Genomic DNA, 72089 nt, shown 5'->3' with positions numbered 1-72089 from the left:
TAATAAAATGGAGGGCAATGTTGTCCTTCATGGAAAACTGTTGGAATTCATAGACCAACTGATGCCATGTGGAAATGCTTTGGTTAAGAGATAGAAATGCATTCAAACAGGCATATCCTTAATACTTTCATGACCTTTATGTGATGGCATAAAGCAGCCTCCAACATTTACTTCTGATACTATGAATGCATCCTTAGTCCCTTGACCCTAGTTAGCAGATTTCCTCCCTGTCTCTTCTCTGAACTTTGAAACCTAATGGACATATGTGAAGGGTAAGAGAAAGAGGGTATCAAGTTGACTGTGAGTTACTAGTGTCAATCTCTTCTTCAACACCTATGAGATTCAAGGTCATCTTTTACTTCCTCTCTATTCTACATTACACATTCCATTGGTGACACCCCAATGTCTCCTGAATAAAGTTCAAATTTCCTGATTTGTTGGAGGAAATGCTCTTCCTACAGTGCTCTTCCCAGGCCCCCGGACTCTGCTCCTTCAGAGCATGCAAACCTGAGTAACAAGTACTAGTCCCTGCATCTCTCTTCCTGAAAGTTTATTTCTGGACACCAGAGCCATATTTGCTGGTGCACATGGGAAGGCAGAAATGCTGAGGAATTACTTCTTATGGAAGCAACACTCAAGGAATTACTGAGGGATGGTATTTTATAATACACTCCAGTCCCTTCACCCTTCAGGAGCAAAGTACCTGAGGAATGTGTTCAGCGCTGCTTCTGAGTTCACCAGTGAGACTGAGCTCTAGTTGCCCAGAGTAATTTGGAAATTCACCCTAGAGTGGCTTCCTCTTCTTCCCAGTCTAACTTCCCCACTCCATCATTACTGTTTCAAGATCACTTTTTAAATAAATCACTTGCACTTGAATTCTTAACTGTGAGTCTACTTCTAGGAGAAGCCACGACATATGGCATTAGCATCATTTGTAATCAGGTCCTACCTAGTATTCTCTTCTTAGTCATTTTCAAGTGCCACAAAAGTCCCACTAACTCTCTTACCAAGAATGTATTCTCACAGAGAACTTTGTGATTTTCAGAATATTTAATTACACATATGTCTGTTTCCCCCAAAATTCTGTGATATCATTCAGCCCAGGAACTGTATTCTATTCACATCACGGTCCTTAAAACTTGGTACAATGCTTGGTACATATCAGATGTTGTGATGGTTAATTTCACGTGTCAATGTGACAGGGCCATGGGGTGCCCAGACATTTGGTCAAACATTACTCTGGGTGTCTCTGTGAAGAAGTTTCTGGATGAATCATTTGAACATACTGATGAACATTTGAATCAGTAGATTAATGAAGCAGATTGCCCTCCTTAATGTGGGTGGGCCTCTTCCAATTAGTTAAAGATTTGAAAAGAACAAAAAGACTGACTTTCCTACAAGTAAGAAGGAGCTCTTAGTATCTGACTACCTTCAAGCTGAGATATTGTGTTGCTGTTGTTGTTGTTTTCCTGCTTTTGGGTTTGAACTGGGTCTGCTGACTGCTGATTTTGGGACTTATGAGCCTACGTAATTACATGAGCCAATTCCTTATAATAACCTCTATTGGTTCTATTTCTCTGTAGATCCCTAAGAACCCTAATACAGATTTTGGTACCAAGGATGGTTCTAGAAGAACTGAATTTTAAGGATAAGTTTAATGAATTGGTTCTGAGGTTTCTGGAATTGCTCTCTAATCTTATTAAATTTAAAAATGCTGATTACTCTCTTCCCAGTAGTAAAGAGAACACTGGTATCCCTGGCATGATCTGGCAATAGAGATATGTGAAATACCCCCAATGGATACTCCTAATCAACCACTCACAAGAAGTGAGGTTGTGGGTGATAATGTGGGTGACACTTCTGAAGATTTTTGTCAAACTAACAAATATGTTAAAATTGGATGGTTGCTCCTAAAGTCTCTGGACAAGACTGGGAAAGAAAATGATGAGCTCAGGGATTTGAATTCCCAGCTCAATACCACATAAATGATTTAATGGCTACTATGTCTGCCCTGAAAGAGACCCTGATCTCCCATAACCTCAGGGATGAAATTTCTGATTTCAGCCTGTGACTGGCTAAATTACAATGTGAGTTAAACAATGTGGATTCTTCTCAGTAGCCAACCCCAGCACCCCTCTTTGCTTCCAGACATATAACTAGACTCAAATGACATCAAACCCCTAAAGGTGGCGTACAAAGTGTGACTCATGAGGAGGTGACCTATAATTCAAAACAACTACTTGAGTTTTTCAAATTATACAGACAGAAATCCAGGGAACATATGTGGGAATGGATATTAAAGGAGTGGGTTAATGGTGGAAGGAGCAGAATGTTGGATCAAGCTAAATTTATTGATTAAGACTCACTACGCAGAGAGTCTGAATTTAATGTTGCAGTTTGGTGAGCTACTAAGGGCTTCAACAGTTTACTTCTTTGGTTGGTTGAAGCATGAAACAAAAGGTGGCCCATAGTGAGTGAGTTAGAAATGCCAGACTAAACTTGGTTTAATATAGAAGAAGGGATTCAAAGACTACAGAGATTGGAATATTATAGTGGATTTGTCATTTAAAACATACTCATCTCCCCTGAGAGTGTCCAGAGACGTACCTTTTGAGACTGTGAGAAATAAATTTGTGAAGGGAGCCCTGATATTCTTGAAGAGCTCTGTCATCACTCTCTGTAGCCAAGGACTTACAGTGGGAACTGTGGTGACTCATTTGGGAAAGGTAAATATAACAAGAGTAATTGGATCTAAGAGTAGTAGGGGCCATGTGACAGCACTGGATCACCAATGGAAAAGTGGGCATGGAAACAGTAAGGGAGATAGGAGTTAAAGTACCAATCAAAATAGTCTGATTCATGAAGATGTGTGGCATTGTCGAGTTGATCATGGTGTTCCTTGAAAGTGAAAGGGATAAGAAGCCTAATAAATTCTTACTTGTCTACCTAAGCAGAAAATTTCTAGGTTAAGTGAACAGAAATCTACCTCAATGATATTAACACAGACCCTCAATCAATTCCCAGACTTCAGCCAATTTACAGACCCAGAATCCCTTGAATAAAAGGAATTGAGGAAAAAGAAATATCAGACATATCAAGGACTATTGGACACTGGTTCTGAACTGACACTAGTTCCAGGAGTCCCAAGACATCCCTCTGGTCAGAGTAGGGGCTTATAGAGGTCAGGTAATCCATGGAATTTTAGGTCAGGTTTATCTCACAGTAGACCCAGTGGGTTCCTGAATGCATCCTAAAGTTATTTTACTAGCTCCAGAATGCATAATTGGGAAAGACATGTACAGATGTTAGCTGAATCCTGATATTGGTTCCCTGACATGTAGAGTGAGGGCTGTTGTGAGAAGAAAGGGCAAGTGGAAGCCACTAGAACTGTCTCTACCTAGGAAAATAGTATATCAAATGTAATACTGCATTCCTGGAGGGATCACAGAGATTAGTGCCACCATGAAGGACATGAAAGATGAAGGTGTGGTGATTCCCATCCGATCCTCATTCAACCTATTTGGTTTGTGAAGACAGATGGAGCATTGATAATGACAGTGGGTTATTTTGAGATTAACTGTTTAGTGACTCCAATTGCACTAGGTGTGATTTCATTGTTTGAGCAAATTAACACATCCACTGACATCTGGTATGCACTTATTGATCTGGTAAATATTTTCTTCTCCATCCCTGTCAATAAGGATAATTAGAAGCAGTTTTCTGACAAGGCCAGAATACACCTTCACTGTCTTACCTCAGCAATGTATCAACTCTCCAGGCCTATTTAGTTCATAGGGATCTTGATTGCCTTTTTATTGCACAAGATATCACACTGGCCCATTACATTATTGACACTATGAGGATTGGACCTAGTGATCAAGAAGTAGCAACTACTCTAAACTTATTGGTAAGATATTTGTGTCAAATGATACAAAATAAATCTGACTAAAATTCAAGGTGCTTCTACCTCAGCCTTATTTTCTAGGTGTCCAGAAGTATGGGGCATGTCAAGACTTTCCTCCTAAGATGAAGCACATGTTGTTGCATCCAGCCACTCCTCCAACCAGGAAAGAGACACAGTGCCTAGTGGCAGAAATTTGAGCAGTGCACCTGTTTGTTCACTTTGCTTGGAAGGATAAATGGTCAGATTGAGACTGTATATTGATTCGTGGTCTATGGCCAGTGGTTTGGCTGTATGGTCAGGGACTTGGAAATAACATAATTGGAAAATTGGTGACAATGTAATTTGGGGAAGAGGTATGTGGATAGACCTTTCTGAATGGCAAAAAGCATGAGGATGTTTGTGTTCCATACGAATGTTTACCAAGTGGTGACCTCAACAGAGTAGGATTTTAATAATCAAGTAGATAAGATGACCCATTTTGTGGATATCAGTCAGCCTCTTTCCTCAGCCACACTTTTCATCGCCCAGTGGATTCATGAAAAAAGTGGCCATGGTGACAGGAAGGAGATCATGTATGAGCTCAGTAATGAGGACTTCCTCTCACCAAAGCTGACCTGGTTATGGCCACTGCTGAGGGCCCAATCTGCCAGAGACCAATACTAATTCCCTGATATGGCACCATTCCCTGGGTTGATTAGCCAGTTAGCTAGTGGCAGGTTGATTACACTGGACTACTTCCATTATGGAAGGGCCAGCATTTTGTCCTTATTGCACTAGACACACTGGATACATGGGTATCCATGCTTTCACTGCATGCAATGGTTTTGCAATTCATGGACTTACAGACTGCCTTATCTATAGTTCTGGTATGCCACACAACATGGCTGCTGATCAAGAAACTCATTGCATAGCAAATGAAGTACAGACATGGGCCCATGCTCATGGAATTTACTGATCTTACCTCATTCCCCACCATCCTGAAGCAACTAGCTAGATAGATCAGTGTAATTGCCTCTTGAGGACTCATTTACAGTGCAGCTTGGTGACAGTACCTTGCAGGACTAGGACAAGCTTCTCTAGAAGGCTACATATGCCCTGAATCAAATCATTGTTCAATATATGAATATATGGTACTATTTCTCCAGTAGTCATTATTCATGTGTCCATGAATTAATGGGTGGAAATAGGAGTGGCACCACTCACTGTTACTCCTAGTGGCTCACTAGCAAAAATATTTGCTGCCTATTCCCATTACTTTATGCTCTCCTGGCCTAGAGGTCTTAATTTCAAAGGGAGAAATTCTTCCACTAGGAGACACAACAATTATTCCCCTGAATCATTGCCATCATCCACATTGGGCTTCTCATGCCTCTGAATCAACAGGCAAAAAATGGAGTTCCTCTGTTGTGGTGATTGAGCCAGATGACAATGGAATATTGGACTATCACTCTACAATGGAGGTAAGGAACAGTATGTACAAGAGATCCTTAAGCATGACTATTAGTACTACCATGGAGAAGTACAAAATCCCAAACTAGGTAGGAGTACTATTGACCCAGACCCTTCAGGAATGGGCCAAATAGACTCTTTTTGTCATCCCACCAGGTAAAGGATCACGACCTGCTGAGGTGCTTGCTGAAGGCAAAGGAAATACAGAACTGGCAGTAGAAGAAGTTAGTTATAAATAATAGCTACAATCTCATGACCAATTATAGAAATGAAAACTATAATTATCATATTTTTTGTTTGTTTTAAATATGTTTGTGTGTGTGAATATAAGAAAACAACATCTTTGTTTTCTTCCATTATTCCCTTATCATGTATCATAAGATGTATTGACTTAATATCATAGTATTTAAGTATTGTCAATTTTACATCATAATATTTAAGTTAACAGGATATCAAGGAGAAGAGTAAGCATTACTCAAAGACTTTACCTGTTCTACTGGGGAAGGGGTTAGCACTTTTATGGTTGTATGTAGAATAGTTGAATCAGGTTAGGTGAAATTAGGACCTTTTTGTTATCTTCATTTGGAGGTTACAGATGGTTTAAAGAGATGTGTAGGGGTGCCAAATTGACAAGGGGTAGAATTGTAATGATTAATTTTATGTGTAAACTTGACTGAGCCACGGGATGCCGAGACATTTGGTCAAACACCATTCTGGTGTATCTGTGAGGGTGTTTCTGGATGAGATAACATTTGAATCAGTCAATTTAGTAAATCAGATTACCCTCCCTAATGTGGATGGGCCTCTTCTAATCAGTTGAAGGTCTGAAAAGAATAAAAATGCTGACTCTCCCTTGAGTAAGAGGCAACTCCTCCTGCCTGACTGCCTTCAAGCTGAGTCATTATTTTCAATTTGTTTTGTTTTGTTTTTTCTCTGCCATCAGACTTGAACTGAAACCGTGGCTCTTTCTGGGCCTCAAGTTTGCTGGAATTTGGACTGGAACTATACTGTCAGCTTCCCTGGTTTTCAGCCTTTCAGACTTTGTCTAGAACTATACCATCAGCTCCCTTAGGTCTCCAGTTTGCTGACTGCAGACCTTGGGACTTATCAGATTCCATAATTATGAGCACTAGTGTCTTATAATAAATCCTTCTTATTTAATACATATAAATTATACATATATGAAATCCTATTGGTTCTGTCTCTCTGAAGAACACTGACTAAAACAGACTAATTAGCTCTGAAATTGAATTAGATGGAGTAAAGTATTTTCGTAGCAGCTTTTGTAGAAGATACTACAGTGTTAAAGAGTATTTGAGACTTTTTCTTCTGGAATTTTAAATAAGCTGATTTGAGTCGTAATTTGGTACCCCCACATATATAGGAGTTTGATAAGATTTCAAGGCTGCACTTGGTTTGTCTGGGAAGCCTGGGTACTAATCATGTTTCAAAAACAGAGATGAGGATATGGGTTGAGAAACATCATCCAACAAATAGATGAGTGCCAAATATGCATTAGTTTCTGAAGAGTCTACAGAGAGGAAAACTCACTTCATGGGACATACCACCTAGTAAGAAAGAAAGACATTCTAGACATAATTGAACAATTTAATTCCTAAACACAAATTCTGATGCTATTTTAAGGGATGTAGTAAATTCTCCAAGAATATGTATAATAGAAAAGCTTAACTTCTTCTAAAGGCTCAGAGGAAGTTTCTTGAGGAATTGACACATAAAGTAAAATCTGAATGATGAGGAAGAGATATCCAAATGAAGAGGTGAAAAAAGATTAGTCCAGAGCAAGAGGAAGTTTGTGGAAAAACCCTGAGGCAAAGCTAGAGGACAAAATGATCATTTAGCCAACTTAAGGATGGATAACTGGAGCCTACAGAATGACTCCTGCAAAATAAATTTTTCAAATTTCCTTGCCAAATGGCTTTTGGCTATTATATCCTATTTGATACAAGAGCAGGTGATCAGAGGGCAGGAGAAAAGAGGAAACCAGTGTATTTCTACCATTTCCTCTATCTACTTGATTGCATCTCTGTCAGTAGCTGTGTACCCTGTATGGCTCCAGCTCTCACCTAACAGCCCCTCAGCCCATGGTCCCAAAAGGTAGGATGGTCTTGTCTTCCACCAGATGGCCCTGACTCCCAGGTTCCTGCAACATAGTCTCTATGTGGAATGATAGCCTTAAGTGTGGCCACTTCTTGCTTTTGCTAATCTTCTGGAGAGCTCAGTTCCCTTTTTGGCTTCTTAAAATCCCCAGGGTAATCAAATGCCTGTATTAAAATATCTCTGTTAAAAATACCTAGAGTATTTTCTGTTGCCTGATAGACAAAGCAAGTAAAGGGTAGAGTCAGGGTTTGACCCCAGGCTGGCTCCACACACTGTGCTTTTAGCTATTATCTTATACCATCAAATATCTAGTTGCCAAATATATAATTGCCTGGCTAGAAACTAAAGTTGGCCAACAAAATCAATCTCTAATCATGTAAAACTTCTATAAATGGGTTTGGGATTATAATGTATACACATAGCTGTACAACAAATACTTGAATTTGTTTTACATATACCCCAGTTTTATCTGATTGTTGAAACTTCAGGACTTGGTAAACTCATCACATTCTTTCAATGTGATAATATTTTTTAACAATGTTTATTAACATACCAGAGATTATTCTAGGTATTTGGAATGCAGTGGAGAAAGAAAACTTCAAAGAACATACTTTTTAACAGCAAAAGACACACAATAGTCACACAAATGAATATATGAGAAAACCAGATGTAAATCATTTATATGAAGAAGACATATAAATGATTTTAGACAGAGGACAGATTTAGATTATAGGACAGAGAGTGGCTATAATACAACATTTAAATAATATTTAAGAATACTATTATTATTATAAGAAAGACAGTGCCTTTCTCACTAGACAATTAATGACATTTAATTTTCAGGACAACAGCTGTTTCAGGAAGCCTATTTATTAGTTGCATCTTCAATTTACATATTTATGAATTCTCATGTATAAACATATATATGTATCTATATATACATATAATAGTACATGTACACACATACATACATAGATGCATATAAATTTGCACAAGTTGTTGAATATTACTTATATAAATAGTCTATAGAATTGTTCAACTGTTTATTTACATAAGTAGTTGTAATTATTTCTGCAAGTATTATAAATCCCAAGAGAAAACATGCTTTTAAATATCTTTACTGGCAATACCTGGAAATACTACCAGAGGGTGATGTTTCTCCTAAAAGTAAGACCTTTTCCGTTTTTTAAAAATGATATTAATTGATTCTTTCAAAATTTAATGGTGCCCTTGTCTGCTAATTCTAATATCCAAATCTGTTCAGGGTTGGTTGGTTGATTTCCTCATAATGTGTTGTATCTTCCTTGTTCTTTGCTTGCCTGGTAGTAGTTGATAAGATACCAGACACTGTGAATTTTACCTTCTTGAGTGCTAAATAATTTTATATTTCTCTAAATACTCTAGAGTTTTGTTTAAGGATACAGTTAAATTACTTGAAAGCGTTTAATTCTTCTGTACCTTGTTTTTAAGATTTGTTAGGGGGGACTGGAACAGTGTTCAGTCTAGAGCTAATTATTCCCCATGACTGAGGTGAGTTCCTTCTGTGTACTCTACATGATGCCCATGAATCTTGAGGTTTTCTAGTCTGGCTGATGGGAGCAGGCATTATTTATAATCCATTGAGAGTCCAGTTATACAGACCAATGTTTAATCCTTTCAGGTGATTCTGTCCTCAGCCTCAAGTAGTTTTCTCACACACATGGAATGATCCAGGGGACTTCCAGAGAAACTTCCACAGATCTCCACAGTTATCCCTCGGTGCAGCTCTCTTGTCTCTGATACTCTGTTCTGTCAACCTTAGATGTATTGTTCTCTGTAGACTCTCAGCTCTGTCTTCTCACCATAAAGAGTCTGCTGGGATCTTCCTGAGCACCCCTCCTGTGCTGTGGTCTGGAAACCATCCCAAGACAGTCATCTGGGGTAATGGAAAGGCTCATCTCTCAGGCATCATTGTCCTTCGTTGCCTCATGTCCAGGGTTTGGCAAACTGTTTTTTCCTATATTTTTTCTGTTTTTCTCATGTTCCAGATGGGAGGGTAAACATCATATTTTCCCTGTTATCTCATCCTGGCCAGAAGTGGAAGTCACTTCCTTTCTTTTAAACCAAAGATTCCTGATAACTTCTTTTGTTGTATCGTTCTTGATGTTCATTCATTCAAAATGTATGGAACAATTGCAATGAACCACAATAATGCTAAGAATATCAATTTGATTTTCTAACTAAACAAATTAAGCCAAGAAATATTTAGACACAGAGGTAAGGAGGTAGATTTTCTTTCCTACAGTTCAGTTCTCTTTTTTTTTTTTTTGAGTATTCTAAATGATTATAAGAAATCTGAATATTTTATGTTAGACAAAAGTTGATGACATTAAAGTTAAGGCTTCTCTAGAACAAAGACCATGTCATTTATTTCTTTAGTTTAGAACGGTGAAGTGGAACTATTGAACGTCATAGAGCAAAGCTTCTCAAACTGTAACATACATGAATCATTTTCTTTCTTTTTTTTGTAAATTGCAAATTCTGGTGTAAGAGGTCTAGGGTGAGGTCAGACATGCTGCATTTGTAATAAACTCGCAGAGCGTGCAAATACTTCTAGGTAATATATTTGATTTTGTGAATAAGAGTCACCTGTGGACTCTGTATAAAATTTTAGTAAAAAATAAGGATGGGATCCAGATTATAAAGACATTAAATCTAATGCTATTGATCTCTTTATAGCTGGGGGTTGTAAAGCCATGGAGCAATGAACTGTAAACAGGTGAGGCCTATGTACTGTCTATCCATATATTTCAAGAGCCTGACACAGTGTGCTGGCTTATAGAAAGTTTTCAATAAATTTTTGTTGAAATGAACTAAATAGAACATTAAGGTAGTAAAGTTTCCTTGCAGAAATTTAATCCCAAGATTCTTAATTCTGGGGGTCATATCTACCTTGTAAAAATCTGTATAAATCATGTGCTGTTAAGCACCAAATTTTTATACAAATGAATGCCTATGTGCACCTCTTAAAGTCCTTTCACAAGCCATCTAGGATTTTTAAACCTCTTAATTTCTATACACACTGACACTGTTAATGAACAGAACTCTTAAATTCTTGACCAATATCCCAGGGCTAATCATTGGCAGAACTTTTATTATCTCCTGAGTCTGTTAACTTTCAATGACTTTTACCCCCCTCCTCTATTATACTATACTTTTTTTTTTCTAAAAGGAATACATTTTCCATTCCCAACAAAGAAGATAGACTTCACTGTGTAAAACTAAATGTGTTGACCGATGGGAGTTGTAATTTTTTCTTGGATTTACTGGCCTGGGAAACATCTACAATGTAAGCATGTGCTTTTCCCTAGGGGAATTGCTTCAGTACAACCAGGACCACCTGCTCTAAATGCTTCCTTGAGCAGCTCTCAATACCAAAGGGGATGGAAATGTTAATGTGAAGTTGTCTTCAGGCAGAAGAAGGTGGGGAGTTTATACTTTTATCCAGATGACTTTAGCACATAGATTTTTTGCCGTCATCAAAAGAACTGAAGCCATTCTCTCTCTCTCCTTCCCAGTGGGAGTTACACAGTTATAGCAACAGCCTGTGTACCATAAAAAATGGACACTAGACATTGTGTCCCATCAGCTTATGGATGATTGGTATGTGACAATATTTTGAAAACACCTTTAGGTGTAGAATCTGACATAAATGGACTTGCTGAGATTCAGTAGTGTTTGGGGAGCAACACTGAAAATAAGACAAATTTAGAAACAAACAACCTTGCAAGTGCCAACAACAAGAGGCAACTCCAGGAGGAATCTTAGAGAGGCTGCTGTCTTGTGTGTGGCAGGAGGAGGTAATGTTTCAGGATTTTTCCTAACAACAAAATACAGGAAGGATATCCCTGGGAGATTTTTTGTGAACTTTTAAAAGCTAGATCACTGTGCTGACAATTTGGAACAAAAACCACACAATGCCCTGAAGTAAAAGTGCATGTGAGAATATCTAGAAACAGAAAGCTTCCATGTTTCATGTTCCAACATTGCTTCCATGTTGATCTCCTTAATGACTTTTAAAAGGTGAGGTCAGGTTCAGTACCACCAAGGCATACAGGCCACTCAACAATTTGTCACTCATTTATTAAGATGTCGATTTGATTCTTACTCATTTATTTAAGAGCTTCCCAGTTTAATCTATTGATTTGTTTAAGCTTTTCTTGCTAGTCTTGAACTGGGTCATCGGAATATCTCTTAACATTTAACTAGAGTCATTAAAAGTAAATAGACATTTGAGGATAGTGTAATTGGTTGTGAAGGCATTTCCAAGGTGGAAAGGCCAAAGGTGGCAAAGCAAGTCTGTATGGGCATGTTGTCTTTGAGACCTGACTTACTCAGCAGTTCTCCAAAATGACTAAAGACTTCCTATGGCTTCAGGCACTAATTTGTCCAAAGACTGTTGTAAGACTTTGGCTAAAGAAAACCAGAAAGCCTATGAAAACATGGCTTACTAATAACACATCCCAGCTGTTCACTCCCTGTTAAAAAGTAGAGAATGACGTGTTTTGGAACAGATTAAGTACTCTGCTAAGTATGTTTTTAGGACTGTATCGAGTCTTAACAACATAAGTCCTGTTCATTTTAATTGGGGTTGTGTAGTTTAAACTTGTCTCAGAACCCAGCTTTTTGCTGTTGATACATCATGTTTGGTATATCACTCTCTGGAATTAGGTTATTGCCAAACTTCTATTATGTTTTTGGTCATTGTGATCCTTATGATTTTCTGACTCATGTAACTCAAGTAGGAAGATATCTTTATTTCTCCTGTTAAACTATATTTTCTTTGAAGACAATTTATTACTCATCTTTGCCTTACCTGGAGCGATAATCCTCAAATAGTTGCATGCATTAAAGCATGTACAAGAATCACCTGAAATGTTTGTTAAATCACAGATCAGTTGAATGCCACTCCTAATAGATTGTAATTCTGTTGATCTGGAGTGAAGCCCAAGAATCTGCATCTCTAATGACCACCTTGCTGCCAATTCTGGGACTACACTATGGATAGCACTGTCCTGGAGTCCTGGCCACAGCCCTATCCAACTCAAAGACCCCCATTTAAATCAGATATGTTATAACTATAGTGTAGTTACTATACTGAAATTAAATTCATAGCTAATATAAACATCTCACACACTTACTTTTAAGTCAATATAATGTTCTAATTATAATGTAAAAATAAATTGTAAAGGAAATTAAGAAGAAAATCCTTTATGATATAATAAGCATGTTGACATATAAATGCTTGGGTCACATTGAATGTCAGTCACAGATTCAAATGTGTTGTGTTACCACCCAGCTATGATGCCTTCTGTGATGTGATTTTCTGAAATTATGATTCTTGGTAGAGTACCAAATAAAACAAAGGACATATTCCCTCAGTATGTATGATAGTTGCTATTAAAACAGTGTAAAAAAATATACTTTGCATTTATATATAAAATGGAGTTAAGTTTTAGGCTTAGGTTTTTCTAAGCACATTTTTCTCCACACAACCATCAGGAGAGACCCGAGATATCACTTCTTTGTGTGAGACTATACAGCACATTGCAGGACTTCTGCAGTTCCAGGTACCCCCCCACTAAACACCAGTGGTGCAACCCAAGCATTGTGACAACTCAAATGCCTTCCAAATTTCTCTAATGGCTAGACCAGACACATTGAAATAGAATATCATACAAAATGTCTTGATGATAGTAGGTAATTGATTATTTATTTAAATTGAAGAGAAATACTCTCCCATGCCAAGTGGAGATTGGTAACTGAACACTTTTTTCTTGAATGTACTGTGTCAAGTGACTGGGTTTTTTTTTGTTTGTTTTTTTAAGGTAAAAACCCAACAATAATGATCACATTTTTCTTTACTCTAGCTATATTTTAAAAACAGGTTATTGGACATCTTCATCATTGTACATTTACATCATCAGCTGACACAAACGAGCAGGCTTTTGGTCATATTTGGCAACTGAGATGGGGAAATGTCATGACTCCAGTTGCACGCAGTTGTGGTCCATACCTAGGGTGACAGTGTGCCCTGTTCTGTCTCTGACAGTTGTGGCTTACACCTGTGGTTCTGGTGTAATTACAAATAATTATATTCATTCAAAGAAGTGTCTCTATTTAGATGATAAACTATATTGTCACCATAGTTATACCTCTCTAACAATTCCAGGTGCTGAAAAGTTTGTCTTTTTTTCCTGTGTAATGTAAGAAAAAGTTTCCAAATGCAAACACCATAGCAAATTTTTCTGCAATAAAACAAGGCTGGACAATCATTGGTGTTCTGAGATTTTGGTCCTATGTTGTATATAATAGTCATTTACTATTAACTGAGTAGCTTAGGGTATTTTGTTGTATTTGAAGCACAACACTCAACAATTTCTTATGTTGTTTCTGTATTTCCATGACGTTCTCTTATTATTACTGTATATAGTAGTATCTCTATCAGAACATTGAATGCATGCAATTTTCTTTCTCTGAAATTTCATGGCTAAGCTGAGATTTACTAAGAGAAGCAAAAATGTTATGGATTTTCTTTATTCCAAAGCTTTGAGAATGGCAGTTCATATCCAACTAAAGGATTCAACCTGATCTCGCAAGGAAACTAGGATCCTAATCTAGCAGTTTCAACATCAGTCTTGTGGCCCTAAGTATTGTTTCTGGGGTAAGCCTGGGAACCCACAAATCTCCTAAGTGCAACCTTTCTCTGATTGCCTAGATCCATAATTGAATTTCTGTCTGCTCCAACTATTCCTACTGAATCTCAGCCTCTTTGGTGAGAGCTCAAATACACTGCACTATCTCTTCTCCTTTCCTCTTGAACATGGTCCTTATTCTTGTCCCCATACACCACCTCCAGACTCTAGCAGAGTCCATGGCTTAATTCTATGTAGCTATCCCAATAACAGGAGCTGTCAGAAAAAAAAAAAAAGACAAAGAGAAGCAATTGCCTTAGGTTCAAATAGTTTACTTAATTGTGATCTTGGGTCAGCTCTTACTTTCTTTCATTTTTGTCAGAGTAACCTATAGATAGTTATTACTCTCTGCAATAAGAATAAAATGACACAAATTTGTAAAATGCCTAGAACTCAGTGGTGTTCAAAGGGGCAGATCCTGGAACACAAGCTGTATATAAGAGTAACAGAAACCATATCCCCTCTGACAGAGGTAAAAACTGAATTTACATGCTGTTCTATACACTTCAAAGGTTATAGTCAGAACTTGAACCCTTTGGAACCTGGAGTTAATGTGGCATTTAAGAATTTGTTTTGCTTCCAATGTTCATATATCATCAAGATGGAGGAGTCCAACAAACATTTACAATTCTTGGAGAAGAACTGGAAGAGTATAAGGACACTCTAATCCAGTATATCCAAGAAGGACCATAAGAGTAGATACAGAAAAAAAAGAACAAAAACTAGTTGGTGATCTCAGGTCACCACATCCTACATTCCATTAAAGCTCATATCTCCCAAAGAGGAGGGAAAGAAACCCTGGGTGACCAAGCAATCATGGCAAGCATAACACAAAGTCATTTTTTTTTCTAGATAGTAGCCTGTTCCCACTGCCTCCTTGGGACATAGTTAATGCTCCATATGCAGGGCACATAACAAACATTCATTAAGAGCAGAAATATTAATATCAGTACTAACAGTTTATTCATTAAAGATAGGTGAATCCTCTAGGTTCAAATTTTAGGGCAATCCTTACTACAGAGCTGGAGCTGAGAAAAGAGTTTCACAGCATTACTGAAAAGAAAAATCAGGTTTTCATTATACAAGCACTAAGTCCAACATCTTTCCAGTAAAAAGACACTTCAGGTGATTGCTATCCAACAGAAATTTCCACTATGATGAAAATGTTCCATATCTGTGCTCTCCTATATGGTAGTCACTAGCCACATGTGGCTATTGACCACTTGAATTGTGGCTGATGTAGATGAGGACTCGAATTTTTAATTTTAATTAGCTCAAATTTAAAGAGTCACAGATAGCTAACGACTAGGATATTGACTAGCCCAACTCTAGAGCAATCATATCGAGCAGCAGATACTTGCTAACAACATCCATTGCCTCCTTCCTGCATAATCATTAGGTCGTATATTGCACTTTTATTGTAAGCCTCTCTTTGATTTTTGCATTCAAAGCTGCTACAGTCATTCGTTTTAATCAGGTTTCTCCTGCATGAAATTCATTGGAGTGATTAGCAGCACAAAATGGAACTTACCTTGATTCTCATAGCCATTGCAAGATTAGTCCCCTTTGGACAACAAACCCAACTGATGACCTATTTGTGCTAGTCTTCTGTTAGTGATTTAAATGAGAACTGTTGACTCTCTTATATTGGCACACAAAAGGGATGGAAACACTGTGTCCAGGGGCTTCCTGCCAGGGTTACGTGCAGGTCACTGTAACCCAGCCAGAAATCACTAGATACCATAGTATATAACCTGAATCCTGATTGAAGATATAGTTTACAAAATGGTCAGCCTTCTGTTAATAGAGAATTCTTCTAGGGCTCAGTGACAAAGTTTATGTTTCTTGGACCATATAAACAGCAAATGACTTCCTTAATTTTGATAAAGAACTTCCTTTGTTAAACCAATTAAACGCTCGTGTTCTGTTGGAAGAGGTCTAGTTAATAAGCAGTGGACGGTAATACAAACGTTCTGGAAATATTGACCCTCTAGCAGGCCCTGTCAATGAAAACAATACCTCTTATTCTCAGCATACTGGTAAAACCCATTTTAAAGCCCTTTGCCAAAAATCAAGCACAGCTTGCCTGTTTGAAAAACAAGATGATTCTATTGTCGTCAAAATGATTTCTTAATTTATATACTTATTTTGATAGTTATTTATGCCTTCTCTCTACATCCCTACATGATATTTTATTGTAACTTAAAATATTTGTAGTGTTTAGGTAGGAAAACCCACTGAATCTATAGGTTTACTTAATTGAATGGAAAATGGTTGAGTACTTCAGAGGAAAGAATAATCAAGATGAGAAATAGAGTAGTTCAGATAAAATAAAATAAATCATAGTACCTTTATTTCTAAACACACTTGTAACATGGGTTAACATTGCATATTCTATATTCTTTTTAGTTTCCTATAAAACAATGAAATAAATTGAAATATCAAGTAGATTTTTTTTTAAAAAATGAGTAACTGGAATCTGTATTACAGCATTTAGTAAATATTTCAGCTATGTGGTAACTATCCCTAACTGCTAAGAGAAACTGAAAATTTTTTGTAGGTTATGAGACATGTAACAATTATATTTCAGTCACCACACTGGGTATTCTCAAACTCTGAGATCCCTGTAGCAGATTAGATTATTATTCAACAAGTATTCAGTCCCACCTCACCCACGTTCAGTGGAAGAATGTACTGCCCCACTCCACTGATTTTGGGCTTGACTGGCTCTAACCAATGGAATGTGAGTGAAAGTGACATTGTGCCACATCTGAACCTATGTGTTCAGAAACATCACGTTTCCATTTCTGATTCCCCCGGAGAAAAGCATGTGTCAACTTGCCAGAATGAGGTATGTGGAAGAGACCTGCTGACTGAAACCCATCTTCCCAGCTGAGCCCAGATCTGCTGAACCACACTGGACCTGCCATTCTGTGAGTGGGAAAATATGTTTATTGCTGCATGACACTGGGATTTTTGGGTTGTTGTTATTATGGCAATAACTGCCTGATACATTCAGGATGAGTCTCATTTTAAAAAATAATACCTTTTTCTAGTACAGTTAACCCTTGAACTACACAGGGGTTAGGGGCACCACCCTCTGTGCAGTGGAAAATCCACCTTTAACTTATAGTTGGCCCTCCTTATTAGTGGTTCTGCATAGGGGATTCACCAACCAGGGATTATGTAATACTGTGGCATTTGTTGAAAAAAATCCACAAACAAACGGACCAGCACAGTTAAAATCCATGTTGTTCAAGTTTCAACCGTCTAGGCACTGCCCCAGCATCTGTACTCTTTCTTCACTTTTATCTTCTCACACTTTTCATCTCCTCTTCTGAAGCCTCTAGAGACTAGCAAAGGATGTTCTAGCTGTTTGTAACTCAAAGTACAGCCTGGCTGTTTTACCATCACCTTGGAGCTTCTCAGAAATGCAAATCCTTGGGTCCCACCCCAGACCAACTGAATCATCTCGGGGGATGGGGAACCAGAAATCCCCATTTTAATGGTTTTTTGGGTTATTCTCTACACACATTAAGGTAGCCACTGTTTGCCCAGGACTGCTTCCATTTCAGCACTGAAAATCACTCTTCCTGGGAAACCCCCCAGAAGGTTGGTCACATTGAAATCTGCATTTTCAATGTAGATTTCTACAGTACTGGGAAGGCATAGTTCTCCTAAAATCCTTTTTCTGAAAATAATTCATGTCTTTGGTGATGGCCAAACAGAGATTTCCCTTGCTAAGTCACAAATCTCCACAGGAAGTTAATTTGTTGAGCCTTTCCAAGTGGAGTGTATTTTCTCCTGATGAAGGACAGCCTTCTCAGATGGAAGAAAGCAAGGATTCCCAAGTTCCTTATCTATTCTCTGTGTCTAAAGTATAAATAAATATTTTTCAGGTCCTTACCTGTGAGCCAGTCTTTGCAGTGAGCATTAGAATAGAGGCTTGGAGACACTGTGGGGTTAGACAAGAGGACAAGGAAAGAGGAAACACTAAATGTGTAGTTCTAAGACAATAGTTTCCTGTAACAGGTCTTCCTTCTCCAACATGACTTTCCCCTTCTTCAGAGACAGAACGGGACCACTTTATCCCAATTTCCTTAGGCAGCTATGGCATTAGCTTACGTGTGCTCTATGGTACATTGGGGATGTGATTCCCTGTGTAAATTAATGTAGGTTAAGCCTTGTGATTTCAGGGATCTCTATTCTCGTTAGCTTGAGTTGGATCCCATCAGACTGTGGGGCCCAAAGCAACCTAACCATCTTTGGATAGAATCCAGCCAAGAGTTCACCCATTGCCCTGAAGTTCTGCACATGTGCAGGAGCCACAGGAAGCCCCTGGATCAAAGAGAGTGGAGAGAGGCTCGACGGGGCTGCAGGAACATCGTGTAATTTACCCAAACCATCTGCAAGTGACATAAATACCAGCCGCTTAGAACACCTGCACCATATGACTCAGCACCAAGTTGGGAAGACAGCAGGGGGTTGAAATAAAAGAAAACAAAAACTTCAGTGACTGGAGCAAAACAAATCATTGCATTTTGGCGCCAGCTGCACTGGAAAGGAAAAAAAAGAAAGAAAGAAAATGAGTTGGCAATTTTTAGTCAATTTCCAGTCAAAGGGATCTGCCAGCTGGACTTGTCAAAGTTTATGATGGGGGTGGGGGCAAAGGAGGAGGGTTTAAAAAAAAACCTTTAAGAAATATCAAGTGCCAGAAACCTCCAATAGTTTCAGGGTCCTAGGTTTCTAGATAAAGAGCAGCTGCTTTTGAACTTAAGGGGAAGTATGATGATTATGACCTAGAAGGGATGGAGAAAGAGGGGCCTTTTTGATAGAGTGAACAGAGTGTAAGCAGGTGTGGACCTTGGGTGCACCATGCCAGAGAAAGCTTGCCCATGAAGTCCTGTTGAGCCACTGCCTCTCAACTCATTTGTTTAGACATAATGCCTCACAAACTCTCAGAAGAATACCCGCCCCCCAGACACCATGAAGAAGGCCAGCTACACAATTTCAAGACTTGAATATACCTTCACTAGGAAAAGAAAAACCTGATTGCCTGTGAGCTGTTCTAGTGAGACAGCCTCTGGAATTTCAATTATTCTGGGGTGCCTACTGTTTATAGCATTGACCTTCTATTTTCTCTGGTAGGGAGGAGGATATGATGAATGGTAGGCCCACCACTTTCTGCCTCATCCACCAGATGAATAGTCACAGATATTATTGGCATCTCAAGTGGCCCAGGTAGTCCCTCTGGCCTGATTTCCTTGGCCAGTTTCCCTTCCTTATCTGGGAATTTTGACCCTCCTGCTTTCCAACTAATTTTATCACATTATCTCTTTTTTGTTCAGCACTGTCCTCTCAGAAAAAGGTTGCAAAATCTCAGGCTGTTGGGATAGAAAGTCTCAATTAACCTCTAACCTTGTTTCAGTACCCATGGTTTGGGTTATTCCTTACACCTAATCATGGGCCCATTAACAGGTTGTCCAAAAACAAAACAAACAAAAAAAACCTGTTTTGACCAGGCTGTAATTGCTACTAAGTGACACTTAACAATGGTTCCTTATACCACTGCTAAATGGGCAGTGTGGGCCACTCAGGCGCATGGCTAACTCCTGGGCGGTGAGATTTATTAGTGCTAAGGGCCTCACTGTATCTCTTTAAGCGCTTCATCCAGCAACTCCTTTGATTGAAGGGTAGTGATTTTTTGGATTGCCATAACTGACAACATGGCACAAAGCACAAAGGACAACTCCCACAGAGGACTATGAAAGCCTTCCTCCCCTCCTGCTGCAAATATAATTAGTTTATGTTAGCTGGATAAAATCAGACGTTGTGAAAGGGTAGCCCAGTCTTTGTTTTTAGGCAAGATAGTGGAATAATTGCTTGATGCTCAGATCTGCAGGTGCTGTAAGGAGCTCATTTGGGCTTGGCAGCCTGCAGGGAAAGCTCATTTCCTCTGGAAAACCACAGAATTCCTTGTGACAGAGTCTATTTGCTGTGACAAGAGTGATTATCCATTTATGCCCCTAGGACAATAGCTGCCACACTCTGCCCTCACCTTACTCCTATTTTCACACACTGCAGGCATTGAGCTTCCATCCCCTCTTTTCTTATGAGAACCGTCAGGGCATGAGCACACAGACCAACCTGGCTGATCCTATGTGAGAAAATGTCCTGGGTGTCTTAAGACATAGAAGGCGAGGGGAAAAAAGCCCGTGGAGTAGTTTATTCAATATAAAGAAGACAAGAAAGAAAGAAAGAATGAAAGAAAGGAAGAAAGAGAGAAAGAGAGAAAGAAAGAAAGAAAGAAAGAAAGAAAGAAAGAAAGAAAGAAAGAAAGGAAGGAAGGAAGGAAGGAAGGAAGGAAGGAAGGAAGGAAGGAAGGAAGAAAGAAAGAAGGGAGGGAGGGAGGGAGGGAGGAAGGAAGGAAGGAAGGAAGGAAGGAAGGAAGGAAAGAAAGAAAAAAGAGAGAGAGGGAAGGAGAGGGGGAGAAAAGAAAAAAGATACTGTCATGAGTCACTGAGTAAACTGTCACATTAGGTCTAAGTGGAAAAATTAAGGGTGAAGAATGAGAAGATTCTCAAAAACAGTTTTGCTTAAAATAAACTACATTTTCCCCCATGTTCATCATTCTGTTTTCGTTTTCCTTACCTGTCTCAAGAAATAGTAATAGATCATAGTGAGATACCTAATTAATCTGGATCACAAAATCTTTAGAAACCAAGGAAAGTGCTCTGTACTTACTCTCCAGTGGACTCACTTTGGTTGTAAGAAAGTCCTTTTTCAGTTAATCTGTGAAAATTCTGCATATGTGATGAGGTTATGCTTTTAGCCATCTGTCCAAGAAGCAAAGGAAAGTGATTCTAAAGCCAGTGTAGGTTCTCTTGTACCTGCTAGTTGTATGAACTTGGACAAGACATTCAACTTTTTTGTTTACTATACAGTTGAGTTTCTTCAACAGTATAATGAGGATAATAATGTTGTATTGTATTTCTTACCAAACTGATCTCAGATTCAAATAGTGTGTTTTGGGATTACCCCTCCCATTCAGCACACAGCTTAATTGTGATAAATCTAATGTGGATTTTGATTTTAGTCTTCTTCAAATCTCTGTTGCTGGTGGCTTAGGCTAAGGGTATCTCTATGGTGGAAAATCTAGACCCTGGGCATTTCTATGAAGGTCATGAAACTGTTTGCTAGCCTGACATATCTTTAGCCTCTGTAAAAATTATTTAGATGGTGGGATTTGGATTAAAGCAGAATTTTACACATATGTATAAATGAGATGAAATCGACACTGAGTAAAACACCTGAATTTACCATATCTTGACAGCAATACAGGTCACACAACTAATCTAGACAGGTTTGTAGCCTTGTGGAGACACTCAAAAAATAAAGAACACAGTCTTTGATATTTTAAGAAGTTGTGCTTTTAATGTGTTTTGACGCCTGTTTTGTGGGGATATGTGCCTGAAGAAATAATGGTTATGTAGGGTGAGTCAGAAATCTAACTAAATGTGATGAAAAGGATTTTGAACCTCTTTATCCCTAGTAAGTCAAAATATTTGAACCTAGAGAAAAGTTTTTTTAAAAGTTAAGGAAAGAAAGGAAGGGAAAAGAAAAACTAAATACAGAAGGAAAGAAGAAAGCAAGGGAGAGAAGGAGGGAGGAAGGAAAAAAGGGGGAAAAAGAAAGGGAATTTGTGGGTTATACCTAATTATCAACAAGAATAAATGTTAATACACTTGAACTCCAGAAAGAGACCATAAAGACTTATGAATGATTAGATTCACAAAAATAAATCAATGAACAAAGAATCAAAACTACTGATGAGGGTCTCATTTATGACCAGCTTCTATCAGACTCTGTAAGATTATAAAACTAATATCCTTCCTTAACACCTCATTGTCTGATTGGACAGTCAGTTTTGAAATCATATTCAAGAATGCAGATACTAAAGGAGACATGATAGAAGCTAATAATGAGTACCTTAGGGTTTTGGATGGGAAAGTAGGCTGGAATGATCACCTATAGAATCAAGGACATGGGACCAGAACCTCAGAGGAAGGTTAAGATGTAGGATCTGGATCATAGGACATCATAGGGAGAAGATGGGGAAGGGCATGGGGAAGGAGCAAGACCATGTGGTGATAGATGAATTGTACCAATAGTCCACTCTTCATGCTATCTTGTAACCATGACCTTTGCCCTGCAATGTGCAGTGTCTCCTACTCTGGGTACAATGTTCTTTCTGCTCTATACCCTGATTCTTGCTTTGGCCAGTTGTTAGCAAACATGCTATCAACAGAGGCTGTAAAAATATACTAGAACTATAGAAAAGTCTTTGAATGTGTCTTTTTTTTTCTTGCTCTTCTACCTTTATCATGAGAAAATGCTCAGATTAGGTTTTGAGAACATGAGAAACGTAAGGCAGAGAATTGTCCCAGTTTTCCCAGTGGAGTTCCTCTTTGATAAGTTGACAATCAATGTATCCCAAACATAGGAGAGAGCCTAGCTAAGATCAGCAGAGCCCCCTAGTTCAACCACAGCAGACTGCCGGCACAGGAATGGACCAATTCAAGACAACAGGAACCTCCCAGCCAACTTATAAACTCATGATATAAATATGCTTATATTTTGAGTCAATGCATTTTGAGGTAACATTATTATTTCAATAAGTAACTATACACATGCCATGCTTTAAATTTTGCATTTAATAATATAGGCTTCAATTTGGAGACAGATTCTTCCATTCTTCATGCTATAGGTGTTTGGAAATCATATTTTGTAGAGGAGTAGGTATTAGTGTGGAGAGGAAGGAAGCTCAAAGAGTCATGTTTGTTTACACAAGAGTCATAGAATTGAGAAAAGTAATCATCGTCATTTTATTCACAACTACAATAGTGTTTCTGAAATAGCTAGAAACTAAGGAAAAATGTTTCACTCAATTGAATTCTCTCAGTTAGGTGCCTCAAGTAACATTTCATGAAATTAAAAAAGACATTTGAAATATTAACAATTCACTTTTTTGTACTGTATATTTTTGTTTTGAAAGTCAATCAATATTTATTCTTTTTAAAAACTTTTTAATTATGAAATATATATCATTCATATACAACATAAGATGATTTTTGAAAATAATAAAAAAGACTTACTACCCAGATTATGGAAGAAAAGATTACCAATAACTTTTAAGATCACCCCTCAAAGATCCTCTCCACACATAAACCCATCTGCCTTTGCCTCTCCCCAGAAATAACCACCAATCTGTATTTTGTGTTCATCCATACTTTTTCTTTAAGACTTTTAGCCTTATGACTCTCAAATATTTAGGACCAACTATGAACTCTCCTGTCTGCAAGGTCATATTTCCAAATACATATTACTCCATATATGTACACTTCATGCTCAGTAGCCTGCTGTCACCTCAGAAATAATATGTCTAAAAACAGACTTACCACTGACCCCCAAACCAACTTCCTTTCCAAAATATTTGAGGTCTGCCAATGCCCATACCCTGTCCTACAAGCCCAAGCCAAGTGGTCATGAGGTTCAACAAGGGATAAAGCATAAATAGGTTGGCACAAGTCCTTTTCCACTGCAGAAAAACACTTTGATCCACATATGGTCAATGGGTCACTAGCAGCATCTTGGAATCATAAAGGTTACATGTAATTACAAAATTACAGGCAGTCCCCATATTTTTCCACTCACTCGACTGAATAAAAACTTGGAAGCAATCAAGATGTCCTGCAGTAGGTGCATGGATAAGTAAATTGTGGTACATCCAGACAATGGAATATTATTAAGCACTAAAAAGAAATGAGCTATCAAACTGTGAAAAGACATGAAGGAAATGTAAATGCATTTTACTATGTGAAAGAAGCCAATGTGAAAAGGCCAGATACTGTATGGTTCCAATTCTATGACACTCTGGAAAAGGCAAAACTATGGAAACAGTAAAAAGATCAGTGATTACCAGGGGTGGGTGGGGGCAGGGTGAATAGGAGAAGCACAGATGATTTTTAGGTCAGCGAAAATATTCTGTATGATACTATAATACATTTGTCCAAATGCATAGAATTTATAGCACTATGAGTGAACCTTAATGTCAACTTTGGACTTTGGGTGGTAATAATGCATCACTGTAGGTCTGTCAGTTGCAACAAATGTACCACTCTGGGCAGGATGTTGATAATGGGGTTATGCGTGTGTGGGGGCAGGGAATATATGGGAAATCTCTGTATTTTCCTCTCAATTTTGCTGCGAACCTAAAACTTCTCTTAAAAAATAAAGTCTTTTAAAAAAAGCCTATTTAAGGAAAGGCAAAAATATGCAACTAATTCATTTTTCCATTCTAGAAAAAATCAATGGTGTGACAGAGACTTACTGTTAAATAAGACTGGAGACACTGCTGCTTTCATGTAGTTTATATTCTACTATAAGTGATAGCTAATGAGCAAATAAATAAGATCGCCTGAGAAAATTTTACATTCTGAGAAAGTAATAAAATAGAATGATTTGATAGAGTTGGATTTGAACAGGGAGATGCTACTTGAAATAGAACAGTCAAGGAAGGCTATTTGAAGAGATCACATCTAGACCAAAACTAAATGATGAGAAGTTGCTATGTATAACTGTAAAGAAAAATATGCACTAACTTGTGAAGAATATGAGGTTTCCATACAGAAGAGAAGGGAATCCAATTATAAATTTTATTTAGGGTCACATTATGGATAATATGGGGGTGACAGTGCTCCTGGCAGGAGTGTGGTGCACCAAGTCCTGTTTAGCACACTTTTCTATTCCTTTTGTTTGTTTTACTAACTACTTTGTCCTCCTATTTACTTGGGATTTTCTATTTAAAAATATCTCAAATTTGGCATATAAAAAGTTGTTATTTCATAAATGTGCAGGATAGTACTTGAACCATCTAAACTCTCTTATTTGGTTCTCTGAGATGAACCAAGGTACATCTAAATTTTAAAACGGGTGTATCTACAATAACTTTTTATTTATATCTAACTTTTGGTTTGTAAGCTTCAGAAACCAAAGAGAAATTTCCAAAAGCACAAAATGGAGCATGAGTCATGTAGCTGAAAAACTTGGGAGGAGAGGTGGTTTAGGTATGCCTGGATCCAGGGGGTCAACAAAGGGGTTCAGCTCTCTGTGTCTTGTCATCTTTTAGCTCAGTGTTCTTCTACATTGACTTAACTCTTTGGGAGATTTTCCCTACATATTATCTTCCAGCTTCTCATCCAGTTGTTTGAGAACTTTCACTTACCAATAGTTTCAAGCATGTGTCTCTGGAGGGTTTCAATTAACTAGGGTCATATGTCCAGCTTTGAATGGCTCTATCACCAAGGTACTGGAATACGTTGGTTTGACTAAGAGTACAGAAGGGTCTTTTCCCAAAAGAAAATCAAATACAGGACAGCTACAGGTAAAACAATGAGATTAGAACATTTCCTCACACCATATACAAAAATGAACTCAAAATATATTAAAGACCTAAATGTAGGACTTAAAACCACAAAACTCCTAGAAGAGTACAAAGGAAAAGCACTCTTTGACATAAAACATAGCAATTTTTTTGGATCTGTCCCCTAAGGACAAAAGAAATAAAAGCAACAAATGGGACCTAATTAATCTTAAAAGCTTTTGCACAGCAAAGGAAACCATCAACAAAAACAAAAGACAACCTACAGAATGGGGGAAAATATTTGCCAATGATATGGCTGACAAGGGGTTAATATCCAAAACATACAAACAGCTCACACAACGCAATATCAAAAACAACAACCCAATCAAAAAAACAGGCAGAAGACATGAATTGACATCTGTCCAAAGAAGACATAAGGATGGCTAAAAGGCACATGAGGGCTTCCCTGGTGGCGCAGTGGTTGAGAGTCCGCCTGCTGATGCAGGGGACACGGGTTCGTGCCCGGGTCCGGGAAGATCCCACATGCCGCAGAGTGGCTGGGCCCGTAAGCCATGGCCGCTGAGCCTGCGCGTCCGGAGCCTGTGCTCTGCAGTGGGAGAGGCCACAGCAGTGAGAGGCCTGCGTACCGCCAAAAAAAAAAAAAAAAAAAAGGCACATGAAATGGTACTCAATGTCACTAATTATTAGAGAAATATAAATCAAAATGAGATATCACCTCACACCTGTCAGAATGGCTATCATCAAAATGTCTACAAATAACAAGTGTTGGAGAGGAAGTGGAGAAAAGGAACCCCTGATACTGGTACACTTTTGGTGGGAATATAAATTGGTGCAGCCACTGTGGAAAACAGTATGCAGTTTCCTCAAAAAACTAAAATAGAACTACCATATGATCCAGCAATTCCACTCCTGGGTATATATCTGGAAAAAGCAGGAACATTAATTAATTTGAAAAGATACATGCACCCCAATGTTCATAGCAGCACTATTTACAATAGTCAATGTATGGAAGCAACTCAAGTATCCATGAACATATGAATGAATAAAGAAGATGTGTTGTGTGTGTGTGCATGCATATATATATATATATATATATATATATATAAATGAAATATTACTAATCCATAAAAAAGAATGAAATTCTGGCAGCAATGTGGATGGACCTAGAGAATATTATGCTTGGTGAAATAAGTCAGACAAGAAAGATAAATACTATATGATATCACTTACATGTAGAATCTAAAAAAGTAATACAAACTAATGTATATAGCAAAACAGAAACAGACTCACAGATATGGAACACAAGCTAGTGTTTTCCAGAGGGGAGAGGGAATGGAGGAGGGACAAGTTAGGGGTATGGGATTAAGAGATATATACTACTATGTATAAAATAGATAAGCAGCAAGGATATATTGTATAGCACAGGGAATTATAGCCATTGTCTTGTAATAATTTCTAATGGAGTATAATCTGTAAAAATTACTGAATCACTATGTTGCATACCTGAAACTAATATATTATAAATCAACTATACTTCAATAAAAAATCAAATACAGTTACAAAATTGTGGTGAAATCTTTTCTGGGCAGGCACAAATAATAGATATCGATGATAACAATGGTTCTCAGTGCTGTCCCCACAACAGCAGTGTCAGCACCACCTGTTGGAAATGCAAATTCCTAGGCTTTATCCTAGAGGTACTGAATCAGAAACTCTGAGGGTGGATCCAGTAATATATGCTTTAGGAAGTCATCTAGGTGATTCTGATGCACACATAAGGTAGAGAATCACTGCCTTACACCATGGTGCTTAGAACAAAATCCACTCCCCCCTTCCCAAAATCTACGAAGGCATATATAGTACCTTCTGTCTCTTACACCTCATCTGTGCCATCTACACCTTCTTACTTCATCTTCTTTCTGTTTATTAACATTCCAAGTAATTGTCATCTAATGGCATTGTCTGTGATGTTCCCTCAGCCTAGAATGGTCCTCAAGTGGCTAGTTGTTCTCATGATTCCAGTAGCCCTTCAAAAGCCATCTCTCAGAATCCTGACCAGAGTAAGGTATTTCCCTCTCAACCCAAACTCTTTGATCACAGTTTATTTCCTCTATTTTTATATAATAATTGAAAATTAACTTATTATTCATTGATTTACATATTCACTTAGACAAATATTAAGATAGATGGTTTGTTTTCTGTTTCTCTGTTCAGTAGCCCTAGAATGTAAGTGCTGTGTGGGTAGGAGTAATATTTGGCTTTTGACTGCAATATCCCTAGTAAATAAGACAGTTCCTGGCATAAAGAAGGTACCCACCAACTATTTATAGAATAATTTAATAAACAAATCTTTCAATACACTATGGTGGTTTCTGCTGCTCCATCATCTCCATTAAGCATCAAAATAAGGGACATTACAGAGAAATTATTAAGTATGGGAAGGAGGCAGTATGTCCCAGGGGGAAGGAACTACAAAGACCACAAGCATGCTGTTTAGTGGCACAAGCTGATGTGGCAACAATTTCTCAAATAAAACCATCCTGGTTTTCCAACCATGAAGCCCACACCCTTTCCAATGCTTGTGCTAAAGGAAAAAAGGGAGGAATTATCACTTTTAGATAATAAGGTAAGCTATTTAAGTTGGAACTTTCCTTCTTTTACAGTGCGTTTTCACCTTTTATGGGAAAACATTAGCCTAGGAAGAGAAATATGGGAAGAGAACTTATTTCAAACAATGTAAAAATTGAGGAATTTGATTCCAAGTTTGAGGTGGGAAGAAAGCTATAAAGAAAATAACTAAAATAAGAATTTAGGAATATAGATAAATATTACCACGTGGGTGAGAAGAAATAGATTTCCAAATAAAAGCTTGGGAATAAAAATTTCCTTAAAATAGTCTGCAAAATTAATTTATTCCAAGGGTTCACAAATATTGTGATGACTCTTGCAAATGTGGCATTTGCCTGAGTGTGGTTCCCTAAAATAGATTCAGCAATCTCTAAAGAGTGGCATGAAGAATTGGTTGGCAGTCAAAATTAATTTCACCACTGGAACATCAGTGTGGATGTTTGCACATGTCTGATATTACAGAAACCTAGATGGCCAGTTATCCTTTTTAATTGTTCCAAATACATGTCACAACTTATTCCTGACAGTAATTCTTGATGTGGAGCAAAAAGTTTGATGGATTCATCAATACGTTTAAACTTCCCTTTCTCCAGTGGATTCAACATCCTCTATGGGAAAAAAAAAAAATTGGAAGTTTATTTTCAATTGTTAAAATCCAGTGATATGAACTTTAGCTCAGTGCATTTTTCTTGCTTAGGGAAAGAAGCATCAGTAATAGCATTTAAATCAATTTCCACAATGGATTTGGAGGACAGAACTCTGAGTCAAATAGGGATGCTATCTATCATCGTGTCTGCCTTCCAGGAGGGAAACTGAATTAATGCAATATCCAAAGTCATTTAGCTAAGCTGTGACTAGAATCCAGGTACCCTGACCTGTGTTTTATTATCATTAAAACAATAGGATGTATAATCCACAAATTAGACCAAGACAAACAAACAACAAGAAAAAAAAATGAGCATGAGAGTGGATTAATAGCAAGCCAGGAAAAGCTATTTTAGTCAATTTTAAACTAAATTTAACTTATAGCAAATTAGGGAGATAAAAATATAGACTCCAGACTAGGAAAGCAGACATTGAATCCTAGTTCAACCACCTGGCAGTTTTTATTCTGTGTGTGCCTCAGTTTCCTCATCTGGAAAATGGGTTAATACCAATACCAATCTCATAGGGTTGTTATAAGGGATTGATGAGATAATGTAAAGTGTTGAGAAAAAGCGCTTAAAAAAAGAAACTGCTCTAAAAGCCTTTTGTTATTCATTAAGTTCTGTCAAAAATTCCAATTTTACTGATTGAGAATGAGGATTCTTGAAGAGCACATTTTTATAATTTAATTTTGATCTTCACCAAGGACAGACATGAACGCTAAGGAAACTATCCAGCAGGTAGCAGAATGTTTATCCATTGCCTTTACCCAGAATTACAGCTCCAAAATGTCAAAATCTTCCATTGACCATGAGCGATGGGGCACCTTCAGTGATTTCATGGGTGGAAGATTTGCAGTGAAGAATTAGTTAAATTTGGATTTTCCACATGAGTGAAATTAAAATGTAAATAGTCAAAATGATTGGGACATGAAAACTGCCCATAACTAAAGGGGCTACAAACATAACTAAAGGGGCTACAAACATACACCAAGAAGTGCCCTCCTTCCTTTATCATAAGTTTTGCCCTTTCATTCTGTCACATTTTAAATTTCACCCATTTCCAAAGGTTTTGCATATTACAGATTATTTTGAAAGGAATGCCAGGTACACATGTGGGAGACCTTTCTTATAATAAAATTGGATTGGAAAAAGCAAAACTATGAATGTTTAGCAAAAACAAACTTTGAAAGGAAACTCAACTTTTTTTTAATGTTTCCTTGGGCATTTTTCTAAAATCAGCCTTGTTTCTGCATAATATTTTTCTTGGTTGGGCAAAGCCTGGTTAAAATATTCATTATTTTTTTTTTAATGTACTATGCTACTATTTGCAGCTTCAGGTAGTTAATATTTGTGTTTAAGCTTTGCAGTCTAAATGGGAAAATCCACCCTAAACAGCATTGCTGAACAGCATGAAGGAATCCTTCGAAACAGGAGGTCCCTTTCCTGAATACCAATCAGTGTGGCTTTCCTCTGTGGCTGGGAGAGGAAGCACTGACCAATGTTTGCACTCCACCATGTCCTGCTTGTCACAAGCTTAATTCCTAACACTGGCCGCCTTGTCGACAGAGTTTCCGGATGGCAGAATGAATTGAACCTCTGAAGACTGGTGGCGCTACTGTGTCTCCAGATGACGTCAACATCTTCTGGGACAACAGCATGAAAAGATGAAATGGAATCAGCCAGAGCCTGGCTCAAGATTACCTCAAAGAGTACATGTGTGTATTAATACGATAGGCCAGCCCTATAAGAAAAATCATTGGTATAAGTATGCAAAGCTTGGGTTAGAATGCAGGTGTGGCTGAAAGATAGCAAGAGACCTTTGAATAATGAGTAAACAGGCTAAGGAAAAGATTCTCTTCACATGCACAAATTTAGATTCCAAAGTACATTTGCTAATATCTACTGTATACCAAGTCCATATCTACTATCTCATTTAATACTGATAACAGCTCAGATAGAAACTGTTAATTAAGGAAACAGAAATGGGAAAATTGAAGTTCACAAAAGGTTAAGCATACTTTCCCAAGAGACCAACTATTTATTCACTTTTTAAAATATATTAATTGAACACATAATGTGTATGAGAATCTATGCCCCTATTAGAATAGAGACACAATTATGAGCAAGACAGGGCAGGGACCTGAACTCAGGTAATGTGCAAGATTATATATTATTTAGTCCTTATAACTGTCAGTTCACTTAATGATCTTCTTAGACACACTAATATATCAGGTTATAATCCCTGATCTTTATATATAATCCTTACTGTATCTTTAAAAGGACATATATGTATGTACATATATATATATATATACACACACACACATAATAAACATAATATATATCATAATAAACACATACATAAGTAAATGTACTTACTTACATATGTGTTTATTATGAATTTCTTCTTTTCTTTGTCATATGGAGAAGAAATGAAATAACAATGCTATAACCGCTGTGTGTTACCTCCCATCCACTTCACAATGTTTAACTATTTTCCCTCAAGGGCTTTGAGATCATCAATCGACCTTGTTGGACCTTGTTATCTCACATAACTGCACTACTTCAAAGATTTAAGCATCCTCTTTCTGATTTCAACCTCTCCTTGTTGGTATCATGTTTTAACTATTTCATTATAGTTCTCTTTTGGTTTCATGATACCCTCACTTTCCATCCTCCCACACCTTCACATATCTCATTAGCCAGCTTATATTTAAAGATGCTTTACATCACTAACTGCCTTATTTATATCATAAATGGCCTTGTTTCTGTCTTTCTGTATTTTCTTTGCATTTTCTGGCAGTTCCCACACATAGTTTAGCATATTTTTTTGGTGCTCCATTCAAGCATTCAAACGTTGCTGGAGAAATTCACACAGTAGGGATATTGGATTGTACTACTGAATGATGATAATCATTATGAATGGGCTCTCGACACTATGGGGAGTTGTAGACTGAATGTATTAAGGGTTCCAATTCTTTGCCCTTTACTGTGTCCACACCCCCTTGCCATGGGCTTTAGAGTGTCTCCCACTAAAGAGGAAGATTCTATTTCCCCACTGTTTATCCTAAATTTGGGCATATGATTGGGTTTTGCCAATGGGATATTAGCAGATATGATGCATGCAGAGGCTTGGAAACATTCTTGCACATTTCAAGTCCTGCCTTGGCCTTAAGGACATGCCTTGGCTGGCCTGCTGGAGATGAGAGATACATAGAGAGAAGTCATTCATTCTAGTGACCCAGCTGAAGCCAGCCTAGATCAGTGACAGTCAGCCAGTCTCAAAATATGTGAGGAAGCTCAAACAACTCCAGAAGAACTACCAGGCTAATCCAAAGACTTACAAACTAAATAGAAGCCTATTGTTTCAAGTCACTCACATTTGGGTTGGTTTGTCACATAGCACTGCTGCAGCAGTAGATACTAACACTATTAGCTATAATTCTCTGATCTACTTGTGCTCTAATTCCCAAAGCAATTCGTTACTTCTCCTCATTCTCAAAAAATGCTTCACGGATATAATGGAGGCTATCTAATGTTAACTCCCTCAACCTCCTTCCATGAAATTTATGAACTCTCAGTATCCACATCATCCTGTCCTGTGTTTCTCCAACCTCTGTAGAGAGCTGACTATTTTGCTGCCCATGGAACTGATACTTTAGATACAATCCCTTCATTTATTATCTCTTCTATCTCATGTGTGTTCAGCCTTTCCTTTTCAAAATGATATATTCAACTCATTTCTTTCTGGCCTTTACCCCTTCTCTCCATGTAAAAATTTTATCATTGGTCATCAGTGACCTCCTAAATCAATTTTTTTTTCAATTTTCAGCTTAATTTCTCTCTCAGAAGCACCCATTACTATAGACCATTCTTTGATTCTTAAAATACTGTCTTCTCTTTATTTCTATGACACAGGCTGTTTTGGATTCCCCCTTACGTATTTGTTTACGTCTCTTCTATCTTCACTTCAGATTTAATCTCATTTATACTGCCAAGAAACATTATTTTTCAAGGTTTGTTCCTAGGCCCACTTATATTCTACAGTAAAACAAAGAGAACCCATCTGGGCCAATAGCTTCAATCATCACCTCACTACAGAGGACTCACAAATTAAGTGTCTCTATCACAGACCTCACCTCTGAGCTCCAAACACATTTATCCAGCTGTGTCCTTGATATCTCTGTTTGGATATCACTAACCCACCTCAAGTTTGGCAGTTTCAAAATAAAGTTCATTTTGTCCCTTCTCCCCAAATTGACTCTACCTTCCATGTTAACTATCTCAGAGAATGACAACTACCATCCAAATGGCTATCAGAGTCATCCTTTACAACCTATCAAATACAGCCAACTACAAGTCCTGTGGATTTTACTTTTTAACATCATTCAAAGATGGCCATTCTCTACCTCTCTAGGGCCATCAGCTTATTCCAAGCCACTATCTTCTCTAGCCTAGATTACTGCATCATAGTAGCCTCACTGCCACCAAAGTCGAGTTGGAATGTACAAAAATTGTCCTCTCTCTCTTTCACACATACAATCATGTTTAAAACACATCTAATTTTTTATTTCACTTGGAATAAAAATTAAAGTTCTTAAGATGACCTGAAAGGTATGATCTGGTTGCCACTGCCACTTATTTTTACAGCCTTGTTTCACACATGTACCCCTACTTTCTGCCTTCTACCCCTCTGATGTTTTCTCTTCAGTTTCTTGAACCTTCCATGCACCCTCCTACCATAAGCCACGCCTCCGGATAAGTTGCAGCCACCAGCTCCCCAGACACTTGCTACTTCTTTGGTCAGGAGCATCACCTCTCATGCACTATAGGAGCTTTCAGAAGATGAAGATCCATCTATCTGGACTCTTCTATGCCAGCTGCTGCTAAAAATTCTTCCAATCATATGCTATACAGTGTCTTGTCTTCTTAGTTTCTACAAGTTAGCCATTTTCAATTTGCCACCAAAAGTTCCCTGATTCTTAATTGTGAAATATCTTAACTTCAATGTATTATTGTCTATAAACCCCTGGATGAGGCCTACACAAATAAGCATATAGGAGTTTCAAAGAATCCTTCACACAATCTTTCCCTTCATTCTAGTTAAGTTCTACAATATCAGGGACTGTATTTGTTTTGTTCACAAATGCATTCCTAGCTCCTAGGGCAGTGCCTGGCAGTATAAACATCAATCAACATTTTTTGAATGACGGAGGGAAGAAAGGGAAAAAAGGTGGAGGGAAGGGGTAGGGAGGATAAAAAAGGAAGGAAGTAAAAAAGGGAGGAAGCCACATGGAATAAATATGATATTGTTGTTTTCAGGCTCCTGAATTCAGTTGTCAATAAACAGGAATTAATCCTGCCCCCTTGTGTTACAAATATCAAAGCAGTCTTTCCATAAAGAGTGAAATTTGCCAAACGTGTACACAGCTCTTAATATTGTGATGTCTATTCTTTCTTTTAAGAATATAGATGTATGTTTTTCATGTAGTACTGTAAAGACAGAGTCTGAAATGGTCTCATAAATCTCCAGGAAATGAATGTGAGTACAACCTTCAAAGACTCTCTCCTGGGCTGTACAACGTGCCTCTACAAGTTCCCCATCCAGCCCTGCAAACACTTTGGAATGTAGTTGCTCTCATGGAGATATTTTAGTGCCTACAAGATGAGAATTTCTCCTTTGACCTCTCACTTTCCCTCTCTTTAGATTGCTTATGTCACCTTTACATTCTGACATGTATTATACATACATGTTTGTCTCTTGGCCTGATTCAACAAGTATCTAGTGTGTTGCCATGGTTGTGTTTTTGGTTTTAGTTCACTGTTAACATTCTGACAGGTGGGGTCTGAAAATGCAGACAAGTTTCTTTTGCTTTTCTTTTGTTGTGAGATTTTATTTTATTTTATTTTTGGTTCCCTACAGAGTGGTGATTTCCAATTAATGCTTCCTGCATATTCAATTCAACAATTTAACACATATATACTGTGGTGGGAAGGAGGCAGAAGGAATCTTGTTTACTACATCAGAAGCTAAGGCAGAGCCCTTATAGGAAAGGTCTAGAAAGGAAGGGGTTAATAAGAATGGTTAATGATGAGGCGATTGCTTGTATCATTACCCCAGATAAGACACAGTCTCTCCCAGGGTTTGTCAACCAGATTCATGAACCAAAAAGAAAGCATGCCCATTTTTACACATTCCCCAATTTTATCCCCTCGTTTACAATATGAATATATATTTGGGGGATATATATATATATATATATATATATATATATATATATACGCATACATATGTATACTGAAAATATAATTATATATATATATATATGTATTTTTAATGGATCTGATCCTTTCTCCATCTGGTGAAATCTCTCTTATACCACTTTTTCTCTAGAGGATCTATATGATCCTGACCCAAAAAGGGTTATAGTAAGTCCCCTACATACAAACCTTACAGTTGCGAACTTTCAAAGATGCAAACGTGCGTTGAAGTCCTGATGGAATTGGAGACCCAGAGAAAGGACGAAGTGAGACAAGAGGAAGAAGAAGTAACTGAAGAACCGAAGAGATTCAGGACTCAGGAAATGGCAAGGGGATTTTCTTTTTTTTTCATAAATTTATTTATTTTATTTATTTATCTTTGGCTGTGTTGGGTCTTTGTTGCTGCGCACAGGCTTTCTCTAGTTGCGGTGAGCAGGGGCTACCTTTTGTTGCGGTGTGCAGGCTTCTCTTTGTGGTGGCTTCTCTTGTTGCGGGGCATGGACTCTAGGAGCGTGGGCTTCAGTAGTTGTGGCTCACAGGCTCCGTAGTTGTGGCTCGTGGGCTCTAGAGGGAAGGCTCAGTAGTTGTGGCGCACGGGCTTAGTTGCTCGGTGGCATGTGGGATCTTCCTGGACCAGGGCTCCAACCCATGTGCCCTGCATTGGCAGGCAGATTCTTAACCACTGTGCCACCAGGGAAGCCCAACACACAATTCTTACCTTTAAGAATCTTTATTAATTCATTAATACTTACATGCTTGAAGCATTGAATTAGGATTCCGTAATACACTGATGACCAAAGCACAATAAAATCCTTGCTTTCATGAACTTATGATCTAAAAAAGCAGATAGATATTAATCAGGAAATTACACTAATAAATATATAATTATGAAGCCATGTCACTGCTGGTTGGAAGCATTGGAAGCATGCACAGTGCAAGAATTCAATAAATTTTTGCTGAATGAATGAATGTTGGTTGACTGCAGTTGAAATAAGTATTTAAAGAGACAGGAACCTTGATTTAGAAAATGGAGCAAAGGAACTCATCTCATACTGAGATCTGAAAGATGATTAGAAAATAACCAAGAGAATGCTTCTGGAAATAGATGTTCTAAAAAGGGAGTATATTAGTCAGGGTTCTCCAGAGAAACAGGATACACACACACACACACACACACACACACACACACACACACACACACACATTGGGAGAAGGAGAAGGAGATATTTTAAGGAATTTGTTCATGTGATTGTGGACACTGGTAGGACTGAAATATGTAGGGCATGCAGGTAAGCTGGCAATTCAGGTGAGAGTTTTTGTTACAGGCTGAAATTGATAGACTGGAAACTGACGCAGGTATTCTATGTTAAGGACTTGAGGCAGAATGACTTCTTTGAGAAATCTCAGTCTTTGCCCTTAAGGTCTTTGACTGATTAAATGAGGTCCACCCATGTTATGGAAGATGATCTTCTTCCCTTAAAGTCTACTAATTTAATGTTAATTACATCTGAAAATATCTTCACAACAACATCTAGACTAGGTTTGGCCAGATAACTGGATACCATAGCCTAGCCAGGTTGAAACGTAAAATTAACCATCACATGATGCAATATAGACAAAGTCAATAGGAAGCTGGGACATTGGAGGAGCAGAATATGTCTGGACATCAGGAAGTGAAGAGGAGCATGAAGCTGGAAAGGTAGTGAGACAGAGGCTGGAGTTGCACTGTCCAATAAGATAGCCACTAGCCACATGAAGCTATTTAGGTTTAAATTTGCTTTCATTAAAATTAAATGAAATTAAATTAAGCCTTCCATTCTTCAGTGACACTAACCATATTTTAACTGCTCAACAGCTGCACAGCTATTGCCTACTTTATAGGACACCACTCATATAGAACATTTTCATCTTTACAGAAAATTTTATTAGACAGTGGTGCGCTAGACTATACGGGATTTTGGATCCTGGGAGTCCATCCTAAATGTATTGCAAAACCACTGAAACATTCTCACAAGGAGGTGATATGAATGGTTCTGCATTTAAGACATCACTCTGCCTTTTGTGGAAAATAGATTGAAAGAGGTCCAGAGTGACCACAAGGATGCCAGTGAGAAGGTGATTGTGATGGGTGAGAGATGATTTTAACTTGGACTCAGGAGTTGGTCAGACTGAGAAAGAAAAGTCAAAACGGTGATGGTTTAGGAATACAAGGAAGAGACAATGAACAGCAGCAGCTGACATTTACTATCTGCCAGGCAAATTTTCAGACTATATAGATATTATCTCAATTAACCCTTGCTGCAACTTTATGAAGATAGTTTTTTTATTATCCCTAATTTACAAATAAGAAAACTAAAGTAGAGGGAGGTTAAGTTAACTTGCCCGGTCACGGATTAAATACCTGGGCCAGATTCCCAACCCAGACAGTGACTCTAGGCCTAAGCTCAGTCACTACATGATTCTGACTTTTGAGAACACAGGTAACAGTCTCTCAAAGGAGAATGACACTCCCATTAAGCAAGTGTAAGGCACGAGGTACCCTCTCATTAGGTTCAGGGATCGTTATATTGGGTCAGAAAAGACTTCAAGAAGGAGTCAGCCTTTAAGACCAGCTTTGAACATGATGGAGAAAAGTCTTCTAGGTGGAAAGAATGGGAGAAACAGAGATGTGGCGATAGTCACGCATAGGGAGTATTAAAGAGCTAGAAATGGGCCTATTTGGCCAGACTGTAGGTAAAAGGGAAGAAGGTAGGGCCCTGGCATGGTCCTACCTTTTCAAAGGTAGGCTGGAATCAGACAAGTGAAAGTCTGGCACTTCTTTTTCAATTGATTGATAATGAGTTAATTAATTGATAGAAAATTGGGAGTGACTTTTTCTGAGAGGTACATCTATATCTGGGTATATTCCCGCAGCAGAACATAAAATTATTAGGAACAAGAATAAACTGATGACAAGGTAGGAAGATTTTTCATTAGTCTTTAGGAAAAGAGTTCTTGAATGATGTGTCCAGTAGTGAGAAGGGAGGAGGTCACTAAATTTAGAGACATGGAAGCAATGGAACTTATAACTTACATCTACAAAGTTTTCTGGGAAGCAAAAGAGTATAGTGAAAGCTGATATAGGTTCTGTGATTATTAAAACACTAACAGGGCTTCCCTGGTGGCGCAATGGTTGGGAGTCCGTCTGCCGATGCAGCGGACGTGGGTTCGTGCTCCAGTTTGGGAAGATCCCGCGTGCAGCAGAGCGGCTGGGCCTGTGAGCCATGGCCGCTGGGCCTGTGCGTCCAGAGCCTGTGCTCCGCAACGGGAGAGGCCACAACAGTGAGAGGCCCGCGTACTGCAAAAAAAAAAAAAAAAACACTAACAATAAAAGGGAAGAAAAATTAGGACAGTAGTTTTAGGTGCATAGCATGTTTAAGAGAATTCTTTGCATAGGGGAAATTTTAATATTTATTATATAGTATCTAATTCTAAATTATTTTCACTCAGGAATTCACAGTTATCAATTTAAAAAGTTCATAGAACCATGTTTGTCTAGATTTTCAAAATACTTTGACAATAGATTTATGGATATGTTTATTTAGGTTTACAGATATTTCTAGAAAAATAGGTATTATTACTTCCTTTTTACAGATGGGCTAAATGAAGCATCCAGTGAAGGGCTAGCCTACACACCATATATAGAAGCATATAGTGTTAAATAATCAACTGTTCTTATATTAGTTTAGGGTTTATCTGTCTTCTGCTACCCAACATTACTGTCAATGTGAGTGATAAATGGCTATGTTGCATTCATAGTGGACCATGCTGTATTTTCTGATGACTAAAATTTAATGTCATCTTCTTCCATTCTTCTTTGGGCTTCTCTTCCTCCACTTCCTCTTTTACCAGTTTAAATAAAACATCAGTTATAATTCCCATGTCAATATCTAGGATTGAGGACAAATACAAATTTGGTATAATTCTTGTACTCTATTCTCTTATAAATGGGAAATATCTTTGTAACTTTCTATTTCTGATTATTTTTCTTTATCTTTAGGGTATGAAGAATATTTAAGAAAGAATTCCTTCCCAATGATGTTGCAGTCTTCATGGGCTATAACAGTCTTTTAGATTATATGTTTCCCTAAGTAAACCCTGAATTATTCTAACTTATTTCTCTAGCTTGTCCTGGGACCACCATGGTTTATAAAATAATTATTTATTGTATATATCTTGATCTAGTTCTAAGTATTCGATGGTGAATGGACCAGCATAAAACTTCTACTCTTCTAAGGAATTGTTTGATTTCCCAAACAACCACCAATTTTCCAATTCTCCAATACCAGCTGGATGTCCAACAGTTCAGTTCAGTTCTGACACTACCCACAGTTAATGCCGACCCCACAAGTTGAGGGCTTAGGCTCACAAAACTGCCCTCACTTTAGATGCCATTTGTAAGTGGGGTTTCCAGTCTACCTAAGTTGGTTTTCTATGTCTGTGAGTCTCTTTCTGTTTTGTAAATAAGTTCTTTTGTATCATATTTTTAGATTCCACATATAAGCAATATCATATGATATTTGTCTTTCTCTGTGTGACTTACTTCACTTAGTATGATAATTTCTAGGTTCATCCATGTTGCTGCAAATGGCATTATTTCATTCTTTTTTATAGCTAACTAATGTTCCATTGTATATACATACCACATCTTCTTTATCCATTCATGATTGATGGACATTTAAGTTGCTTCCATGTCTTGGCTATTGTAAATAGTGCTGCAATAAACATTGGGATGCATGTATCTTTTTTTTTTCTTTTGGCCTCATGATGCGATGTGGGATCTTAGTTCCCCAACCAGGGATGGAAACCTCAATTGGAAGAGCAGAGTCTTAACCACTGGAATGCCAGGTAAGTCCCAGCGTGCATGTATCTTTTTGAATTATTGTTTTCTCCAGATGGGATTCTAAAAATTTAACTATGGGCTTATGTACAGAGAGACAGCAGGATTTAGAGATCCAGCAAAAGATGTGAGACGCTCAGTGACTAACAACAGCAGAAATCCATCATTACCTCAAGATCTGGAGCACCAAAATGGGAAATCCTATCACTAAGAATTGGTGAGTACTGGAGTGGTAGAAGAGGGGCTGCCAGATTGGAGTTGCAATGCTAAAGGGACACCACCCTGGCAGGGCCCTAGGTGCCAGAAAAGGGAGGGAATTGAAAAGAATATGGTCCAACCTCTTCTCCAGCCATCTAGTCTCACACCTGTTCTTCACATGCTTAGATGAGCCTGGGAGGTGTAGTCATTGACCCCATAACATTATGACACAGAACAGGGAAGAAAAACACAAAAAAATCATCTATGGGAGAAATTAGAGAAATAATATCATATTTTCTGTTCAAGTTTATACCTTTTCAATAACTGGCCCAATTAACATTAATAGATAATTGCTAGCTAGAATCCTGAGATGCTCCCAAATTTTATTTTAATAGATGGTGTATTCTATGGGTTATAACTTTTTGGTTTCATGTAATGATCTTCAGGGTGTGTGTGTGTGTGTGTGTGTGTGTGTGATTGTAAATTGCTTTGCATGTTTATCATCCTTTGAATAAAATTAGCTGAAATATCTATTTAGTAACCAAGATACCTACTGTTTATATTTTCTTTAACTTAGGTCTTCTCAACATCAGAGTTATTGATATTTTGTGCTGGATAATTATTTATTGTGAGGGGATATCTGTATATTTAACAACATATGTGGCATCGACCCACTAGATGCCAATAGTGCCCTTCCCCCACAGTTGTGCCAATCAAAAGTGTCTCCAGATATTGCCAAATGTCCCCCGAGGGCCAAAATCACTGCTGGTTGAGAACCACTACTCCAATTGATTCTGTGTTCATTAGAAAAAAAGAGAACTATTAAATCACTGAGTCCTTCTGACACTAATCAGTTATCATCTGTGGTAGACAGCCTACACAATGGCCCCCAATGATTCTTGCCCCCTTGTATTCACATCCTTGTGTAGTTAGTTCCATGCCATATTCTATGAGGGCTGGCTTGTGTGACAAAAAGAATATAGCCGAAGTGATGTTATGCCACTTCTAAAATTAGATTATAAAACATTTCAGCTCAATATTAGGCTCAGTCTGTCTGGATCTCTTGATTTGGGAGAAGCCAACTGATGTGTCATGAGGACTTTCAGGCAACAAATGAAGACAGTGGTGTAGCAAGGAGCTTAGATCTCCAACCAAAGCCAGAAAGGAACTAAGACTTTCCAGTAGCCATGTGCGTGAGTGCAGAAGCCTCAGTTAAACTCAGATGACTGCAGTTCTGGTCAGCAGTTTGACTGTGGCATCATGACAGCCCCTAAGCCCAAACAACACAGACAAGCTGTCCCAAGATTCCTAGCCCTCAGAAACTTTGAGAAAATAGTCTTAAAAATTTATACAGGGCTTCCCTGGTGGTGCAGTGGTTGGGCGTCCGCCTGCTGATGCGGGGGGCGCGGGTTCGTGCCCCGGTCCGGGAGGATCCCACATGCTGCGGAGCGGCTGGGTCTGTGAGCCATGGCCGCTGAGCCTGCGTGTCCGGACCCTGTGCTCTGCAACGGGAGAGGCCACAGCGGTGGGGGGCCTGCGTACCGCAAAAAAAAAAAAAAAAAAAAAAAAAATTTATACAATGGAAGACATTATGAATACATGTAAAAGATAAGTGATGTACTGGGGAAAGATCTGAGTCTGTTAATAATTTTAATTAATAATTAAAATACAAAACAGTACTTAAACCCAGTAAGAAAAAAAATGGGTACATGTTTAGAACAGGCAATTAGTGGTTGAGTAAACCATGCTGACCAATATGAATAGATGCTGCACCTCCCTAGTAATCAGAGAAAAGACAAAGCAACAGTGAGATACTATTTCCACCGGTAAAATTGGCCAAGCTTAAAAAGTCTGACAAAGATATGCTGATTGAAGTTTAAGTTGATGGCATTTTAGAGACAAGTTCAGAATTAAGCCATACAACGTAAAAAAAAAAAAAATCTCAATTTTAGGTATATATCATGGCTATAAAACTTAACTCTTGAACATGTGCATAAGGAAGCACGTACAAGAATATTGACCCATTAGTTAATTTAACAAGTACTGATTGATCACCTATTATAAGCTAGACTGTTCTAGGTCATGGGGATTTATCAATATCAGACAAAATATCTCCTCTTCAGTAACTTGCTTACATTTTATCTGGGGGAAGACATAGCAAGAAAATATAGATTGAGCAGGTGCTATTTACAGAACACATGGCAAGAAAAGGCCTACTTGATGTGGGGACATTTCAGCACAGACCTCCAAAAAGTGAATGAGCAACTTAGGGCAGATATTTTGGAGGAAACAAAGGCTCTGAGTCAGGTGCCATTCTAGAAATAGACAGGAGGACAGTAAGGCTAGAGAAGAATGGTTACCAGATGTGATAAAAGATTAAAATGGTTGATGAAAAGGCTTGTAAATCATGATAATGACTTTGGGTTTTAGTCTCAGTGACATGGGAAAGTAGAGAAAAACACTAAGTAGAAAAGTGAAATGTTTTATCATGTATGTCACTCTGACTGCTGTGTGTAGTTATTTTGAAAGGTGGAGAAGCAGGGAGGTGAGTTAACCAGAGGCTCATTTCATTAATACAGGTGAGAGAGATGATGATGGCACTGGTTAACATGGATACATTCTGAAGACAGAGCCCAAAGAATTTGCTGATGGGATGATAGTGGATGGGAAAGAAGGAGAAGAGTTGAGGTAGAGAGGAGTCAAGGGGGACTGCTACATTTTTGTCCTATTTTTATTATTCACAGCAACACTGAAAATTGCAAATAATCAAAATAACTATCAATAAGGGAATGGATAACCAACCAAATGGTAAGCAGTTTTAAATGATGGAATTTGATCCATATGTATCAATATGAATAAATCTTGGAATCATAATTTTGAATAAAAAAATGCAAACTGGAAAATAATACACATAGTATAGTATTATTAATGGAAAATTTAAAAGGTATAAAACAAAAATGTATTTATTATGCATACATAGATAGTGAAAATAAGGAAATATGAATAAACAATTGTAGTTTTCTTGGGGCAATCACTGGAGGAGAAAAAGGAGTGGCAGGGCTTTTGAGATCTATTTGTACAAATTTTTAAAATGTGAACCAACACCCTGAAACAGATGCAACCCCACAGCAGCGTATATGGCTGGATTCAACTCACCCACCTCCTCCTCAGCTGGACATTTTTGGGCAGCACCTCTGGGAAATGGGCAGTGGGGATGGGGAGGGCTGAGAAGAAGACTTCATCTGTATCTAATTGCTTTATTTTTCTTAAAATCAAAGAGAACATGATCTGGAGAAACTATGTCAAATGTATGGCTGTTCTTGGTGTTGAGTAGATGAGCAATCGCTACATTGCTCACTGTACAGTTTCATTAGAAATATTTTTGTTTTGAAAACTTTAAATTTTGTAAGAGCTACCCTGTTTTGAGGACCAACGATGTGGATCACAGTACCAGCTTTTTCACGTCGGCTATGTCAACAGACGTGCTTGGAATCAAGCTTAACAATTTAGTTACTAAAGCTCATTTTCTTATTTGAAAAACAGGATAATAAACCTATCTGCTGAAGACTTGTTATCTACCATTATAATTGCCACCAATGCTATTACTGATGAAACACTCACAAAACTGTGACAGAGGTGTGATCAATTCTACTTCCAATTTCAGAGAAGTTAAGTAAATTAAGTAATTTTCACAGTTGGTAAGCAAGAAGGTTAGAATTCCAATTCAGAACTTCCTGGTGCAAAAATGTGTGATTTTTTTGCTAATACATACACCAAAAATGCATTCATTTAATGTTTTGTGTATGAAGTTTAGGGACTTAAATATCACAAGGAAGAGAAGAGTCACACTCATGGATGTTGTAACGCGTGAGGAGAGTGGAGAGTGGCTAAATACATAAAGCCAGTTATCAAACTTTTGTGTTCAAAGCAAAAAGGAAGTACACAGTTACACATGTGTAAGTATCAAAGTCAGAAGCAAAAAATCATCTCCTCTGAGGGTAAATGCCTGTTTTCTACGAGGGTGTCAAGCCTGCATTATATGAGTTCCTTATCTCTGGGTGGGGGAAAATGTGATGGACAGAAATATTGTCGCTGTGTTTAGAGAAAGCATTCCAACAGGAAAAACCAACATATCATTTAGTTTAAATCTGTGGTTTTCAACATCAGGACCTATGATAATCAATTTTTTGTCATCCTTACAGGCTGCTCTTAGGATCTTTAGTTTGAATAAGAAAGTAATCTCTTAGACTCTTACTCTTCTGTGCCTTGCATTATTACAGGGTAAAAGTTTATTGAGATTATGCATGTATTTCCATGAAGGGTTGCATGCTCAGCCCAGGTGAATTAAATCTATGATTTGTATTATAATGACCTACAGACTGAGAGCGTGTATTTTGAACATTAGCACCTACAGATTTCTTTGGACCAGGTTCTTTTTTCTTTCCTTTTATAATGTGAATACAGATTCAGATTTTATTGCATTTTGTAAAATGAATTGACATTTGAAAGCTAACTAAAGAGTCTTTTTTTAAAAGCAAATACTCACTGGCATCAGTTATATGGCTAATGAATGTGCTACAAGCCTTAAAAGTTCAAAAGGAGCTTTCTCTTCTAGAATGATTGTCAGCCTTTATTTCTCCTCCAATTACATTTTTTTAACATCTTTATTGGGGTATAATTGCTTTACAATGGTGTGTTAGTTTCTGCTTTATAACAAAGTGAATCAGTTATACATATACATATGTTCTCTTATCTCTTCCCTCTTGCGTCTCCTTCCCTCCCACCGTCCCTATCCCACCCCTCCAGACAATCACAAAGCACCGAGCCGATATCCCTGTGCCATGCGGCTGCTTCCCACTAACTATCGACCTTACGTTGGTTAGTGTATATATGTCCATGCTTCTCTCTCGCCCTGTCACAGCTCACCCTTCCCCCTCCCCATATCCTCAAGTCCGTTCTCCAGTAGGTCTGTATCTTTCTTCCTGTCTTACCCCTAGGTTTTTCATGACATTTTATTTGTTCTTAAATTTCATATATATGTGTTAGCATATGGTATTTGTCTTTCTCTTTCCGACTTACTTCACTCTGTATCACAGATCTAGGTCTATCCACCTCATTACAAATAGCTCAATTTCATTTCTTTTTATGTCTGAGTAATATGCCATTGTATATATGTGCCGCATCTTCTTTATCCATACATCCAATGATGGACACTTAGGTTGTTTCCATCTCCAGGCTATTGTAAATAGAGCTGCAATGAACATTTTGGTACATGACTCTTTTTGAATTTTGGTTTTCTCAGGGTATATGCCCAGTAGTGGGATTTCTGGGTCATATGGTAGTTCTATTTGCAGTTTTTAAAGGAACCTCCATACTGTTCTCCATAGTGGCTGAACCAATTCACATTCCCACCAGCAGTGCAAGAGTGTTCCCTTTTCTCCACACCCTCTCCAGCATTTATTGGTTCTAGATTTTTTGATGATGGCCATTCTGACTGGTGTGAGATGATATCTCATTGTAGTTTTGATTTGCATTTCTCTAATGATTAATGATGTTGAGCATTCTTTCATGTGTTTGCTGGCAGTCTGTATATCTTTTTTGGAGAAATGTCTATTTAGATCTTCTGCCCATTTTTGGATTGTTTATTTTTTGTTGTTGTTGTTGTTATTGAGCTGCATGAGCGGCTTGTAAATTTTGGAAATTAATCTTTTGTCAGTTGCTTCATTTGCAAATAGTTTCTCCCATTCTGAGGCTTGTCTTTTGGTCTTGTTTATGGTTTCCTTTGCTGGGCAAAAGCTTTGAAGTTTCATTAGGTCCCATTTGTTTATTTTTGTTTTTATTTCCATTTCTCTAGGAGGTGGGTCAAAAAGGATCTTGCTGTGATTTATGTCATAGAGTGTTCTGCCTATGTTTTCCTCTAAGAGTTTGATAGTTTCTGGCCTTACATTTAGGTCTTTAATCCATTTTGAGCTTATTTTTGTGTATGGTGTTAGGGAGTGATCTAATCTCATACTTTTACATGTAGCTGTCCAGTTTTCCCAGCACCACGTATTGAAGAGGCTGTCCTTTCTCCACTGTACATTCCTGCCTCCTTTATCAAAGACAAGGTGACCATATGTGCGTGGGTTTATCAATGGGCTTTCTATCCTGTTCCATTGATCTACCTTTCTGTTTTTGTGCCAGCATCATACTGTCTTGATTACTGTAGCTTTGTAGTACAGTCTGAAGTCAGGGAGCCTGATTCCTCCAGCTCCATTTTTCATTATCAAGATTGCTTTGGCTATTCTGTGTCTTTTGTGTTTCCATACAAATTGCGAAATTTTTTGTTCTAGTTCTGTGAAAAATGCCAGTGGTAGTTTGATAGGGATTGCATTGAATCTGTAGATTGCTTTGGGTAGTAGAGTCATTTCCACAATGTTGATTCTTCCAATCCAAGAACATGGTACATCTCTCCATCTATTTGTATCATATTTAATTTCTTTCATCCATGTCTTATAATTTTCTGCATACAGGTCTTTTGTCTCCTTAGGTAGGTTTATCCCTAGATATTTTACTCTTTTTGTTGCAATGGTCAATGGGAGTGTTTTCTTGATTTCAATTTCAGATTTTTCATCATTAGTGTATAGGAATGCCAGAGATTGTTGTGCATTAATTTTGTATCCTGCTACTTTACCAAATTCATTGATGAGGTCTAGTAGTTTTCTGGTAGCATCTTTATGATTCTCCATGTATATTATCATGTCATCTGCAAACAGTGACAGCTTTACTTCTTCTTTTCTGATCTGGATTCCTTTTATTTCCTTTTCTTCTCTGATGGCTGTGGCTAAAACCTCCAAAACTATGTTGAATAATAGTGGTGAGAGTGGGCAACCTTGTCTTGTTCCTGATCTTAGTGGAAATGCTTTCAGTTTTTCACCATTGAGGATGATGTTGGCTGTGGGTTTGTCATATATGGCCTTTACTATGTTGAGGAAAGTTCCTTCTATGCCTACTTTCTGCAGGGTTTTTTTTTATCATAAATGGGTGTTGAATATTGTCAAAAGCTTTCTCTGCATCTATTGAGATGATCGTATGGTTTTTCTCCTTCAATTTGTTAATATGGTTTATCACATTGATAGATTTGCGTATATTGAAGAATCCTTGCAATCCTAAAATAAACCCCACTTGATCACGGTGTATGATCCTTTTAATGTGCTGTTGGAATCTGTTTGCTACTATTTTGTTGAGGATTTTTGCATCTTTGTTCATCAGTGATATTGGCCTGTAGTTTTCTTTCTTTGTGACATCCTTGTCTGGTTTTGGTATCAAGGTGATGGTGGCTTCGCAGAAGGAATTTGGGAGAGTTCCTCCCTCTGCTATATTTTGGAAGAGTTTGAAAAGGATAGGTGTTAGCTCTTCTCTAAATGTTTGATAGCATTCGCCTGTGAAGCCAACTGGTCCTGAGCTTTTGTTTTTTGGAAGATTTTTAATCACAGTTTCAATTTCAGTGCTTGTGATTGGTCTGTTCATATTTTCTATTTCTTCCTGATTCAGTCTTGGCAGGTTGGGCATTACTAAGAATTTGTCCATTTCTTCCAGGTTGTCCATTTTATTGGCATAGAGTTGCTTGTAGTAATCTTTCATGATCTTTTTTATTTCTGCAGTGTCAGTTGTTACTTCTCCTTCTTCAATTTCTAATTCTATTGAATTGAGTCTTCTCCCTTATCTTCTTGATGAGTCTGGCTAATGGTCTATCTATTTTGTTTATCTTCTCAAAGAACCACCTTTTAGTTTTATTGATCTTTGCTATTGTTTCCTTCATTTCTTTTTCATTTATTTCTGATCTGATTTTTATGATTTCTTTCCTTCTGCTAACTTTGGGGTTTTTTGTTCTACTTTCTCTAATTGCTTTAGGTGCAAAGTTAGGTTGTTTATTGAAGATGTTTCCTGCTTCTTAAGGTGGGCTTGTATTGCTATAAACTTCCCTCTTAGAACTGCTTTTGCTGCATCCCATAGGCTTTGGGTCATTGTGTCTCCATTGTCATTTTTTTCTAGGTATTTTTTAATTTCCTCTTTGATTTCTTCAGTGATCACTTCGTTATTAAGTAGTGTATTGTTTAGCCTCCATATGTTTGTATTTTTTACAGATCTTTTCCTGTAATTGATATCTAGTCTCATGGCATTGTGGTCAGAAAGGATACTTTATACAATTTCAATTTTCTTTAATTTACCAAGGCTTGATTTGTGACCCAAGATATGATCTATCCTGGAGAATGTTCCATGAGCACTAGAGAAAAATGTGTATTCTGCTGTTTTTGGATGGAATGTCCTATAAGTACCAATTAAGTCCATCTTGTTTAATGTATCATTTAAAGTTTGTGTTTCCTTATTTATTTTCATTTTGGATGATCTGTCCATTGGTGAAAGTGTGGTGTTAAAGTCACCTACTATGAATGTGTTACTGTCGATTTCCCCTTTTATGGCTGTTAGTATTTGCCTTATGTATTGAGGTGCTCCTATGTTGGGTGTATAAATATTTACAATTGTTATACCTTCTTCTTGGATCGATCCCTTGATCATTATGTAGTGTCCTTCTTTGTCTCTTCTAATAGTCTTTATTTTAAAGTATATTTTGTCTGATATGAGAATTGCTACTCCAGCTTTCTTTTGACTTCCATTTCCATGAAATATCTTTTTCCATCCCCTTACTTTCAGTCTGTATGTGTCTCTAGGTCTGAAGTGGGTCTCTTGTAGACAGCATATATATGGGTCTTGTTTTTGTATCCATTCAGCCAATCTGTGTCTTTTGGTGGGAGCCTTTAATCCATTTACATTTAAGGTAATTATTGATATGTATGTTCCTATTCCCATTTTCTTAATTGTTTTGGGTTCATTATTATAGGTGTTTTCCTTCTCTTGTGTTTGTTGCCTAGAGAAGTTCCTTTAGCATTTGTTGTAAAGCTGGTTTGGTGGTGCTGAACTCTCTCAGCTTTTGCTTGTCTGTAAAGGTTTTAATTTCTCCATCAAATCTGAATGAGATACTTGCTGGGTAAAGTAATCTTGGTTGCAGGTTTTTCTCCTTCATCACTTTCAGTATGTCCTGCCACTCCCTTCTGGCTTGCAGAGTTTCTGCTGAGAGATCAGCTGTTAACATTATGGTGATTCTCTTGTGTGTTGTTTGTTGTTTTTCCCTTGCTGCTTTTAATACGCTTTCTTTGTATTTAATTTTTGACAGCTTGATTAACATGTGTCTTGGCGTATTTCTCCTTGGATTTATCCTGTATGGGACTCTCTGTGGTTCCTGGACTTCATTGACTATTTACTTTCCCATATTAGGGAAGTTTTCAACTCTAATCTCTTCAAATATTTTCTCAGTCCCTTTCTTTTTCTCTTCTTCTTCTGGAACCCCTATAATTCAAATGTTGGTGCATTTAATGTTGTCCCAGAGGTCTCTGAGACTGTCCTCAGTTCTTTTCATTCTTTTTTCTTTATTCTGCTCTGCAGTAGTTATTTCCACTGTTTTATCTTCCAGGTCACTTATCCGTTCTTCTGCCTCAGTTATTCTGCTATTGATCCCATCTAGAGTTTTTTTCATTTCATTTATTGTGTTGTTCATCATTGTTTCTTTCATCTTTAGTTCTTCTAGGCCCTTGTTAAATGTTTCTTCCATTTTGTCCATTCTATTTCTATGATTTTCCATCATCTTTACTATCATTATTCTGAATTCTTTTTCAGGTAGACTGCTTATTTCCTCTTCATTTGTTAGGTCTAGTGCATTTTTATCTTGCTCCTTCATGTGCTGTGTGTTTTTCTGTCTTCTCATTTTGCTTATCTTACTGTGTTTGGGGTCTCCTTTTCGCAGGCTGCAGGTTCATAGTTCCTGTTGTTTTTGATGTCTGTCCCCAGTGGCTAAGGTTGGTTTAGTGGGTTGTGTAGGCTTCCCAGTGGAAGGGACTAGTGACTGTGTTCTGGTGGATGAGGCTGGATCTTGTCTCTCTAGTGGACAGGTCCACGTCTGGTGGTGTGTTTTGGGGTGCCTGTGGACTTATTATGATTTTAGGCAGCCTTTCTGCTAATGGGTGGGTTTGTGTCCCTGTTTTGCTAGTTGTTTGGCATAGGTTGTCCAGCACTGTAGCTTGCTGGTCGTTGAGTGAAGCTGGGTGCTGGTGTTGAGATGGAGATCTCTGGGAGATTTTCGCTGTTTGATATTATGTGGAGCTGGGAGCTCTCTTGTTTACCAGTGTCCTGAAGTTGGCTCCCCCACCTCAGAGGCACAGCACTGACTGCTGGCTGCAGCACCAAGAGCCTTTCATCCACACGGCTCAGAATAAAAGGGAGGAAAAGTAGAGAGAAAGAATTAGTAGAAGTAGGAAGAAAGAAAGAAAGAAAGAAAGAAAGAAAGAAGGGAAGGAAGGAAGAAAGAAAGAGGAAAAGAAGGAAAGAAGGAAAGAAAGAAGGGCAGGAGGGAGGGAGGGAGGAAGGAAGGAAGGAAGGAGGGAAGGAAGGAAAAAAGAAAGAAAGAAGATACAGTAAAATAAAGTATAATAAAGTTATTAAATTTAAAAATATTTAGGAAAAACAAAGGGACGGATAGAACCTTAGGACAAATGGTGGAAGCAAAGGTATACAGACAAAATCTTACACAAAAGCATACACATACACCCTCACAAAAAGAGGTAAAGGGGAAAAAATCATAAATCTTGCTCTCAAAGTCCACCTCCTCAATTTGGGATGATTTGTTGTCTAAAGGAGGGAAGGAAAGAAAGGAAGAAAGAAAGGAAAGAAAGAAAGAAAGAAGGTAAAGTATAATAAAGTTATTAAAATTAGTTATTAAGAAAAAAATAAACGGACAGATAGAACGCTAGGACAAATGGTGGAAGCAAACCTATACAGACAAAATCTCACACAGAAGCATACACAGACACACTCACAAAAAGAACAAGGGGAAAAAATCATAGATCTTGCTCTCGAAGTCCACCTCCTCAATTTGGGATGATTCGTTGTCTATTCTTGTATTCCACAGATGCAGGGTACATCAAGTTGATTGTAGAGCTTTAATCCGCTGCTTCTGAGGGCTGCTGCGAGAGATTTCCCTTTTTCTTCTTTGTTCTCACAGCTCATAGGGTCTCAGCTTTGGATTTGGCCCCGCCTCTGCGTGTATGTCGCTGGAAGGCGTCTGTTTTTTGCTCAGACGGGACAGGGTTAAAGGAACCGCTGATTCGGGGCCTCTGGGGCACTCAGGCCGCTGGGAGGGAGGGGCACGGCGTGCAGGGTGGGCCTGCGGCGGCAGAGGCTGGTGTACGTTATCCCGGGTAAGTTGTCCCTGGATCCCAAGAACGTGGCAGTGGAGGGCTGCACAGGCTCCCCAGAAGAGGGCTGTGGATAGTGACCTGTGCTCGCACACAGGCCCCTTGGTGGCGGCAGCAGCAGCCTTAGCATCTCCCGCCCGTCTCTGGGGTCCGCGGTTTTAGCCGCGGCTCGCGCCCATCTCTGGGTCAGCGCTTTTAGCCGCGACTCGCGCCCGTCTCTGGGGTCCACGTTTCGTCTCTGGAGTTCCTTTAAGCAGCGCTCTTAAACCCCTCTCCTCGCGCACCAGGAAACAAAGAGGGAAGAAAAAGTCTCTTGCCTCTTCGGCAGCTCCAGACTTTTCCCGGACTCCCTCCCGGCTAGCCGTGGTGCACTAACCTCTTCAGGCTGTGTTCAGGCAGCCAACTCCAGTCCTCTCGCTGCGCTCCGACCAAAGCCCGAGCCTCAGCTCACAGCCCCGCCCTCTCCAGCGGGTGAGCAGACAAGCCTCTCGGGCTGGTGAGTGCCAGTCGTCACCGATCCTCTGTGCGGGAATCTCCCCGCTTTGCCCTCTGCACCCCTGTTGCTGTGCTCTCCTCCGCGGCTCCGAAGCTCCCCCCCTCCGCCTCCCGCAGTCTCGGCCCGCCAAGGGGCTTCCTAGTGTGTGGAAACCCTTCCTCCTTCACAGCTCCCTCTCACTGGTGCAGGTGTCATCCCTATTCTTTTGTCTCTGTTTTTTCTTTTTTTCTTTTGCCCTACCCAGGTACGTGGGGAGTTTCTTGCCTTTTGGGAGGTCTGAGGTCTTCTGCCAGCCTTCAGTAGGTGTTCTGTAGGAGTTGCTCCACGTGTAGATGTACTTCTGGTGTATCTGTGGGGAGGAAGGTGATCTCCGCGTCTTACTCTTCTGCCATCTTCCCCTCCGCCTCCCTCCAATTACATTTTAAAACTCTAAGCTGCAATGTCCAATACAGTAGCTCTTAGCCACATGTAGTTATTTAAATTTAAATTAATTAAAGTGAAATAAAATTTTAAAATTAATTTGTCACTTACAGTAGTCACATTTCAAGGGCTCAGCAGCCACATTGGGGTTATTGGCTGCCATATTGGGCAGCACATATTATAGGATATTTTATAGTATTTCTATGATTATAGAAAGTTTTCTTGGATAGCATTTCTGTAAGACATAGAGCAAAGTACCAGTACTCATTTTCTTCTCTTTCTAAGCTATAAAGTACAGAATTATCCTCCAAAGATCAGGTTCCGTTTACACCCCTTACTGTTTGTTACAAAGTTTCGGCTTATATTAGCTAAAAAAAAAAAAAAAAATTATCAATTTTATAATCCCATCACCACTCTCCTTACAAATAAGAAAATATTTTATTTTATTTCAAAAAAAAGGAAACGACAGCATCAAACAGATTTAAAATATTTTAAAAATATATCTATTCGGAAAAATGTATTCATGAATAAAGAAACCTCAGGTTTCTTTCTTTGATTAACTACTTCAAGGTTTGTTATGCTAAAAAAAAAAAGAAAGAAAAACAATGCTATTATTGATTTTTATTAAGGTTGTATATTTCTTCTAGTATTTCATTTGAACAAGCCAGATGTCCAGGAATGCTGAGCACAAGTGAATGCAAACGATCACGCAAAACAACTATAATATATAGTAACGGGCCCCAGATGAGACTGTCAAGGTCACTAACACCCAAGTGGTGGCAGTCTTATCTCTGTTCACTGTTCAGCCTCCTCGATTCAGACACAAATATTTTTATACTGAAAAAAAGGACCCAACCCTAAGAAATTTCATAGTAGACATTTTTCTCCTTGAAAGATTACTTGAGCTAGAAGAATTTCCATCTGGGAAAGGAAATCCGTCAGTTGGAAATTCTAACCAGGTTCAAGTGAACCCTTGCTTTGACATTCAGAAGGAAAAGTTTTCATGGCTCTAAACTGGATCAGGAAGCACTTGACTGAGAATGAAGTGAAACTGGTCACACACAAAGCAGTGATTTTGTTGACACCAAGTTACAGTCCAGCACTATCTCAAAACCCACATTTATGGCTATTTTGAACTTCTGAATTTGACCACCCATTTAAGTTCTTACATTTACATACCATATAGTAAATGACATACTGCTACCTTTTTTTTTATTATGGTAAAATATACAGAACATAAAATCGACCATTTTAACCCTTATTATGTAGATATAGAATGATCATCCACTATCACTACGGTCTCCCTTTAGTTCAAAGTGTCATTATTTCCAATTGCTGTTAGGATAGAGTTAAAGGTCCCTAACATCACCTGTGAGGCCCCACAGGCTCTAGCTGCCTCCCCTTCCCAGACTCGATTCATGCCAAGCTCCTCCCCCACTTTTGCACTCCATCAACACTGCCCTTCAGATTCTGTCTGTTTTATTCCTGCCACAGGGCCGTCCCACCCAATCTTCCTTTCCTGTGAAATGTTATTCCTTCCTTCTTGCACATAGGTGGTTTCTACTCACCTTCCAGGTTTCATTTCAAGCAAGACTTCCTCAGACACGTCTTCCTAGATGATCCTCTGACTCATGTCACTTTTCTCTATTAGAAACTCATCATCTCAATTTAACACTGATTTCTGACTTTTGCAGATGTGCAAATTTACGTATGCTGAGGCATTTGAAGAGCATTTGTCATGTTTACAAGTTGATGACATCACTGTTGGATCACCATTTTATCTCTAGTGCAGGGTTTCATAACCTCAGTGCTATTGACCTTTTAGGCTGGATATTTATTTGTTGTAGGAGGCTGTCTGAACTTTGTGGATATTTAGCAAACATCCTTGACCTCTAGCCACTGGATGTTAATAGTACACATCTCCTTCACCCTTTGTGATGACGAAAAATTCTTCAAGTCCTTGTCAAAATGTCCCAGGTAGCAAAATCACCCCCATTTCAAAACCACGGCTGAGTGCACAGTATAAAGCTTAACACATAAAATATTCTAAATATACATATTTATGGAAGGTGAATAGAAATTTACTTGGCTTCTGCCCATCACTGGTACTCCCAAATGTTTATCTGGGTTTCTTATGCTTTGCAATAAATAGGAGGAACCATAACTGCAATGGTATTTGAAGCAGGGAGGAAACTACATAAGTTAATTTGAGATATGTGACCCTGACTGTTAAGCCTGAGGGGGGATTAGGGGCAGAAACCACCAGTGTCACACACTAGAGGCACCTATAGAAATCTACTGGGGAAAGTGTGTAGACCAAGAGTCAGTAGGACATCACCAAACTCACTGTCGAACCCCTTCATAGGAGGCACACTTAGACAGGCAGCCTGAATATACTGTGGATTATGATGCAGGACAAATGTTCCATGCCTCTGCTGCCAGTTTTTACTTTTCCAGTGAAGTTAGTTATTCTTTGGTCAGATGAAATGACCTTTGAATTTGAACTTCTGCATCTAGAGGAGTTTGTATACAAGTAGCAAGTTTGAGTAGAAATCTTAAATCCATTGCTGGTGACCCAAGATACTAAATGGAGAAAGGACTGGGGAAGGGAGTCCATCTGGGTTGACAATGGAAAAAAAGACTTACTCTCCCCTCCTTGACAATGGCTGCCTGCCTCCCTTTTTCAATTCAGCAGCCAACTGCTTGATCCACTAAAGTGAGCCTGGGAAGCACTCATTTTCATCCTCAAGGGCCTTGGTAGACTAGCCTTTCTGAAGACTGGCAAAACATTTGCTGGGTTTGGAAGGCATTTCTTTCTCTTTGTTGTGCATATGGGTTTACTATGAGCTTGTCTCTGTTTTCCTCACTCGGGGGAGTATGTGAGTATGTTTGTGTGTAAAATGTGTGTTTATCCATCTCCTGGTCTCCTTCTTGTTTCTTATATCTAAACAAGGATTAATGAGTCATCTAATCCCTAAATATTCTCTTCAAATACAGTTTTAGTGGCTTGGAGTAAATATATTCTTTAAATGTGTGTACTTCAGAAATGCCAGCTTCTATCCAAGCTGTGGGATGTATATCAGTACTCTATTTGTAAAACCAAGGATTTAAATTGTAAACTGAGAAAAAAAAGGGAATCATTACAAGGAACCCCAAATCACATAGTGAGAAGTGCCAAATTAAATTAGAATCCAGGTGATCTGACTGAAGTGCCTGGTCTTCATTTTAAATTAGTACCTTTTAATACCTGGACAGAGGGCATTTGAATGTATGTGTGAGTGTATGTGTGTGTGTTTTCAGTTGTTAACTATATGTATAACATATGCTTTTTTTATGAGCTATGAAGTCCCAATCCCATTGTCATATTGTGGGACTCTAATATATTACAGACTCTCAAATAAGGCTGATGGCAGAACTGTGCCCAGACCAGCTCTGTGGATAGATAGTTAGTATATTCAGATTTCAAGGTATTCTTTAGTAGAAAGATCATAATTTTCTTGTTATCAGGCAGTTCCAGTTGGATGTGTTACAAGTTCCTTTGTTTCACATCTAAACTGCTCTGATGCCCCTTCTTGGTAAATGCATCACCTCCTTGTCAGTTGCCCAAGCCAGAAACCTGAGTCTTGAACACTATTTTCCTCAAGCCCTCCATGTCAACACTAAATCTTGGCACTCGTGCACTCTGCAGTCCTGGTGTGGTGCCAGTGCCATTGCCCCCGCTGAGGCTACCCTATACCTTCATGCCTGAGTGGCTGGCATAGACTCCTGACTGGGCTCTCCTCCTTTAATGTTTCACTCTCCACACTGACGCCTCAGTGAACTTTCTAATTATGAGTCTGATTATGTCTTTCCCCTGCTAAAATCTTTCCATCCCTTTGGCCTTCAGGATGTAGTACAAATTCTAACATGGTGGAGTCCCAACTAGACTGTATCTTTTAGCAATCCATACTGAAATTATTTTGAACTACATGAAGATATTAACATGTGTTCTTTGTGCTCATCTTGAGCACAAGAGCCTCCTTTAAGAGCCAGTGTAGATGTCTCTTCTGCTCTGACCAGCTACCATAATGGCCTTTAAGAGCCAGTGTAGATGTCTCTTCTGCCCTGACCAGCTACTATAACAGCCAATTTTACTACCTATCCTCTTATTCCTATCTGGTCCTTATCGCACTGTACTAACGAACTTGTGGATATGGCTAAGAAACATTTCTTTTAAAATTACATTTAATGATGTATGAGAAGAGAGAAATGAACTAAAGAAGGAGATATTCAATTTGCCAGCAGAATTTAGAGAAAATACAGGACTTGATAGGTTGGAAAATAGAACTATCTCATCTCTAGTCTCTCTAGCAGAAAAAAAATCTCAAATTAAGAAACACCTTATAGCAAATATCAAACCAATAGTGTAGCTGTAATACACTTTGTTAAGATCTCTGAAAAATTTAAGTTGATTTCTAGTAAACCCTCTCATTTAGACAAAGAAGCTTTTAAGGAATTTAAGAGTAAGATCACAAAGAAGCCTAAATCTAAAATGGCTCTGCAAAAGTCTAAGAAAGAGGTCACAAAGAATTGTGGGTATGTTTTATGTTTTAATTTTATTTATTTATTTTAGGCTGTGTTGGGTCTTCGTTTCTGTGCGAGGGCTTTCTCTAGTTGTGGTGAGCGGGGTCACTCTTCATAGCGGTGCGCGGACCTCTCACTACTGTGGCCTCTCTTGTTGCGGAGCACAGGCTCCAGACGCACAGGCTCAGTAGTTGTGGCTCACGGGCCCAGTTGCTCAACGGCATGTGGGATCTTCCCAGACCAGGGCTCGAACCCACGTCCCCTGCATTTGCAGGGGGATTCTCAACCACTGCACCACCAGGAAAGCCCTGTGGGTATGTTTTTTTTGTTGAATGAAGTAGACTGTAATCTGATACATAGGAAAACCAAAATAATTTTTAGGAATTTACAGCACCATGATCTATAAGTGGCATAGACAGTGCAAAATGAAAATGTACCTCTGGACCCTCAATTTCCCCTAAGTAAGAAATAGGATAAGGGCTTCCCTGGTGGCGCAGTGGTTGAGAGTCCGCCTGCCGATGCAGGGGACACGGGTTCGTGCCCCGTTCTGGGAAGATCCCACATGCCGCGGAGTGGCTGGGCCCGCGAGCCATGGCCACTGAACCTGCATGTCCGGAGCATGCGCTCCACATCAGGAGAGGCCACAACAGTGAGAGGCCTGCGTACCGCTAAAAAAAAAAAAAAAAAAAGAAAAAAAGAAAAAGGATGAGAAAGCTACTCAGCTGGAAATATGCAGTATTTGTTATGGAAAACAGACATCTCAGAAGCAAAGCAAAAGTCCTAAAGGGCAGGGCCAAACACCCAAATACCCAAAGAGTACTGTCAAGATTTAAGGACAGCAATAGACTAGAGAGTTAATTTCACAGAGCAGATCAGGATCCTAATCAAGAACTATTTCCATCTCCTGGAGTAGGGAAACCTTATACTCTTTGCTATAATATATAAATTGCTGTGCACCAGTAACTGCTATGTGATGTTTTATCCTCTCCTTTTTGAATGACACTGACTACTCTAGTTATCACGTCACCATTTCAAAATTGTGCATTGGGAGTATGGAAAGCAGATAATGCATCATTTTTTTTTTTTTTTTAATTTATTTATTTATTTTTGGCTCTGTTGGGTTTTTGTTGCTGTGAGTGGGCTTTCTCTAGTTGTGGCGAGCGGGGGCTACTCTTCCTTGCGGTGCACAGGCTTCTCATTGCAGTGGCTTCTTTTGTTGTGAAGCACGGGCTCTAGGCACGCAGGCTTCAGTAGTTGTGGCACGCGCGTTCAGTAGTTGGCCCGCGGGCTCTAGAGCGCAGGCTCAGTAGTTGTGGCACACGGGCCCAGCCGCTCCGTGGCATGTGGGATCTTCCCGGACCAGGGCATGAACCCGTGTCCCCTGCATCGGCAGGCGGACTCTCAACCACTGCGCCACCAGGGAAGCCCCAATGCATCATTTTATAGACCTATATATCAAGAGAAGCCACACTAAAGAAACCCCATCTACATCTGGATTAGATGCATATTTTGATATAACGAACATAGATATGATGCCGTAGTTGGATGAGAATTCCAGGCAGTGGTGTGCTGGGGCCAGCTAATCTGAGCTTTTGAAAGCCAATTGTGTGCATATTTTCCCAACTTACAATCCGTGATGTCATATCAGTAGCTTGAAATTATGCATCCTGGTAGTATTCATACCACAGAAATGGGCAAATGCTACAAATCAGGGCTCTTTTCCCCCTAGAGAGTTGGTTGTCATACATCACAACATTTGGTGGTCTTACATGGTGGTAAGTGTATTTTTCATAAAAAGCAATCTAAATAATTGTGCCAAGGAGAGGACTGTGCTACATTTTATTATTTATTTATTTATTTATTTATTTTATTGCGGTACGCGGGCCTCTCACTGTTGTGACCTCTCCCATTGTGGAGCACAGGCTCCAGACGCGCAGGCTCAGCGTCCATGGCTCATGGGCCTAGCTGCTTCACGGCATGTGGGATCCTCCCAGACCAGGGCACGAACCTGTGTCCCGGGCATTGGCAGGCGGACTCTCAACCACTGTGCCCCCAGGGAAGCCCCTGTGCTACATTTTAAATGGCCACACGTTATTTGTAGTTCCTGTCTTTGAAAGGTAGAATCTATTTCCTTACTCTTTGAATCTGGGCTGGCCTATTGACTTTTTTGAGCAACACAATAAGGTGGAAGACCTTTATTTCGTGTGACTTCTGAATATGGGCCTCAAGAGGCCTTGCCACATCCCTCTGTCCTCTTTGGTCATGCTGTTGCCATGTGAGCAAACCTAGGCTAACCAACTGGAGGGTAAGGCCATGCAGATCAAGGATATGCTGAGGCCCCTAATCCCAGCTAGCCTCCAACCAACCCTCAAGCTGACCAGAGCTGTACGAATGACTTTAGGAGGGGGCAGAAGGAAAATCACCCAGCTGAGCCCAGCTCAAATTGCTGACCAAGAGTATCATAAGTGAATAAAATTATTGTGGTTTTCAGCTACCAACATTTTAAATAATTTGTTATGCATCAATAGATATCTAATAAAGGGATGGTTTGTTGTGTAGCCCTGTTGTGACAGAAAGTGATTTAAATCCCAGCCTTGAGTCTCACATTTGAAGATATTGATATCTAGAACATCTGCCCAAATTGTATTAATAGTTCAATAGAAGAGGATCAAGGTCTAATCCTTGTAGATCATCTTGAGAAATTCTTTCCAGATTGACATCTGTTCATTAATAGGCAAATTTTAAATATGATCATTCATCTCTTTCTAACCCATCAAGTAGTCTACACCTTGGTACATATTTTCCTGTAACTGTTAATTTAGAGTATTTATATTGGTTTATTTTCTTTCTTTCTTTCTTTTTTTTTAATTTAGTCAGTACTATTCAATAGGACTATGTAACAGGATTTTATTAAGCTTGTACAGTTTGTTTTGCCATACTTTTTGTTTCTGAAAACTTTAAATGAATAACTTTGGAACTATGCAACTGGAGAGCTATTAGAACTCTGTGCTATAACATTGTCATGATTAATTCATTAATTTATATGTACAACCCCTACAAATACCTCAGGGAAAACTACATCAGTCCCAGACGTACCTCAGAGCTTAACTTGGCCAACTTTCCTGAACTTGACAAAGTAATGTTAAGAGACTTAAGTCTATTACATCTAAGACTTTTAAAGTTCTGTGAAAGCTAAGTCAAACCTTCCTCTTTAGTTCATCTGAAGAGAGAGCCAAAGGTCCAATGTGAACTCTGAGTTTTTACTATTAATTATTTGGGTTTAAGTACATTGATTTATATATCTGGGCCAAATTTTTTTAAGCTCGTGCCCAATAGCACAAAGCCAGGTGTGTACATGTTTTCCAGAATCACATACAGGGTGTTAAATTTACATTTACCATGGGTGTTTATTTATGGACTCACCTATTTTCAATTCACCAGTGTTTCTGAATTCATTACTGTTATTAATTTTATTTTCATATCTTTGATGTTTCAATTTAGATTTTGATTGCCCTCATAGACTTAAAAGGAAATGGGAGGAGCTTCAAGATGGCAGAAGAGTAAGGCATGGAGATCACCTTCCTCTCACCTTCCTCTCCACAAGTACATCAGAAATACATCTACATATGGGACAACTCCTACAGAATACCTACTGAATGCTGGCAGAAGACCTCAGACCTCCCAAAAGGCAAGAAACTCCCCACATACCTGGGTAGGGCAAAAAAAAAAAAGAAACAACAGAGACAAAAGAATAGGGACAGGACCTGCACCACTGGGAGGGAGCTATGAAGGAGGAAAGGTTTCCACACACTAGGAAGCCCCTTTATGGGCAGAGACTGCAGGTGGCAGAGGGGGAAAGCTTTGGAACCAAGGGGGAGAGCACAGCAACAGGGGTGCAGAGGGCAAAGTGGAGAGATTCCTGCACAGAGGATCACTGCTGACCAGCACTCACCAGCCCGAGAGGCTTGTCTGCTCACCCACCAGGGCGAGTGGGGGCTGGGAGCTGAGGCTCGGGCTTCGGAGGTCAGATCCCAGGGAGAGGACTGGGGTTGTCTGCGTGAACACAGCCTGAAGGGGTCTAGTGTGCCACAGCTAGCTGGGAGGGAGTCCAGAAAAAGGTCTGGAGCTGCCAAAGAGGTAAGAGACTTTTTCTTGCCTCTTTGTTTCCTGGTGCGCAAGGAGAGGGGATCAAGAACGCCACTTAAAAGATCTCCAGAGACAGGCGTGAGCACTGCTTCAGCATGGACCCCAGAGATGGGCATGAGATGCTAAGGCTGCTGCTGCAGCCACCAACAAGCCTATGTGCAAGCACAGGTCACTATCCACGCCTCCTGTCCAGGGAGGCTGTGCAGCCCACCACTAGCAGGGTCATGTTATCCAGGGACAACTTCTCTGGGAGAACACATGGCGCACCTCACGCTGCTGCAGCATAATGCCAGGCTCTGCTGCCGCAGGCTCACCCTGCATTCCGTACCCCTCCCTCCCCACGGCCTGAGTGAGCCAGAGCCCCTGAAGGAGCTACTCCTTTAACTCCGTCCTGTCTGAACAAAGAACAGATGCCCTCAGGTGACCTACATGCAGAGGCAGGTCCATATACAAAGCTGAACACCAGGAGGTGTACGAAAAAAGAAGAGAAAGGAAAACCTCTCCCAGCAGCCTCAGGAGCAGCAGATTAAATCTCCACAATCAACTTGATGTACCCTGCATCTGTGGAATACCTGAATAGACAACAAATTGTCCCAAATTGAGAAGGGGAATTTTGGGAGCAATGATATATATATATATATATATATATATATATATATATTTTTTTTTTTTTTTTCCCCTTCTTCTCTTGTTGTGGGTATGTGTATGCTTCTGTGTGTGATTTTGTCTGTATGGCTTTGCTTTTACCATTTATCATAGGGTACTGTCTGTCTGTTTTCTTTTTTTTTCTTTCGTATAGTTTTTAGCACATGTTATCACAGGTGGATTTGTTTTTTAGTTTGGTTGTGCTCTTCTTTCTTTCTTTTTTTATTACTTTTTCTAAATTTTTTTCAATATTTTTTTATTTTAATTATTTTATTTTATCTTCTCCTTTTTCTTTTTCTTCTTTCTCTCTCTCTCTTTCTTTTCTTTCTTTCTTTCTTTCTTTCTTTCTTTCTTTTCTTTATTATCTCCCTTTTATTCTGAGCTGTATGGATGATAGGCTCTTGGTGCTCCAGCCAGGCATCAGGGCTATGCCTCTGAGGTAGGAGAGCCAAGTTCAGGAAACTGGTCCACAAGAGACCTCCCAGCACCACGTAATAAGAAATGGTGGAAATCTCCCAGAGATCTCCATATCAACGCCAAGACCCACCTCCACTCAATGACCAGCAAGCTACCGTGCTGGATACCCTATGACAAACAACCAAGACAGGGACACAACCCCACCCATTAGCAGAGAGGCTGCCTAAAATCATAATAAGGCCACAGACACCCCAAAACACACCACCAGACGTGGACCTGCCCACCAGAAAGACAAGATTCAGCCTCATCCACCAGAACACAGGCACTAGTCCCCTCCATCAGGAAGCCTACACAACCCACTGAACCAACCTGAGCCACTGAGGACAGACACCAAAAACAATGGGAACTACAAACCTGCAACCCAAAAAAAGGAGATCTCAAACACAGTATGTAGAGCAAAATGAGAAGACAGAGAAACACACAGCAGATGAAGGAGTAAGGCAAAAACCCACCACTCCTAACAAATGAGGAAATAGGCAGTATACCTGAAAAAGAATTCAGAATAATGATAGTAAAGATGATCCAAAATCTTGGAAATAGAATGGAGAAAATACAACAAGCATTTAACAAGGACCTAGAAGAACTAAAGAGCAGACAAACAGTGATGAACAACACAATAAATGAAAAAATATTTCTCTAGAAGGAATCAATAGCAGGATAACTGAGGCAGAAGAATGGATAAGTGACCTGGAAGAAAAAATAGTGGAAATGACTACTGCAGAGCAGAATAAAGAATAAAGAAGGAAAAGAATTGAGGACAGTCTCAGAGACCTCTAGGAAAATATTAAATGCACCAACATTGAATTATAGGGGTACAAGAAGAAGAAGAGAACGAGAAATGGACTGAGAAAATATTTGAAGAGATTATAGTTGAAAACTTCCCTAATATGGGAAAGGAAATAGTTAATCAATTCCAGGAAGCACAGAGATTCCCACACAAGATAAATCCAAGGAGAAAGACACCAAGACACATATTAATAAAACAATCAAAAATTAAATACAACGAAAGCATATTAAATGCAGCAAGGGAAAAACAACAAATAACATACAAGAGAATCCCCATAAGGTTAACAGCTGATCTTTCAGAGGAAACTCTGCAAGCCGGAAGGGAGTGGCAGGACATATTTAAAGTGATGAAGGGGAAAAACCTACAACCAAGATTACTCTACCCAGCAAAAATCTCATTCAAATTTGACAGAGAAATTAAAACCTTTACAGACAAGCAAAAGCTGAGAGATTTCAACACCACCAAACCACCTTTACAATAACTGCAAAAGGAACTTCTCTAGGCAGGAAACACAAGAGAAGGAAAAGACCCACAATAACAAACCAAAAACAATTAAGAAAATGGGAATAGGAAAATACATATTGATAATTACCTTAAACATGAATGGATTAAATGCTCCAACCCAAAGACAGAGACTGGCTGAATGGATACAAAAACAAAACCTATATATATGCTGTCTGCAAGAGACCCACTTCAGACCTAGTGGCGCATACAGACTGAAAGTGAGGGGATGGAAAAAGATATTCAATGCAAATGGAAATCAAAAGAAAGCTGGAGTAGAAATTCTCATATCAGACAAAATAGACTTTAAAATAAAGACTATTACAAGATACAAAGAAGGACACTACATAATGATCAAAGGATTGATCCAAGAAGAAGATATAACAATTGTAAATATTTATGCATCCAACATAGGAGCACTTCAATACATAAGGCAAATACTAACAGCCATAAAAGGGGAAATTGACAGTAACACAATCATAGTATGGGACATAACACTCCACTTTCACCAATGGAGGGATCACCCAAAATGAAAATAAATAAGGAAACACAAGCTTTAAATGATACATTAAACAAGATGGACTTCATTGATATTTATAGGACATTCCATCCAAAAACAACACAATACACTTTCTTCTCAAGTGCTCATGTAACATTTGCCAGGATAGATCATATCTAGAGTCACAAATCAAGCCTTGATAAATTAAAGAAAATTGAAATTATATCAGCTATCTTCTCCAACCACAGTGCTATGAGACAAGATATCAATTACAGAAAAAAGTCTGTAAAAAATACAAACACATGGAGGCTAAACAAAACACTACTTAATAACGAAGTGATCACTGAAGAAATCAAAGAAGAAATCAAAAAGAACACCTAGAAACAAATGACAATGAAAACACGATGACCAAAAAATTATGGGATGCAGCAAAAGCAGTTCTAAGAGGGAAGTTTATAGCAATACAATCTTACCTTAAGAAACAAGAAACATCTCAAATAAACAACCCAACATTACACCTAAAGCAATTACAGAAAGAAGGACAAAAAAACTCCAAAGTTAGCTGAAGGAAAGAAATCATAAAAACCAGATCTGAAATAAATGAAAAAGAAATGAAGGAAAGGATAGCAAAGATCAATAAAACTAAAAGCTGGTTCTTTGAGAAGATAAACAAAATTGATAAACCATTAGCCAGACTCATCAAGAAAAAAAGGGAGAAGACTCAAATCAACAGAATTAGAAATGAAAAAGGAGAAGTAACAACTGACAATACAAAAATACCAAGGATCATGAGAGATTACTAAAACCAACTATATGCCAATAAAATGGGTAACCTGGAAGAAATGGACAAATTCTTAGAAAGGCACAACCTTCCGAGACTGAACCAGGAAGAAATAGAAAACATGAACAGACCAGTCACAAGCACTGAAATCAAAACTGTGATTTAAAATCTTCCAACAAACAAAAGCCCAGGACCAGATGGCTTCACAGGCGAATTCTATCCAACATTTAGGGAAGAGCTAACACCTATCCTTCTAAAACTTCTAAAAGCAGAGGGAGGAACACTCCCAAACTCATTCTACGAGGCCACCATCACCCTGATACCAAAACCAGACAAAGATATCACAAAGAAAGAAAACCAAAGGCCACTATCACTGATGAACATAGATGCAAAAATCCTCAACAAAATACTAACAAACAGAATCTAACAGCATATTAAAAGGATCATACACCATGATCAAGTGGGGTTTATCCCAGGAACACAAGGATTCTTCAGTATATGCAAATCAACCAATATGATACACCATTTTAACAAATTGAAGGCAGAAAACCATATGATCATCTCAACAGATGCAGAGAAAGCTTTTGACAAAATTCAACACCCATTTATGATAAAAACCCTCCAGAAAGTTGGCATAGAGGGAACTTTCCTCAACATAATAAAGGCCATATATGACAAATCCATAGTGAACATCTTTCTCAATGATGAAAAACTGAAAGCATTTTCACTAAGATCAGGAAGAAGACAAGGTTTACCACTGTCACCACTATTATTCAGCATAGTTTTGGAAGTTTTAGCCACAGCAGTCAGAGAAGAAAAAGAAATAAAAGGAATCCAAATGGGAAAAGAAGTAAAGCTGTCACTCTTTGCAGATGACATGATACTATACATAGAGAATCCTAAAGATGCTACCAGAAAACTACTAGAGCTAATCAATGAATTTGGTAAAGTAGCATGATACAAAATTAATGCACAGAAATCTCTGGCATTCCTATATATTAATGATGAAAAATCTGAAAGTGAAATCAAGAAAACACTCCCATTTACCATTGCAACAAAAAGAATAAAATATCTAGGAATAAACCTACCTAAGGATACGAAAGACCTGTATGCAGAAAATTATAAGACACTGATGAAAGAAATTAAAGTTGATACAAATAGATGGAGAGATATACCATGTTCTTGGATGGGAAGAATCAACATTGTGAAAATGACTCTACTACCCAAAGCAATCTACAGATTCAATGCAATCCCTATCAAACTACCACTGGCATTTTTCACAGAACTAGAACAAAAAATTTCGCAATTTGTATGGAAACACAGAAGACCCCGAATAGCCAAAGCAATCTTGAGAACGAAAAAAGGAGCTGGAGGAATCAGGCTCCCTGACTTCAGACTATATTACAAAGCAACAGTAATCAAGACAGTATGGTACTGGCACAAAAACAGAAAGATAGATCAGTGGAACAGGATAGAAAGCCCAGAGATAAACCCACGCACATATGGACACCTTATCTTTTTTTTTTTTTTTTTTTTTTTTTTTTTTGCGGTACGCGGGCCTCTCACTGTTGTGGCCTCTCCCGTTGCGGAGCACAGGCTCCGGATGCGCAGGCTCAGCGGCCATGGCTCACGGGCCCAGCCGCTCCGCGGCACGTGGGATCTTCCCGGACCGGGGCACGAACCTGTGTCCCCTGCATCGGCAGGCGGACTCTCAACCACTGCGCCACCAGGGAAGCCCAAGGACACCTTATCTTTGATAAAGGAGGCAGGAATGTACAGTGGAGAAAGGACAGCCTCTTCAATAAATGGTGCTGGGAAAACTGGACAGGTACATGTAAAAGTATGAGATTAGATCACTCCCTAACACCATACACAAAAATAAGCTCAAAATGGATTAAAGACCTAAATGTAAGGCCAGAAACTATCAAACTCTTAGAAGAAAACATAGGAAGAACAATCTATGACATAAATCACAGCAAGATCCTTTCTGACCCACCTCCTAGAGTAATGGAAATAAAAACAAAAATAAACAAATGGGACCTAATGAAACTTCAAAGCTTTTGCACAGCAAAGGAAACCATAACCAAGACCAAAAGACAACCCTCGGAATGGGAGAAAACATTTGCAAATGAAGCAACTGACAAAGGATTAATCTCCGAAATTTACAAGCAGCTCATGCAACTCAATAACAAAAAAACAAACAACCCCATCCAAAAATGGGCAGAAGACCTAAATAGACATTTCTCCAAAGAAGATATACAGAATGCCAACAAACACATGAAAGAATGCTCAACATCATTAATCATTAGAGAAATGCAAATCAAAACTACAATGAGATATCATCTCACACCAGTCAGAATGGCCATCATCAAAAAATCTAGAAACAATAAATGCTGGAGAGGGTGTGGAGAAAAGGGGACACTCTTGCACTGCTGGTGGGAATGTGAATTGGTTCAGCCACTGTGGAGAACAGTATGGAGGTTCCTTAAAAAACTACAAATAGAATTACCATATGACCCAGCAATCCCACTACTTGGCATATACCCTGAGAAAACCAAAATTCAAAAAGAGTCATGTACCAAAATGTTCATTGCAGCTCTATTTACAATAGCCAGGACATGGAAACAACCTAAGCACCCATCATCGGATGAATGGATAAAGAAGATGTGGCACATATACACAATGGAATATTACTCAGCCTTAAAAAGAAATGAAATTGAGCTATTTGTAATGAGATGGATAGACCTAGAGTCTGTCATACAGAGTGAAGTAAGTCAGAAAGAAAAAGACAAATACCGTATGCTAACACATATATATGGAATTTAAGGGAAAAAATGTCATGAAGAACCTAGGGGTAAGATAGGAATAAAGACGCAGACCTACTGGAGAACGGACTTGAGGGTATGGGGAGGGGGAGGGGTGAGTTTTGACAGGGCGAGAGAGAGTCATGGACATATACACACTAACAAACGTAGTAAGGTAGATAGCTGGGGGGAAGCAGCCGCAAGGCACAGGGATATTAGCTCGGTGCTTTGTGACAGCCTGGAAGGGTGGGATGGGGAGAGTGGGAGGGAGGGAGACGCAAGAGGGAAGACATATGGGAACATATGTATATGTATAGCTGATTCACTTTGTCATAAAGCAGAAACTAACACACCATTGTAAAGCAATTATACCCCAATAAAGATGTTTAAAAAAAAAAAAAAAAAAAATTAAAATTTCTAAAGAGTCATAAATGTCTATTGAACTTGTTACACATTAGACATTTTATATATCTATCTCTATCTATCTATCTATCTATCGGCTTAAGTTCATTTGTAAATGAAAGAGTATACTTATCACATAGTCCTATCTCCTATATGCTGTATATTCATGGACTTTTTTTTTTTTTTTGCAGTACGCGGGCCTCTCACTGTTGTGGCCTCTCCTGTTGCAGAGCACAGGCTCCAGACACGCAGGCTCAGTGGCCATGGCTCATGGCCCCAGCTGCTCCACGGCATGTGGGATCTTCCCGGACCAGGGCACGAACCTGTGTCCCCTGCATAGGCAGGCAGACTCTCAACCACTGCGCCACCAAGGAAGCCCTCATGGACTTATTATTACATTACTTCTACTTCCATTGGCAAACTGGAGGTATGAGCCATAATCACATTTTGTTGGTTTATGGTAAGATATCTTCTACTAAGGATGATATTTTAAACATGATAATTTTAATTTTTAATTATGTTTTGGACAGAAGAAATGGGTGAATCTGTCATTGGACTATACCAACTAAGTTTAGTAGCAGAGCTGTGAGAATATATGTAATGACTATTAATTTTGGTTATTACTCATTTTGTACAACCGGTGATAAATCCCCTATAATATTTCATTTATACACTTAATCATTGTAACCCTTTAACACAAAGAAAAATCCCAAGCTAGAGGAATGGGAAACTTTCATTTATTGCATTTGCAAATATAAAGAATACTTAAGAAATTCAAATAAATCCTCTCAAAAGAATTATTGTTTTTAACAGAAGTTAAAACATCCAGAGTACATTATTTAAAACATAAAATATCCTGAGGAAATAAGAGAATCTTACTTTAATATTTAACTTCATTAAATAAATTTATTTTCAAGTTAAAATGATGTAATAAATAATGTGAAGAGAAAACTATAACTCAAGGTAGGTTAAAAATACTAATAAATTTATAATTACCAATAATTCATCTAAGTGCTGTAAAAGCAGAGGTAAATTTTACTTGGAATCCTAGCAGGTTTTGAACATGTTATCTCACTATTTCTTGCTAATTTCTCAGAAATAGTGGGTAATGGCAAAGTTGTAAATAGATCTGAGTGGGATAAATATTTAATTAAAAGAAAGAGGAAGGAAAGAAGAAAGAAAGAGAAGGAACAGTGGATTCTAGAGACCAGTAAATTCTATTTGGCTCAATTACCATATTTATTGAAAATATAATATAAGAAATTTCAAAGGAGTACTATAATCTGTTAAAAATATCATAAATTCATTAAGAACAAATTGTAGGGTTAAGAAAGCATAAAGATAAATTTTTTTCATTATATAAAATAAGCATCCAGCAGCCTTCTTGAGACATTGTAGATATAAGGCTGAAATTCAGCTCATTAATAAATAAATTATATAGATCCATTGACAGATTAATAACTAATGCACAGAACCTTGATTAACAGCTCTCTACCAACCTAGATGGAAATTTCTCTGGTTCTGTCTTGATCCCACTCTATACAATTTTCTCAACATTGTGATAAATGACAGAATGTTTAGCAAATTTGTAAAAGATAATACCTTGTATAATTAAAATTATATATTTAAAGTAATCTTGATAATCAGGAATGCAATATCCAAAACAATAAGATGTTTAAGAACATTAAGTACAAAATAGCAAATTTAGTTGGAAAAGTCATTTGTAAAAATAATGGAATTTTTACTATGTCATTAGTTTATGAGCCAATCATCTAGAAATTTTAGTAACCTCTAAGCCTTATAAAAGGCAGAAGTAATACAATTATTAATGTCAATTTAAATTAAATTTTAACCACAGAAATTTGGTGCTTGTGCCCCAAGATGGGCCAGTCTTACAGGGTTCTGCTTTAGTTAGATCTTATTCAGAATATTCCATGCAATTAAAGCTAGCTCTCTTTAAGTCAGACTAGAATGAGTCTAGATGAGACAGAAAAAACTGTATCATCAAAGTTACTATTCCAGAGATAATCATTTTAATTCTGGTAAATCAAAGCCTACAGAGAAGCATGCTATCAATGAGAAATGATGTTTCAGGATTGGATAAAGGCAACTGGTCCATGAGTTGATAATGATTTCTTAATTTGAATATCTCCACATACCTTGCCCTGAAAAATTATACAGAACAACAAAGAGAACAAACAAAACCAATGGACAGTTGTATAACTAGGAGATGGAGAATATTTTACAACCTCAGTTATTATGTAAGTGGATGGACATCTGGTTTTAGCCTAGATAAGAGTGAAGAAAAAAACCTCCCACCCTTAAGAAAGAAAAGCTGAACAGCTATCTGATCAATAACTTTTCATGAATCCATCAGAAATCAAGGTCATAGATAGCAATCCTGAGACCGAGAGAAACAAACACCTGCATGAGACACAGTATCCAAACATTTGCTTGCCTGGAGTAGAAGCCATTGGTAAGCTGTTAAAAACATTATACTAGAGGTTTTGATGAATACATTTTTGGAGGCTAAGAGTGTTCTAGCGTGAAAATGTGGAGCCCCTAGGCAATCAAATTCATAGAAGGGTTTCATAATATTGCAAGCTTTTCCTCAACGAACCCCACCAGGAAATCACAGGAAAGAAAGGGGAAAAAATGGAGAAAGTTCTCCTCATGGTGCTTTCTGGAGGAGGGAACAGCAGCCACTGCTGAAGACCCACAACCCTTGTGGAACAAAAGATTTAATATTCGGAGGTACATATTTCCAGATTGTACCATTGCAACTGAGAGAAGCAAACTCTTTCTTGACAAACTGTCCCCTCTCAGCTAAAAAACAAAAGAGAAAAAAAAAAAACCCACAAAACTTTATCTAAAGGGGTGGAGGGCATCTGGTGTGTAGACTGAGAACATTGGAGGATGATATCCATTTCAGCCAGAGAAAAAAATAGGGGAGGGGGAAAAAACTCCATCCCTGGATAATGGTCAGAATTAATTATAAGGGTCACACTCCTTAGAAACGGGCCCCAGCCCTTAGAAACATGCCCACTGTGGACATCAAACATTGATATTTAAATCAGATGTTAAGACTGGTCTCCTTCACTGCATCCCAGATTAACAAACCTGCAATAATAGTAACAATGTATTTCAGCTCAGAGGGATGCACAAGTCAGACACTCTCAGAGTAAGAACCCAAAGTAAAGTTCCAAGATAGAAAACAAAAAAGTTAACTAGAGGAATTTGAAGTCTCAGGTATACATAGAAACAACAGCTCTCAACACTGGTAACCACAGGAATAGCAAACCTCAAATACTGCCCAGCACTGGATAGGTTACCATAAATAGATTTATCTCAGTATCTTGGTAAATATGGTTCTATACAAAATGGTTCTAGGTACTTTTGCTGTAAGTATCTTTACCACAGACATCTTTGCTGCAAACATTTTCCCTGTATAACTAATTGGCCATAAGGCAATTTTGCCTTCCACGAAAGATAAAATAACTAGTTGTATCAAACCAGTTTTTGGTTTGATAATTTGACTTCATCTGGTTGAAATGCATTAGCATTTCTTCCAGTTAACAACATTATTGATGGCTTTATTGAGCTGACAGATGACAATGATTTGCCTCAAGACTTGATTTCTTATTTTGAAACACACTACCTTGGAGGAGAAAGAGGCTGAGGACTTTGAAGATGCAGCGTTAAACTCACATTTCCCAAAGAACTTTGGAATATCTATCAACAAACATGTGACAGTATGCCAAGAACAAAAACACTGTAGAGGCTTTCACAACACAATGCAAAGCTCAGTTACAAATATGCATCCTAGTGTTTGGAAATTGATGTCTCTCTTAATGAAGGAAGAAATATTAGCAAAACAGAAAATGTGCAAAGCTAAATGAGGAGATAAACCATCAGCAACAACAACCACAAAGTATAATATACTATAAAGAAAAAAACTTGGAAGACAAATACTTAGGTACAACCCACAATATAAAATCAAATATTTGCAAAGTATTGCC

General features: G+C 38.5%; 1 long non-coding RNA gene across 2 annotated transcripts; it reads left to right on the top strand.

The window, feature by feature from the left end:
* The first annotated feature begins 17019 nt into the window (after positions 1 to 17019).
* LOC116740943 lies at positions 17020 to 60684 on the top strand. Of its 2 annotated transcripts, none has more exons than XR_004345986.1 (5): positions 17020 to 17138; positions 30490 to 30638; positions 40010 to 40071; positions 40157 to 40280; positions 60530 to 60684. It is a non-coding gene; the product is annotated as an uncharacterized LOC116740943 (long non-coding RNA). The 2 variants fall into 2 exon arrangements; XR_004345987.1 differs by lacking the exon at positions 60530 to 60684 and adding an exon at positions 42841 to 43184.
* The last annotated feature ends 11405 nt before the right edge of the window (positions 60685 to 72089 follow it).

This window comes from Phocoena sinus, chromosome 15, assembly GCF_008692025.1.
Source record: "Phocoena sinus isolate mPhoSin1 chromosome 15, mPhoSin1.pri, whole genome shotgun sequence".
In the NCBI taxonomy this organism is placed as follows: domain Eukaryota; kingdom Metazoa; phylum Chordata; class Mammalia; order Artiodactyla; family Phocoenidae; genus Phocoena; species Phocoena sinus.
Note: the sequence above shows the minus strand (reverse complement) of the source record. Positions and strands in the feature narration are given on the sequence as shown.